The sequence below is a fragment of the Triticum aestivum genome, chromosome 1A (genome assembly GCF_018294505.1).
Source record: "Triticum aestivum cultivar Chinese Spring chromosome 1A, IWGSC CS RefSeq v2.1, whole genome shotgun sequence".
Classification (NCBI taxonomy): domain Eukaryota; kingdom Viridiplantae; phylum Streptophyta; class Magnoliopsida; order Poales; family Poaceae; genus Triticum; species Triticum aestivum.
Genome location: NC_057794.1, coordinates 204,178,297 through 204,250,385, shown reverse-complemented (window position 1 = coordinate 204,250,385; position 72,089 = coordinate 204,178,297). Strand labels below are relative to the sequence as shown.

The following is a 72,089-nucleotide window of genomic DNA, read 5'->3' as shown; positions in this document are numbered from 1 at the left end:
GACTCAGCAATCTCGCACCCGCGAGATCAAGACTATTTAAGCTTATAGGAAGGATGGAGTAATGAGGTGGAGCTGCAGCAAGCGACTAGCATATATGGTGGCTAACATACGCAAATGAGAGCGAGAAGAGAAGGCAAAGCACGGTCGATAAAAGTATGATCAAGAAGTGATCCTATAGCAACCTACGTCAAGCATAACTCCAACACCGTGTTCACTTCCCGGACTCCGCCGGAAAGAGACCATCACGGTTACACACACGGTTCATGTATTTTAATTAAGGTCAACTTCGGGTTTTCTACAACCGGACGTTAACAAATTCCCATCTACCACATAACCGCGGGCACGGCTTTCGAAAGATAATACCCTGCAGGGGTGTCCCAACTTAGCCCATAACAAGCTCTCACGGTCAACGAAGGAATAGACCTCCACCCGAGACGTTCCGATCAGACTCGGTATCCCGGTACAACAAGACATTTCGACAGGGTAAAACTAAACCAGCAACACCGCCCGAATGTGCCGACAAATCCCGATAGGAGCTGCACATATCTCTTTCTCAGGGCACACTCAGATGAGACTAGCTACGAGTAAAACCAACCCTCAAGTTTCCCCGAGGTGGCCCCGCAGGCAGCTCAGTTCGGACCAACACTCAGAGGAGCACTGGCCCGGGGGGGGGGGGGTTAGAATAAAGATGACCCTTGAGTCTGCAGAACCCAAGGGAAGGTGGTAGGTTGTTAGTGCAAATGGTAAAACCAATGTTGGGCATTGCTGGAGGAGCTTTACTTAAGGCGAACTGTCAAGGGGTTCCCATTATAGCCCAACCGTGTAAGGAACGCAAAATCCGGGAACATAACACCGATATGACGGAAACTAGGGCGGCAAGAGTGGAACAAAACACCAGGCATAAGGCCGAGCCTTCCACCCTTTACCAAGTATATAGATGCATTAATTAAATAAGATATATTGTGATATCCCAACAAGTAAACATGTTCCAACAAGGAACAACATCTCCATGTTCCAACAAGGAACAAACTTCAATCTTCACCTGCAACTAACAACGCTATAAGAGGGGCTGAGCAAAGCGGTAACATAGCCAATCAACGGTTTGCTAGGACATGGTGGGTTAGAGGTTTGACATGGCAATTTGGGAGGCTGACAAGCAAATGGTAGGCATCGTAGCATTGGCATAGCAAAAGAGCGAGCAAACTAGCATAGCAAAGATAGTAGTGATTTCGAGGGTATGATCATCTTGCCTGAAATCCCGCAAGGAAGAAGAACGAATCCAAGAAGAAGACAAACGGTCGTAGACGAACAAATCCTCACAACTCCGGAACGAAACCGAAGCTAACGAGAGAAGCAACCCGGAAAGAAACAAAAAACATAGTAAACACACAAGCATAAACAAGTCATGATGCACAAACAAGTATGATGCATGTCCGGTTTAATGAGGCATGACATGGCAAAGTGCAACAAACAATACTACAAGTTAAGTGGAGCTCAATATGCAATGAGGTGCATGTTGACGGAACACCACATCAATTATTTAGTTATCTCTCGTTTAAGCTACCCAACAATATTAACTGTTGTTAAACATGGCAAGAGGTGAAGCATAATATAAACTATACCATCTAAACAATTTAAATGGGGCCGGATATAAAAACAACAAATCCGGTAAATCCCCATATGCATTTAGCAATTTAATGCAACAACAAGTTTAAACATTTTAAATGTTGTTATCATGATGTGGATGACATATACAAGTTTTATGCAATTTTATGAAAATGTTGACATGAGCATGTTATGAAGCATTTGGTCACCATGGCGGAACGAAAAGGGTGCCACGGCGGCGAAACAAAAATGGTGCCACGGCAACATATCCGAAAATGATGCCACGGCAACATATCGGTTCCGGTAGCTCACAGAGATACCGGTGCAAAAGGAGGCGTGCGGATGTGCGAACATGCTAGAGATGGTGGGGTGCTCCCGACTACCGGGTTCCCACGGGTTAGTGGCATGGAAAACGAGGAGGAACGTGCATGAAGCAAACGGGCACGGTGCAAACATAGGGTGCATCTCATACAACACATGCATTCGGTCCACGGACGGCGTCCTCGGCGTTATACCTTCGAAGCGTGCGTTTTCGGAGCGGTTCGAGTCGTCGAGGGAAGTAGTCGTTCACGGGCCGTAGTGGAGGTAGTCGTTCACGTGTCGTCGTGGGAAGTAGTCGTACACGACATAGTGGAAGTCGTGGTACACGTTCGGAGAGGAACTTGACGCCCACGGGGTCGACGGTAGAGGTACTTGACGCATCATGTAGTCGAACTTGGCATATCCGAAGGGGTACTTGACGAAATCCACATCGAATGTAGTCGTTCGGGCTCCCGTAGATGAACTTGACGGGTCCCATGAGTAGTCGTACTCGGCGAATCCACGTAGTTGCACGTATCTTTGTGCTGTAGCCGAACTTGATGAAAACCCACGGTGACGGTAGACGTACACGATCGGCTTGGTGGAACTTGGCGTTCTTGGTGATTCCGAAGAAGGCGGTAGATGTACTCGGCGAATCCACAAGGCGTGCACGGGTCGAAGTGGAACTCTTGACAAAATCCACGGGACTGACTTGGCATGCAACGAGCACGGCGCGATGGGCATGAAGGGCGGCGCTGGTTCTCTGCTCCAACGAAGCAGAACGACGGGCGAGCGGGCGGCCGACCTGGTGTCTTAGAGCAGCGTGGAAAGGCGGTGGTGAGCGACCGGATCGGAGGCAGAGGAGGTCACGGGAAGCTGGTCCGGCGGGATCCGGGCGAAGGAGGGCCGACCTGGGCGCAGGTCGCCCGATCGGGAGGCGATGGGCCTCGGCAGACCCGAGCAGAGCCAGGAGGAGGAGGTCGCGGGCGACGAGAGGGTGCAGTAGTTGTTGTTGTTGTCAGTGGCGACGAACTTGGAGGCGGGGCGGCGTGCAGAGCTGCGTGAAGGAGAGGCGGGGCCATGGTAGGCCTCGTTGGCGGCGGAGCTAGGCTTCACCGGAGCAGGGGGGCCTCGGGCGTCATGGGGCGGCGCTTGGAGCTCGGGGCAGAGGAGGTGGAGAGGCGCGGGACGAGGACGAGGCAGGAGGTCGCGCGAGGTGGAGGAGGAAGGGCGAGGCCGCGGTGCTGAGGAGGTGGTGGTGCTCGCGGGCGGACGAAGCAGGGAGGCGCGATGGAGGTCGTCGACGCGGAGAAGTAGCAGGCGAGGCGCGGCCATGGACGACGGCGAGGAGGGAGACGTGGGCACGCGGCGCTCCTCTCTCTCTCTCTCTGCGACGGCGCAACGAGGGAGGAGGGGATCGAGCGCTGGGCTCTCCCTGGCGATGTGCGTGTGCGTGCGAGAAGGAGGAGGAGGGATCGAGCGAAGGCGGCGGCCAGAGGGAGAGATGGGGATCGGGCTAGGGTTAACAGTGGTGGGGGCGGCTGGGCCTTGGGCCGGCTTAGCCTTGGGTCAAAAGGGCTGCGGGGAAGCGGCCCTCTTCTCTCTCTCTCTTATATTTTCTTAGCAGAAAACAATTAAAGAGAAGAAAAGGAAAGAGAGGGTTAGGGAAAGGATTTGCGCATGGAGATAATTTTCCCGGACTCACAAAAATGAGCTCGATCCAGGAAAAATAGAAGTGGGCATGATCAAAAGATTTAAATTCAAACTCATTTGAAATTCAAATGGGTTTGAACTAGAACTTGATGAAAGGAAGGTCCAAAAATGTTCAGATTTTTGGTGGAGCTCCGGAAAATGATGAAATAAATATTGGCAAGGTTGGAGACCAAACTTGAAGCAGAAAAGGAACGAAATTATTTGTAAGTGTGTTTTGGTGATTCCAAAATAGTGGAATATTTAATATAGCTCCCTAATATTGGAGGATATGTTATAAAGAGAAGTCACCATGTGAGTCCCTCGATTTAAATAGATCAAAAGATCTATGCAATTTATTTAGTTGAGGTTTTAAAAATTAATGATATGATGGCATGATGACATGATGCAATGCACATGATGCAAGGATGAATGCAACAAATAAAACAAGTCACACGACGAAACTCGGAATAGCTGGAAGTCTTCTGGAGCGTCGGTCTCGGGGCGTTACAACACTCCACCACTACAAGAGGATCTCGTCCCGAGATCTAGAATGGCACCGGAGGGAAACAGAAGAGGAAGAGAAGAGGTAAAACTAAGTTGCTTCTTCGACCAATGAGTGAAACCAAAGAACCTTGAGAGGTTGAGCAATTTAAAAGAAAGAGCACAATTGAGAAGAACGAGATTGCAAACAATCCGTTAGAAAAAAAAGGAACAAGGAACATTACGAGAACTTGAAGGTTGCAAAGACATGAATCAAGAGTTTAATGGACAAGATAGAATTCGAAACCACTCCGGTTAAAACAAGATGAGAGGGGAAGAATTCGGGCAGTACTCCGGTTGAACATGGAAGGAATAGAACATGAACTTGAGAAGATGGGATGTTACTTGATGAAATCAACAACACACTGCCTCCGGAACTATTGAAAGAATGGCACAATGGGTAAGAAGGATTTCAGACAGCTCTCCAGTTGAGGAAGGAGGGAAAACTTGATAAGATTAGAGAACTCGAATGAAAACACGACACTCCGGTTAAATGGATAAGCAAGAAAAGAACACGATCCTCACGAATCGAGATGGTGAGTGAAAAGAGCAACGTCACAATGCCTCCGAAAGAAATAATAGAAGATATATCATTGGAATAACAGAATGGAGAAGAAAATGCCAACTTCTGCCACAAATGAGTTTGGAAAACATCCTTGCAAGAAGAATTGAACGGAGTTGTTGGAAAATCAACAACGAAAAGCACAAGCTTGTAGTGGGCTTATGGAAAACATCTCAAAATTATGAGGTGACAACCGGCCACTAACGGAAACAATTGCTTGCTTGAGATCAACGAAGAGATGAAAACTTCTTCCACCAAGATGATAAAGAGATAACTTGGATCATTGGCAAGCACCAGAAATAGCAACATTCCCAATGGAAGGCTTTTAGGTGAAATATGACACAAGATAACTCCAACAACGAGGTTGATGGATTTAAAAATAACTCATTCTTAACAACATGTGAATCATGGAACATGAACTCAAATTATCAAGAATGACATAATACCACCTCCAAAATATGGTAGAAAGAATTGCACTCCGGATTACCATATGAAGAAAGCTTGAGCTCCTTAGGAAAGAATCTCGATGAAAACTTTGAGAAGGGAATTAAATCCTTGATGAACCATCATGTAGAACCTCCATGAAGAACTCCGGTAAACAAAAGGAATGAAAAGAAAGAGAAATTGAAAACACAAGGTGAATCCTTGCAATGATTTAGATGGATCTCCGTGATAATTAGAGCTTGGAACTCCGGGAAAAAGAGAAGATGAAACAAATGAAACCGAGAATTTTAAGGGCCTCCGGAATAAAGAATTAATCGCTTGGATGAACAAGAATAAGAATTATGTTATGCTTATCCTTCACCAATTAAATTGATGACAATCAACGAATTTGGCATACTACTTATTCTCGTAGAAAGGATTAAAAGAGATATATCAAAACTTGAGAAGGTCTTCAACGAACCACCGGTAGGATTGGAACAACAAATGAATTGATATGATGAACAAGGAAGAGAGATCTTGAAAGAACCACCGTAAGAATTGAAAATGATCGAAGTAGGGGTGCATCACCGGTAAGAATTAGCAAATGAACGAAGGTGCTTGAGACAAACTAGATACATGAGAACAAAGAGATCAAGAACTGATTAGAGGATATTCGATAGATGCACCGGCAGGATAGGAGAATGATAACTGACGGCTGAGAATGAATAAACCTGAATTGATGGACTCCGGATGACAAACTGAGAAGACTCTTGAATATCTCCTGATGGGTGAAAAAGATTCTCACAATCGAAAACAATTATGAGAGGATGGCAACAAGCTAGCACCATGAATCTTGAAGAGAATAGAGCAAGATTAAAGAGAAACTCTTCTTCGGTCTTCAAATGATGAGAATGACAACGAGAAACACCACCAAGAATTATTGAGGCACACCGGAAGAATCAAAAGCGAAGAGGTTGAGCCAACTATGAAAAGAATTTGAAAGATCTTGGAGAAAAGCATTTGACTAATGATAACTCATTCTTACGTCAAACTTGGAGAAGAATTTAGGATAGCTCTGGGAAAATAGAAGAGTCAGGTAGGATCCTGGGAAAAGACCTGTGGGTTAGGGCCCACTCAAAAGAACACCGTTGAAAAGATTTAAAAGAGATGTTGCACCGGTTGAATTAAATGACTTGAATGAGATACCAATCTCGAAAGAGCTTGAACGAATGCAGAGTGGAAACACGAATCTTCGAGATATCTTGAGCACTCCGGAACAATTTAATAGCGAGAGATGGATGATTAAGAGGTGCACCGGCATAAGAAAAGCATTGGAAAAAAAAAGAAAAGGAGTATGCTTAATACCAAAGCTTGAATTAAATCCACCAGAGAAGAAAACGAGAATGAAGAGTGATGAACTTGGAGCTCCATTAGTATCTTCTTGAGAATCACCGGATAAGAACATTGACAGAAAAGAATGGAGAAACTTCCCATCAATAAAAGGATACATGATTAAGATATCTGAGTCCTTGAACAAAAAGGGTGGGAGGGCGGGAAAAACAAAGGCAACTTGGGGCAGTTGGAATGAACACCGTTGAGAAAACTTAGAATTGATCTTGCGGATGGGGAGAATGATCGGATCCACTTGAAGAGAGACACACTGGTTGAAAAGGATTGGCAAGACAATCTCGATGATCAAGAAGGATTAGTATTCACATAGCAATATGAGAACACCATTTAGGAAAGGTATGGATTCAACATTTGACTTCGAAGCAACTCGAATACCACAACTCAAAACAAAACAAAGGATTGGCTTGCAGAATAAGCCGGAACAAACATATGATAGAGATTTCGTCCGAAGTTTTCGTGGTGGGGCCTACACGGGCTCGATCGTACAGCACCATCATGTACAAGGCAGTGCACATGACATACGAAGCGTCCCCGAGTCGGCATAGCCAAGGACTCTTTAAGACACAACGAGACCACTGTAAAATCAACCGTGAATAGGCGGACCACTAGACGTCGAACCCCAATTTCATATCATACATCTGTCGGAAAGATATCCTAAGAGCTACTTGAATTCCCACCTATGAAACTCCCGAAATTTTCCGGTTATGCAATCAGGTGTTGGGGATACAGGGGAAGCATAATATCTCACCCAAACTAACAAATCCTACATCCAGCTGTATCCATTCTTCAACACATAACCAAGAAACCTTCGGAAATCATCTACCTCAACCTTCGAAAAGCATCCGTTATACAAGTTATGGCAATACTCCCGTACTCACCTCAGTACTGGGTTATCGGGGTTATCTCACCAACGAACTGCATAAAAGAGATTTTCGATGTCGGCGTACTAAACTCAGGTATTCCAGAACTGCAACGATAAAATTATGACGACAACACCTCAGAGCTCAACTCCCCGGGACACTTCCACTAAACCCCTGACAGGAGGCACCAAGACAATGTTCTCATCATAAAACCATCGGAACGATTCCAAGATACCCGCGTGATCCTAAAATTTTTTTAGTGAAATTTGAGAAGAGAAGAGTCAAAACTCTACGTCAGGATGCCTTACCAGAGCGATGAGGAGACTGGGGAGTAAAAAGAATTCCTAACTCTCCGATATATATAATCCTAAATGACTCAAAACATTTTTCTAGACACAACTCGGCCGCTAAAAACGATCAAGCAATGGGGCTCCTAAGGTCGGGGAAGGCTCTGATTACCAACTTGTAACGCCCTCGATGCGGCTATATCTCCCACGTGTCGAAGCACGACTTAGAGGCATAACCGCATTGAAAGCAATGTCGCAAGTGAGGTAATCTTCACACAACCCATGTAATACATAAGGGAAAGAGATACATAGTTGGCTTACAATCGCCACTTCACACAATTACATGAATAAAGCATTACATCATCCAGATACAATCAAGGTCCGACTACGGAACCAAAATAAAAGAAGAACCCCAAATGCGACAAAGGTCCCCGATCGACCCCAACTGGGCTCCACTACTGATCAACTAGAACGAAACAACACAAAGGGCAAGATCTTCATCGAGCTCCTCCTTGAGCTTGGTTGCGTCATCTGCACGGTAACATAGGCACCTGCAAACTGGTTTTGGAAGTATCTGTGAGCCACGGGGACTCAGCAATCTCGCACCCGCGAGATCAAGACTATTTAAGCTTATAGGAAGGATGGAGTAATGAGGTGGAGCTGCAGCAAGCGACTAGCATATATGGTGGCTAACATACGCAAATGAGAGCGAGAAGAGAAGGCAAAGCACGGTCGATAAAAGTATGATCAAGAAGTGATCCTATAGCAACCTACGTCAAGCATAACTCCAACACCGTGTTCACTTCCCGGACTCCGCCGGAAAGAGACCATCACGGTTACACACACGGTTGATGTATTTTAATTAAGGTCAACTTCGGGTTTTCTACAACCGGACGTTAACAAATTCCCATCTGCCACATAACCGCGGGCACGGCTTTCGAAAGATAATACCCTCCAGGGGTGTCCCAACTTAGCCCATAACAAGCTCTCACGGTCAACGAAGGAATAGACCTCCACCCGAGACGTTCCGATCAGACTCGGTATCCCGGTACAACAAGACATTTCGACAGGGTAAAACTAAACCAGCAACACCGCCCGAATGTGCCGACAAATCCCGATAGGAGCTGCACATATCTCTTTCTCAGGGCACACTCAGATGAGACTAGCTACGAGTAAAACCAACCCTCAAGTTTCCCCGAGGTGGCCCCGCAGGCAGCTCAGTTCGGACCAACACTCAGAGGAGCACTGGCCCGGGGGGGTTAGAATAAAGATGACCCTTGAGTCTGCAGAACCCAAGGGAAGGTGGTAGGTTGTTAGTGCAAATGGTAAAACCAATGTTGGGCATTGCTGGAGGAGCTTTACTTAAGGCGAACTGTCAAGGGGTTCCCATTATAGCCCAACCGTGTAAGGAACGCAAAATCCGGGAACATAACACCGATATGACGGAAACTAGGGCGGCAAGAGTGGAACAAAACACCAGGCATAAGGCCGAGCCTTCCACCCTTTACCAAGTATATAGATGCATTAATTAAATAAGATATATTGTGATATCCCAACAAGTAAACATGTTCCAACAAGGAACAACATCTCCATGTTCCAACAAGGAACAAACTTCAATCTTCACCTGCAACTAACAACGCTATAAGAGGGGCTGAGCAAAGCGGTAACATAGCCAATCAACGGTTTGCTAGGACATGGTGGGTTAGAGGTTTGACATGGCAATTTGGGAGGCTGACAAGCAAATGGTAGGCATCGTAGCATTGGCATAGCAAAGAGCGAGCAAACTAGCATAGCAAAGATAGTAGTGATTTCGAGGGTATGATCATCTTGCCTGAAATCCCGCAAGGAAGAAGAACGAATCCAAGAAGAAGACAAACGGTCGTAGACGAACAAATCCTCACAACTCCGGAACGAAACCGAAGCTAACGAGAGAAGCAACCCGGAAAGAAACAAACAACATAGTAAACACACAAGCATAAACAAGTCATGATGCACAAACAAGTATGATGCATGTCCGGTTTAATGAGGCATGACATGGCAAAGTGCAACAAACAATACTACAAGTTAAGTGGAGCTCAATATGCAACGAGGTGCATGTTGATGGAACACCACATCAATTATTTAGTTATCTCTCGTTTAAGCTACCCAACAATATTAACTGTTGTTAAACATGGCAAGAGGTGAAGCATAATATAAACTATACCATCTAAACAATTTAAATGGGGCCGGATATAAAAACAACAAATCCGGTAAATCCCCATATGCATTTAGCAATTTAATGCAACAACAAGTTTAATCATTTTAAATGTTGTTATCATGATGTGGATGACATATACAAGTTTTATGCAATTTTATGAAAATGTTGACATGAGCATGTTATGAAGCATTTGGTCACCATGGCGGAACAAAAGGGTGCCACGGCGGCGAAACAAAAATGGTGCCACGGCAACATATCCGAAAATGATGCCACGGCAACATATCGGTTCCGGTAGCTCACAGAGATACCAGTGCAAAAGGAGGCGTTCGGATGTGCGAACATGCTAGAGATGGTGGGGTGCTCCCGACTACCGGTTCCCACGGGTTAGTGGCATGGAAAACGAGGAGGAACGTGCATGAAGCAACGGGCACGGTGCAAACATAGGGTGCATCTCATACAACACATGCATTCGGTCCACGGACGGCGTCCTCGGCGTTATACCTTCGAAGCGTGCGTTTTCGGCGGTTCGAGTCGTCGAGGGAAGTAGTCGTTCACGGGCCGTAGTGGAGGTAGTCGTTCACGTCGTCGTGGGAAGTAGTCGTACACGACATAGTGGAAGTCGTGGTACACATTCGGAGGGAACTTGACGCCCACGGGGTCGACGGTAGAGGTACTTGACGCATCATGTAGTCGAACTTGGCATATCCGAAGGGGTACTTGACGAAATCCACATCGAATGTAGTCGTTCGGGCTCCCGTAGATGAACTTGACGGGTCCCATGAGTAGTCGTACTCGGCGAATCCACGTAGTTGCACGTATCTTTGTGCTGTAGCCGAACTTGATGAAAACCCACGGTGACGGTAGACGTACACGATCGGCTTTGGTGGAACTTGGCGTTCTTGGTGATTCCGAAGAAGGCGGTAGATGTACTCGGCGAATCCCAAGGCGTGCACGGTCGAAGTGGAACTCTTGACAAAATCCACGGGACTGACTTGGCCATGCAACGAGCACGGCGCGATGGGCATGAAGGGCGGCGCTGGTTCTCTGCTCCAACAAAGCAGAACGACGGGCGAGCGGGCGGCCGACCTGGTGTCTTAGAGCAGCGTGGAAAGGCGGTGGTGAGCGACCGATCGGAGGCAGAGGAGTCACGGGAAGCTGGTCCGGCGGGATCCGGGCGAAGGAGGGCCGACCTGGGCGCAGGTCGCCGGATCGGGAGGCGATGGGCCTCGGCAGACCCGAGCAGAGCCAGGAGGAGGAGTCGCGGGCGACGAGAGGGTGCAGTAGTTGCTGTTGTTGTCAGTGGCGACGAACTTGGAGGCGGGGCGGCGTGCAGAGCTGCGTGAAGGAGAGGCGGGGCCATGGTAGGCCTCGTTGGCGGCGGAGCTAGGCTTCACCGGAGCAGGGGGGCCTCGGGCGTCATGGGCGGCGCTTGGAGCTCGGGGCAGAGGAGGTGAGAGGCGCGGATGAGGACGAGGCAGGAGGTCGCGCGAGGTGGAGGAGGAAGGGCGAGGCGCGGCGCTAAGGAGGTGGTGGTGCTCGCGGGCGACGAAGCAGGGAGGCGCGATGGAGTCGTCGACGCGGAGAAGTAGCAGGCGAGGCGCGGCCATGGACGACGGCGAGGAGGGAGACGTGGGCACGCGGCGCTCCTCTCTCTCTCTGCGACGGCGCAACGAGGGAGGAGGGGATCGAGCGCTGGGCTCTCCCTGGCGATGTGCGTGTGCGTGCGAGAAGGAGGAGGAAGGGATCGAGCGAAGGCGGCGGCCAGAGGGAGAGATGGGGATCGGGCTAGGGTTAACAGTGGTGGGGCGGCTGGGCCTTGGCCGGCTTAGCCTTGGGTCAAAAGGGCTGCGGGGAAGCGGCCCTCTTTCTCTCTCTCTCTATATTTTCTTAGCAGAAAACAATTAAAGAGAAGAAAAGGAAAGAGAGGGTTAGGGAAAGGATTTGCGCATGGAGACAATTTTCCCGGACTCACAAAAATGAGCTCGATCCAGGAAAAATAGAAGCGGGCATGATCGAAAGATTTAAATTCAAACTCATTTGAAATTCAAATGGGTTTGAACTAGAACTTGATGAAAGGAAGGTCCAAAAATGTTCAGATTTTTGGTGGAGCTCCGGAAAATGATGAAATAAATATTGGCAAGGTTGGAGACCAAACTTGAAGCAGAAAAGGAACGAAATTATTTGTAAGTGTGTTTTGGTGATTCCAAAATAGTGGAATATTTAATATAGCTCCCTAATATTGGAGGATATGTTATAAAGAGAAGTCACCATGTGAGTCCCTCGATTTAAATAGATCAAAAGATCTATGCAATTTATTTAGTTGAGGTTTTAAAAATTAATGATATGATGGCATGATGACATGATGCAATGCACATGATGCAAGGATGAATGCAACAAATAAAACAAGTCACACGACGAAACTCGGAATAGCTGGAAGTCTTCTGGAGCGTCGGTCTCGGGGCGTTACACAATTGCTCTTCGGTGTTGACGTGTATAATATCAATATTTTCCTTCACAACATGATCTCTAAGAAAGTGATGACGAATTTCAATGTGCTTTGTCTTCGAGTGCTGAACTGGGTTGTTGGCAATCTTGATGGCGCTTTCATTGTCGCAGTAGAGTGGCACTTGCTTCAGATGAATGCCATAGTCTTTGAGTGTTTGCTTCATCCATAGAAGCTGAGCGGAGCAAGATCCAACAGCAATGTATTCAGATTCAGCAGTGGAGAGAGATACACAGTTCTGCTTCTTTGAAGACCAACATACGAGTGATCATCCCAGAAAATGACATGTGCCTGATGTAGACTTGCGATCCACCTTGTCACCAGCATAATCAGCATCCGAGAATTCAACTAGATCAAACTCTGAGCCCTTTGGATACCATAATCCTAGTGTTGGGGTGTGAGCCAAATATCTGAGAATTCGCTTCACAGCTAAGTGATGCGATTCCTTTGGTGCCGCTTGGAACCGGGCACACATGCAAACACTAAGCATGATATCTGGCCTAGATGCACATAAATAAAGCAAGGAACCAATCATGGAGCGATATACCTTTTGATCGAACTCTTTACCATTGTCGTTGGGACCCAGATGATGTTTGGCTGGCATTGGCGTCGTGTAGCCTTTGCAATCTTGCATTCCAAATTCCTTCAGGCAATCTTTGAGGTATTTCTCTTGAGATATAAAGATGCAGTTGCGTTGCTGACGTATTTGAAGACCAAGGAAGAACTTCAGCTCACCCACCATGGACATCTGATATTGCTCTTGCATCATATATCCAAACTCTTCACTGTATTTTTGATTGGTGCAGCCGAAGATAATGTCATCCACATATATTTGGCACACAAACAGTTCACCATCATATGTCTTCGTGAAGAGAGTGGGGTCGAGGGAACCAGGTTTGAAGCCTTTGCTCTTCAGGAAGTCTTTGAGTGTGTCATACCAAGCCCGAGGGGCTTGTTTGAGGCCATACAGTTCCTTGTTGAGCTTGTAGACCATGTCAGAATGTTTTGGATCTTCAAAGCCAGGCGGTTGTGCAACATACACTTCTTCTTCAATCTTGCCATTGAGAAAAGCGCTCTTCACATCCATTTGATACAGAAGAATGTTATGATGATTTGCATAGGCCAGTAGTATGCGTACGGCTTCAAGTCTAGCCACAGGAGCAAATGTTTCATCGAAGTCAATCCCTTCAACTTGAGTGTACCCTTGAGCAACGAGACGAGCTTTGTTTCTGATAACTTGACCATGCTCATCTTGCTTGATGCAATATATCCATTTGGTGCCTATTATATTGTGCTTGCGAGGATCAGGACGCTTAACCAGTTCCCATACATTATTCAGCTCAAACTGTTGAAGCTCTTCTTGCATAGCTTGAATCCATTCTCCATGAAGGCTTCTTCAACTTTCTTGGGTTCAGATATTGAGACGAATGCAAAGTGCCCACAGAAATTTGCTAGCTGTGTTGCCCTCGAACGAGTGACTGGACCTGGTGCATTGATGTTATCAATTATTCTCTCAATCAAGGATGTACAGGACGAAGATTTTGCTCTTGCTGATCATTGTCATCGTTAGAAGGATTGTCTTCAGGCTGAGCATTGTCTTCAGTTTGATCAGGTGCAGAGATGATAAGTTCCTCTTCAGGCTGAGATTCAGATGGTATGATTTCTCCAGTTCCCATAAGTTTGATTGATTCACTGGATGGAACTTCATCTAGCACGTTTGGCAGGCGCTCTCTTTGTGAGCCGTTAGTCTCATCGAACCACACATCCACTGTTTCAACCACTTTATAGTGAAAAAGGTTGAAGACTCTGTAGGAGTGCGAATCCTTTCCATATCCAAGCATAAAACCTTCATGTGCTTTTGGTGCAAATTTTGAAGTGTGATGTGGATCCTTGATCCAGCACCTGGCACCAAATACTCTGAAGTAACTGACATTTGGCTTCTTGCCAGTAAGGAGCTCATAGGATGTCTTGTTGAGAAGTTTGTGAAGATAAACACGGTTGATGATATGGCATGCAGTATCAATGGCTTCAGGCCAGAACTTTCTTGGAGTCTTGTATTCATCAAGCATCATCCGGGCCATCTCAATAAGTGTTCTGTTCTTGCATTCCACAACGCCATTCTGCTGCGGTGTGTACGGAGCTGAGAATTCATGTGTAATGCCCAAAGTATCAAGATAAGTGTCTAGACCAGTGTTCTTGAATTCAGTGCCATTGTCACTTCTGATGTGCTTGATCTTGACGCCATAGTTGTTCATGGCTCGATTGGCGAAGCGTCTGAAGACATCCTGCACTTCAGCCTTGTAGAGGATTATATGCACCCAAGTATATCTTGAATAATCATCAATAATGACAAAGCCATAGAGACAAGCAGTAGTAGTAAGAGTTGAGTAATGAGTGGGACCAAAAAGGTCCATGTGGAGCAGTTCGAAGGGTTGAGTCGTTGTCAGGATTGTCTTCAAGGGATGCTTGGCCCTCGTCATCTTTCCTGCTTCACAGGCACCGCATAAGTGATCCTTCTTGAACTTGACGCCCTCGATGCCTATGACATGCTTCTTCCTTGCAAGGGTGTGGAGGTTGCTCATGCCAGCATGCCCTAGCCTCCGATGCCAGAGCCAACATTCTGAAGCTTTTGCTAGAAGACATACGGCAAGTTGTGGTCCTGCTGAGAAATCTACCACGTACAAATCATCTTTCCGATACCCTTCAAACACTAGAGACTTGTCAGATTCCATTAGAACAAGGCAACGATATTTTCCAAACATCACAATCATGTTTAAATCGCAAAGCATTGAGACAGACATTAAGTTGAAACCAAGGGATTCAACAAGCATGACTTTATCCATGTGTTGATCCTTTGAGATTGCAACTCTACCTAGACCCAATACCTTGCTTTTACCAGTGTCAGCAAATGTGATGTGACTTTTGTCAGATGGACGTAAGGTTGAGTCCATGAGAAGGCTTCGCTTGCCAGTCATGTGATTAGTACACCCACTATCAATAAGCCATTCTGAAGCAGCTGGTGTCGTACCCTACAGTGCAGTTAGGGGGATAGGTGTCAACCCAACAGTCACTTTCGGAGATACCCGTAGTATACCTTTATAGTCACCCAGTTACGTTGTGACGTTTGGTACACCCAAAGCACTCCTACGGTATCCGGGAGTTACACGATCTCATGGTCTAAGGAAAAGATACTTGACATTGGAAAACTCTAGCAAACGAACTATACGATCTTGTGCTATGTTTAGGATTGGGTCTTGTCCATCACATCATTCTCCTAATGATGTGATCCCGTTATCAATGACATCCAATGTCCATAGTCAGGAAACCATGACTATCTGTTGATCAACGAGCTAGTCAACTAGAGGCTTACTAGGGACATGTTGGTGTCTATTATTCACACATGTATTACGATTCCCAGATAACACAATTATAGCATGAATAAAGACAATTATCATGAACAAGGAAATATAATAATAATGCTTTTATTATTGCCTCTAGGGCATATTTCCAACACCTTGGTCACTAAGGAACTGACACGTGTTCCGACGGTCAGATTTCAAACACACACGGCAACTTTACTTGGACTACAAGCAAAGCTGACTTATCCAACTCTGGACAAGATTTGCTCTCATAGTCTTCACTCGAAGACATAGGATTTTGGTTAAGCATCACTTCAGTCATTCTGACTGGTTCTCTTGGACCCCACTTAACAGTACGGTGGTTCCTATGACTTAACAAAGAAAAACACAGAACGACGAAGCTGCTAAGTCTTCGCGCTCCATAGTCTTCGATGTCTTCTCTTATCATAGTCTTCAATGTGAATGTCTTCACATACCACCTGTGACTTCAATGTCTTCATACATTTTTAGGGGTCATCTCTGGTAGGAAAACCGAATCAATGAGGGACTTCTACATGTGTTATCCTGCAATTCTCACAAACACATTAGTCCCTCAACTAGGTTTGTCGTCAATACTCCAAAACCAACTAGGGGTGGCACTAGATGCACTTACAGTAGTCGTACGTCTTAACAATCCGATGGATCCTAGTACCGAAAGTACGACACCTCCGCGATTTGCACACGTTCGGCTCGATGACGCCCCACGAACTCTTGATCCAGCTGAATGTCGAGAGAGAGCTTTGTCAGCACGACGACATGATGACGGTGATGATGAAGTTACCGGCGCATGACTTCGCCTAAGCACTACAACGATATGACCGAGGTGGATTATGATGGAGGGGGCACCGCACACGGCTAAGACAGTTGTCTGTTGTGTATTCTAGGGTGCCCCTGCCCCCGTATATAAAGGAGCAAGGGGAGGCCGGCCGGCCCTAGGGTGCGCCAAGGAGGGGAGGAATCCTCCTCCTGAGAGGGGAAGGAAAGGGGGGGGGCGCCACCCCCTCCTAGTCCAATTCGGACTCAAGGGGGAGGGGGCGCGCGGCCTGCCCTGACAGCCCCTCTCTCTCTCCACTAAGGCCCATCTAGGCCCACTAGTTCTCCGAGGGGGGGGGGGTTCGGTAACCCTCCGGCACTCCGGTTTTCTCCGAAATCATCCGGAACACTTTCAATGTCCGAATATAGCCGTCCGATATATCAATCTTTATGTCTCGACCATTTTGAGACTCATTGTCATGTCCGTGATTCTATCCGGGACTCCGAACTATCTTCCGTATATCAAAACACATAAACTCATAATACCGATCGTCATCGAACGTTAAGCGTGCGGACCATACAGGTTCAAGAACTGTGTAGACATGACCGAGACTCACTTACAGTCAATAACCAATAGCGGAACCTGGATGCTCATATTGGTTCCTACATATTCTACGAAGATCTTTATCGGTCGAACCGCATAACAACATACGTTGTTCCCTTTGTCATTGGTATGTTACTTGCCCGAGATTCGATCGTCGGTATCTCAATACCTAGTTCAATCTCGTTACCGGCAAGTCTCTTTACTCGTCCCGTAATGCATCATCCCGCAACTAACTCATTAGCCACATTGCTTGGAAGGCTTATAGTGATGTGCATTACCGAGAGGGCCCAGAGATACCTCTCCGACAATCGGAGTGACAAATCCTAATTTCGATCTACCAACTCAACAAACATCATTGGAGACACCTGTAGAACATCTTTATAACCACCAAAGGGGCACTTGATGCACTTATAAGTAGTCTCCCAATGCATATGTGTTTTTGGTTTTGTAGCTAAGTTTCCCTTATTGAATTGTTTAACAATTAATAAATTCTTTCATGTATTGATGGATAGTCATTTTGCACAGATCCATGTGCTTAGCACCGTTTCCTTTCGGGATCACCATAATGTTCCTTTTCTTCTTTAGTTGCTTTATCACATTATTTTTTTACCTATGTGACATTTTTAGCATCTGTACACCGTGAAGTACTGGAAAAGCCTAACAATTTTGCAGGATTTTGCGGGACAGATTTATACGATATACAGCTGCTCGATGCACCTGGTCCACGAACCTTCTTCAACGAAGTCAGTTGACAGCGTCACACACCAATCTCAATCGCACTTCAACACGCGAGCCGTGGACACGAGAGAGACAGAAACCGGCAAATCGCCCCAATAATCTCGGCAGTCCAGTTCCGCTTCTGATCTGAACTCTCGTCCCCTCGCTCCCCGCCGCCACCACAGCAGTTGAACACGAGCGCGATGTGGGGGCTAGGGTTTAGGTGGCTGCTGCTGCTGCTGCTGGCGTTCGCGGCGGCGGTGGAGCTGGAGGCGCGGTTTGTGGTGGAGAAGAACAGCCTGATGGTCACGTCGCCGACAGCTCTGCGGGGGCGGCACGATAGCGCCATAGGCAACTTCGGCATCCCGCAGTACGGCGGGAGCATGGCTGGTGCCGTCGTCTATCCCAAGGGCAACTCAGACGCCTGCGAGGCCTTCAACAGCGGCAGGAAGGAGCACCTCTTCCGCACCAAGCCTGGAGCGCTCCCCAGCTTCCTTCTCATAGACCGCGGAAGTGAGTGATGCCTTCTCCTGATTTTAATCTCTGTCACCGTTGCTCCGCAGTTTTGCGATGTTATGTGGTTCGCTTGCGGTTCTGGTGGATCCGCTGATATTTGCAGGACTCGGCAGTGTGAGCTGCTTTAGAGCAACTCTAGCAGAGTCATCATATTTGCAGTCGCTGTATTGCACACACCACACATTATACTTTTGGAGGCTGAACATGCGCCGTGCAAAGTCAGAGCCAGCCATATCCCAGCCTTCGTAATTTTGGTACATATGAGACCCATATGCCATTGACCACATACTTATTGTCCAATTTGTAAGCTTCTATTTTGCTTCACTGACATCATCAACAGGCCGGCGGCGCCCATGGCACGATCATGGTCGCAGATCACGATCACGGCCACGAGCACGACGGTGAGGGCGAGGATGATTTCGGCGGCGGCGACTCGATTCTGTCGACAATGCTCGAAATTATACTGAGCATTAAGGCAAACATCCACATGGATATCCCACCTAATGGTTAGCATAATTTTGAACAATGCCGTTGATCCCTCTCCTCCTCTTCCTCGGCGATGAGAGCGGACGCCTCTCCTCCTTTGAGAGTGGCACCCAGTCCGGCCACGGGAAGGGAAGTGGAGGCTGCGGGCGGAACGGAGGGAAGTAAAGGCTATGGGTGGCGGCAATATGAGCTATTCGGACATGGCGATGGCCATTTTGTAGGCGCGGGCGGCAGCAAAACGTGGCACGCTGCAGGAAAAAGGCAGCAGAAAAATGTGGTGGGAATGGCCGCGGGCAGTTGGCACGCGGGTGACCGCCATTAATTGGCAGGGAGAGGAGATGGGCCGCACAGTAGGCTGATGAGGGAGGTGAAACTGCCCTCCCGTGCGAGCAGTTGGCGGATGGAGCAACCTCCAAACCGGAGCCCCACAACCTCCAAATATGGAGGCTTGCAGGCTCCATATGGAGTCCCCTCCATAAATAATGGCGATCAGGGGCCCGATGGCGACTCTGCTAGAGTGGCCTTTTCGGCTAAAATCGCCATACAACAAACAAGTTGGGGTAGGCTAGAGCTGAAACCCATAAGAACCTCGCAACCAACTCATGGTTCTGGCACATGGATAGCAAGATTTCACGCACCCCTGTCCATGGCTAGTTCATTGGTGATACTCCAGTCATTTAGATCTTTCTTTATGGACTCCTCCCATGTCAAGTTCGGTCTACCACGAGCACTCTTGACATTATCAGCACGCTTTAGCCATCCACTATGCACTGGAGCTTCTGGAGGCCTGCGCTAAATATGCCCAAACCATCTCAGATGATGTTGGACAAGCTTCTCTTCAATCGGTGCCACCCCAACTCTATCTCGTATATCATCATTCCGGGCCCGGTTCTTCCTTGTGTGGCCACACATCCATCTCAACATGCGCATCTCCGCCACACCTAACTATTGAACATGTTGCCTTTTAGTCGGCCAACACTCAGCGCCATACAACATTGCGGGCCGAATCGCCATACTGTAGATAATAACGAATTCAGTTTTGTGGGCATTTGGTGTGCGACACAAAGAGTATTGACTGATATATACAATTGGTTGTGAATAAGTGCATGTTGTGGCACACTTCTATAAATTGGTAGGGACATTTTGTTGTCATGTAAGATGATGAAATTATTGGAAATGGATGTCATAAAAAATGACTAGCATAAATTGCCTCAAAACAGGAGATAAGACATAGTTCATGAGTTTTGAAAGTAGCAGGAACATTAGTTAAACCAAATGTCATAACTAAATACTCAAAGTGACCATTGTGTTGCTACCTCTCCTTGCATGCTTATCTGGTCTTGGGGAAAATGGTAAAACCATGTAATTCATCCAGTAGACCCTCAACAATTGGAATACGATATTTGCTTTTAACAGTCTGAGCATATAATTTCCTAGTCATTGCATAATCTCCAAGTGCACTCCTTTTTCCTTACTAATAAAGCAGGAGAGGAATAAGGGTTGGCACTTTCTCAGATAACAACTTTCTTGAGCAAATTAGCAACAATACGTCCATGATATTTTCTGAAGGGGAGCCTTGGCGCAGCGGTAAAGCTGTTGCCTTGTGACCATGAGGTCATGGGTCCGAGTCCTGGAAACAGCCTCTTGCAAAAATGCAGGGAAAGGCTGCGTACAGAAGACCCAAAGTGGTCAGACCCTTCCCCGGACCCTGCGCAAGTGGGAGCTACGTGCACCGGGCTGCCCTTTTACTTTCCATGATATTTTCTGATGATGAGGAAGTATATATGCTCTCTGGTTAATGATCTTGGCATTTTTGGTAGTAATGATATATTATGATCAAAAGCTCTTTTGGGATGTAGCTCATTTGGTTCCTGAAATATATCAGCAAGTTCCAGTAGTACAACCTTAATTGCTTCAGGTAGTTCAGGGTTTTTAGTTGCCTGTTCCAGGGCAAGTTGGATGAGGAGCACTATTCCACAAACTGACTGTCGGATCAGTTTATTCACATGCTTGCTGAATGTCTTTTGACAATGGCAAGCTCTAATCATGGAACAATCCTGTCATCAGCAAGAGTAGCTTTAATCTGCATGTTCTTTGATTCTAATTGCACTGGACTATGGTCATATATCCAGTCAGCTCCAAGATTACATCATAGCCTTGTAAGCTTAATACTCTGAAACCTAAGCAAAACTTTTCTTACTGAATTTCATAAGGACACTGACGTGAAATAAATTCAGACCATTATTTTTGTCCATTAGCTACCATAAATCTGACTTTGGTAGTTGATGTCAAAGGACATGCTGCTAATTCAGCAGATTGTGGGGCGATAAATGTGGCAGTACTCCCACTATCTATTAGGGCCATGGTTGTTGCTTTCCCATTTTTCACAGCTACAGAAAATACATTTCTTGGCCTTGATTCCCATTAGAGCATGCATTGAGATTTGCAGTCCCTGTTCATTGTTCCCAGGTGTTCCTTCCTCAGTTTCTTCCTCATAATCTGTCAGATGAATAATATCAGCATCTTTAGGGAATTGAGCTTATAAAACATGAATTTGTGCTTGCTGGGAATACTTGCAAACTTTTTTATGTCCAGGAAAGCATTTCTTGCAAATTCCTTTAATTCTTGCTTGCTGTATAATTGCAGCAGGTGTTGCAACAGCAGGTGTTGGTAATTCATTTGCATCAAATGCTACCTGTCTTTTGGCACTCGGTTGTTGGTAAAGAAAGGATGGCCTTTGCACCTGTTAGGGGTGTTCCAATCTTCTTGCTAACCACATTGCATTTTGTATGTCAGTGGGCTTGTGGCATTGCAAGTGGCCTTGTATGCAATCCTTTAAACCAGCAATGAAACTGTTCATGAAATACTCATTGGGTATTGCTGGATTGTCCCTTTCATGATATTCATTTGGGTCTCAAATTGCTTTATATATTGAGCCGCATATGAGATTTCCGCTAGGGCATGCAATGTCTTGACATTTTCATAGACTGAAAATTCAGAGAATTTGTCTCCTAAAAACCTGCACAACCCGTGTCATTGCACTGCATGAGCAGTATAACCAGTTCCTCTCCACCAATGCACTGCATCAGCAGTGAAATAAGTAATTGCAACTTCAGTTGTCTGGAACAATGGAATTCTAGCATTTTCAAAGTATTGCTCCATAGCTTGTACACAGGAATATTTACTTTAGTAGGTTTAAAAGCACCAGGAGCTCTTCTGGGGTCTTGCTGTGGTTGTGCCCTTTGCCTACTAGCATGTCTGGCTTGTTCCCAGTCCACCTGCTCTTCTTGAAACTGCTCATGCACCTGAACAGTCTGAACTGCAACTTGCTGTTGCTGAGGCTGCAAGTTCTGTTGTTCAGGTTTGTTTTGGTTTGTCCTTGATGGCTACCATAATTGGGATGTCTGTAAGGAAGATTTGGAGTTTCATCCAGGTTCAGTTCCCTGCCCTGACTGTCCTACAACCTAGCATTTCTCACTGGTGTATTGTATTAAGGATATAGGGCTGACAAGGTGCAATCATAGGAAGGTTATTCAGAGGGGTGCCCATATTAACACTGTTCTGTCCATCAACAGGGGAAGGTGGTGTGTTGTCTTTCTTGCTGGTTTCTCTTTGGCAGAAGTACCCTCAACAGGATGCGTGTATCACCGTGGAGACGGCGAGACCTTTGTCGGCTACAGTGACTCGGACCACGCCGGTGACGTGGACTCCAGAAAGCACCTCAGGCGTGCTGTTTTCCCTCGGGAGCAGTCCAATGAGCTGGAAATCACATAAGCAGAAGGTCGTCGCCACCTCTTAGTGCGAAGCCGTGTACATTGCAGCGGCGACAGCGGCGTGCCAAGGGATCTGGTTGGCTTGTCTTCTCGGCGAGCTACTAAAGCGAGATGCTGCCCCTGCGATCCTCTACGTTGACAACAAGTCCGCCATCTCGCTGTGCAAAAATCCGGTACTTCACGACCACAGCAAGCACATTGATGCTACCACTTCATACGGGACTGTGTGTCGAGAAGGGCATGGTGGCTGTGGAGTTCATTGGAACCAGCGAGCAAAAGGCGGACATTCTGACAAAGCCTCTTGGTCGTGTACGCTTCCAGGACCTGCGCGGCAAGGTCAGGATCGTCTGACATCAAGCCCCTCCGACAGGGTTGAGGGGGAGATTGTGGGCTCCACCACTGTCTGCAGATAGCGGACTTAGATATTACTTACTCCCTTCGTTCCAAAATAGATGACTCAACTTTGTACTAACTTTAGTACAAAGTTAGTATAAAGTTGGGTCATCTATTTTGGAACGGAGGGAGTAGCTAGGAAGCAATAGTCATGTCGGCTAGAGCCTTCTTAGTTAGTAAGGAAGTGAATGCATCTAGACATGTAGTTTTGCATGTACTAGCAGCTACATAGTCGGTTTAGACATCAGGATCCGACCCTCCCTTTGTACTATAAATATAACCCAAGAGCCAGCAATATAATATAGCTTCCTCTCAGCAGAAATCAAGTGTCTCTCTCGCTAGTCCATAACTCCTTTTCTAGCTGCTTACAGCGCCCCGAGTACTCGTAGTTCGGCCCCGAGCACTCACAGCTCAGGCTAACAATCTTGTACTTCTCGGAGTCTTCACCGGGAGGTGGCCTTGTTCCCACAAGGGGAGGTAGGTGGAGCTAAGTTCTACCGGAAAAAGTTCTATTCTAAGCTAACCCTAGAGAGGAGGTGGTGGAAGAGTATTTCTAGTTTCCCTCACGATGGGGTAAGTTAGAGGCAAAAGGGGAAAGATACATGAGCCTTTGACCCTCTCACTGCGCAGGCAGGAGAGCCTGGATGTGGAACCAACCAGTTTGTTCAAGATGGAAATGGGCCGACCCGGACCTGGCCCAGTGGCCCCAAGGTCAATATATGAGGCCACGGGTCGACCTATTTCATCAGAAATTTGTGGCCTCACTGACCCGTTGGGTACATGAGGCCGACCCAAAAGTTCAGCAAATTGTTGCCCCGAAGACACTGTCATATTTATGAACAGAAGAATATTTCAGTGTAGCCTACTTTGAAGATCAAGATTGACAAAAATTGTCACGTATGCACAGGACAACCCAAACTCCAACACTGAAATATTCCCGACTACTACTGAACTCCTACAGGTCAACCTAAATATTCCATGTCTGCAGTCTACAAGAGTCAAAAACTCCTACACATATACGCACCGGGATTACTGCAGAACCAACACTTGAAACTACTACAAAATCTACACTGAAGCTATAGTTGTCTCACCTGTGCAGAATCCTTATACGCACCGAAGTACCTACTGAAACTCTGGAACTCCTACTACAGAATCTACACATATACTTACTGACCAAGAACCAAAACAGTAGTAGTCTCGCCTATGCTTGGCTTGCAGCTGCGCTGGGAAGGAGAGGAAGCCGGGAAGAGTGAGCAAAATCCGGAGACTCGGAAGGCCACTGAGACGGCGAGCTTGCCAAGTTCGAGAGGAACAGAACGGCATTTAGGATGGCGAGCTCGATGGCGGCTGGGGCAGCGGGACGGCAAGCTCGATGGTGACCAAGACGACGAACAAGAGGCGCACCAGGAGCGGGAGGAACACTGGCGGCGGCAGAGATGCTCGGGGCGGCCGGCGGCAGAGACGCTCGGGGGCGGCCAGCAGCAACTAGTGCATAGCGAATTGACTGGGTTGACCCATCTGATCCATTGGGTCGCACGGTGCCGGCTCCACTGACCCATGTATAATTTAAGGCCAACCCACTTGGCCCATTGGCCTTGACATTTTGGGTCACGTCAGTGACCCAGCGGGTCGACCCGGCACATTCCCATCTTGACAGTTTATGAAGGAGAGAAGTGGCCATGCTGCATTAATATGTGGCCCACCACTTTATTAGATCCTTCTTGGTTACAGTGATTTCTGAGATGGTTCTAGGGCATCTCCAACAATGTCTTGTCATCGTTAGTTAGCTTTTGCCACATCAGCTAAATCCTATATGGAGGGAAGTAATAGTTAGGAGAGAGTTGGTTCATTGTTGGTATAACTTCATGACCATAGCTACAGGCAAGCCAAGGCAAAAGTTGAGAGAAGACTATAACATGAAAGAGCAGAAATAATATAGAATATATAAGTATGGGTTAGTGTTACATACAAGCTATTGCAGTAGAATATGTTGTAATGTTGGTTGATGATGTGGATGTCTATACATACATGCTTATGTACAAACTATTGGAGATGCCCTAAACTGAAAAGGGAGTATTCATCTTGTTTAGCCACTTAAGCAACTTAAAGAAAAGGCTAATGTTGTTTTCTCCATGTATGTTATCCAGATTGCTTGTTTGCTAAGAAGGTCTGGAATGCACAATATGCTGGTGCCTCAGCAGTGCTTGTAGTTGATGACAAGGATGAGCCACTGATAACAATGGACTTACTTCAGGAAGATGATGAGGCTGCAAAATACATACAGAACATATCCATTCCTTCTGCTTTAATTGATAAGAAATTTGGAGAACAATTGAAGAAGGCTGTTAAAGATGGTGAAATGGTAAACGTGAATCTTGATTGGAGGGAGGCTGTCCCACATCCTGATAACCGAGTTGAGTATGAGTTGTGGACAAATAGCAATGATGAATGTGGGCCTAAATGTGATATGCTTATGCATTTTCTGAAGGAATTTAAGGGAGCTGCGCAGTTACTTGAAAAAGGTGGTTATAGTCAGTTCACACCCCATTATATTACTTGGTATTGCCCTCAAGCATTTGTTGTCAGCAAACAATGCAAGTCCCAGTGTATAAACCATGGAAGGTATTGTGCACCTGATCCAGAACAAGATTTTAGTACTGGCTATGATGGAAAAGATGTTGTTGTAGAGAACTTGAGACAGCTTTGTGTGTTTAATGTTGCAAATGAGATAAAAAAACCATGGATCTGGTGGGATTATGTGACTGATTTTCACATAAGGTGCCCAATGAAGGAGAAGAAGTATAACAAAAAGTGCGCAGAAACAGTCATTAAATCACTAGGTTGGCTCCTCTTTTCTTTCTGAGACTTACCTTCACTCAGCAATAAACATGTTCATTGTAATTAATTGTGCTTGTTTTATTACAATTAACATAACACATTCATGTTTTTAAGAAATGTACATAAGTTCATATGCATTTGAATTCACATGCGTATGTACATAATCTGTAGAAATGGCATTGTATGACATCGGAGACCTTGCTGATAGTTAAAGTGGCATCACTAATTTAAGCATGAAGGTAATATTCATTTTACACTTCAACAGGTTTGGAAGTGAAGAAGATTGATAAGTGCATGGGAGATCCAAATGATGATTCTGACCACCCTTTACTAAAAATGGAGCAGGACTCTCAGGTGAACCGACCTTATAGAGTTAGTCAAGTGAAATTTATAAGTAAAACTGAAACACTGTAGACTATTATCAATTCAATTTATCAACTTAAATACACTTTTGTATCCTGGGGTTTTAATATGATCTATGATGTTAGATAGATTGGGAAAGGGTCAAGAGGAGATGTTACCATATTGCCTACTCTTGTTGTGAACAATCGACAATATCGAGGTAAATGTTCCACAAGATCTAATGTAAGGATGTAACCAAATTGCACCTGCTCTAGCTGATTTTAGTCTTGAAAGGAACAGGAAAGCTAGGAAGGAAAGCTGTCCTCAAAGCTATTTGTGCTGGCTTTGAGGAAACTACTGAGCCAAATGTTTGTCTGAGTGATGGTAAGGACAAGACATTACACCTTTCCTTATGTACCTGTGTTTATTAAAAGGGTTTGTCTAGGGCACATCTAGATGTGCCCTAGTTATTGCACATCTAAGTGACACAAGCAAGTGTAGAAAGAAAAAGAAAAAGGAAAAAAAAGAAAATACTCACACGAATCTCCGCATAAGATCAATGATATAGGACTTAGATGTGCAATACTTATGGCACATCTAGATGTGCTTTAGCAAAACTGTTATTAAAATATCGAGTGCTAATCCTGAGTTGTTTTAACAGACATGGAAACAAACGAGTGTCTGAGCGATAATGGAGGTTGCTGGCAAGACAACGCTGCTAATGTAACAGCTTGTAGGGTATGTATAGGTTGATGATTTTCACTGGACATCAGTCTTATGTTCTTAAACATTCTCTGGTTTTCTTAATTTGCTGTGATCAATACTTGTCCAGGACACTTTTCGTGGCAGAGTGTGTGAATGCCCCACATTCAATGGCGTGCAATTTAAAGGAGATGGCTACAGCAACTGTGAACGTAATATTCTTTCTGGCTATCTTTGCAACTTCTATACATGAATGACTGTTGAAACAATTATCTTCCAGTTTGCAATTTACAGTTCCTTTTTAACACTGCTTGCGTCAGTAAGTGGCTAGTAGTGAAACCATGATTGATCAACATTTTGTTGGCTAGTAAGTTCTGTTGTTAAAACTTGCTATATACTGAAGTTAAATTGTGTAAGAAATACATGTATACAACAACAAATCCTTTCAATCCCAAACAAGTTGGGATAGGCTAGAATTGAAACCCATAAGATCTCGAAACCTAGTTATGGTTCGCGCACCTGGATAGCTAACTTGCATGCACAAATGTCCATGGCTAGTTATTTGGTGATATTCCAGTCCTTCAAGTCTCTTAACAAACTCCTCCCGTGTCAAGTTTGGTCTATCCTGACCTCTCTTGACATCATCAACATGCTTTATCCTTCCGCTTTGCACGGACACTTCTGGAGGCCTATGTTGTATATGCCTAAACCATCTCTGATGATGCCGGACAAGCTTCTCTTCAATTAGTGCTACCCCAGCCATATATATCATCATTTTGGACCCGATCCTTTCTTGTGTGGTCACACATCCATCTCAGCATGCACATCTCTGCTACTCCTAACTATTGAACATGTCGCCATTTAGTTGGCCAGCATTCTATGCCATACAACATCACAGGTTGAATCAATGTCCTATAGAACCTGCATTTTAGCCTCTGTGGCTCTCTCTTGTCACAGGGTACGCCAGAAGCTTGGCGCCACTTCATCTATCCAGCTTTGATTCGATGGCTCACATCTTCATGGATATCACCATCCTTTTGCAGCATTGACCCCAATATCAAACCCAAATTCTTAATCGTGCATGCGCAGGATTTGGGAGAAGCAAGCGGCCGCCTCACACACGCATGCATGCAGTCACATGGTCCAAATTTGTCTTTATTCATCTGACGTGGCACATACTGACAACACATTTCAATTCCATGTCTGATGAATGTGTACGTGCATTTGTTCGGGTTTTCATTTTTTTTAAAATCCATATCTTTCAAACCGTGCGTCGGAATTCAGATCCGTTTTCACCGTTGGAATCCTCGCGATGAGATCTTTAAAACTACATCCCGCATGAGTATGTTTCGATGGAATATTTTTGATGCCAAATTTGGTGCTATATGGTGCAACTCTATTACTACATGGTGCAACTTTAGTACCTTTCAATTCCAAAGTCTGCTTCACAACTCTTTAACTTTCTATTAATCCCCGTCCAATTATCCTCGACTAGTACGACATCGTCCGCAAAGAGCATACACCATGAGATATCTCCTTGTATATCCCTTGTGACCTCATCAATCGGCAAAGCAAAAAGATAAGGGCTCAAAGCTGACCCTTGGTGAAGTCCTATTTTAATTTGAAAGTTGTCGCCATCACTTGTTTGAATACTTGTGACAACATTATCGTACATGTCCTTGATGAGGTTAATGTACTTTGTTGGGACTTTGTGTTTCTCCAAGGCCCACCACATGGTATTCCACAATATCTTATCATAGGCCTTCTCCAAATCAATGAATACCATATGCAGGTCCTTGTTTTGCTCCCTACATCTCTCCATAAGTTACCTAGAAGATAGCTTTCATGGTCGACCTACCGGGCATGAAACCAAACCAATGTTTGTGACGCTTGTCATTCTTCTTAAGCGGTGCTCAATGGCTCTCCTATAGCTTAATTGTATGGTCCATCAGCTTAATTCCACTGTAATTACTACAAGTTTGAACACCCCCTCCCCCCATTCTTGAAGAAATACATGTACAACATAGTTTTTTTTAGCACAGTACAGACGCAGACGCTCATACATATGCACACACACTCACCCCTATGAACGCACGCACACCCTACCCCGATGAGCACCTTCGAGAGACTGAGCCGACCCATCAGCTTGAGATTGACAAAGTCGCCATAGATGCCTTCATAGTCGACGGGAACGTCTCCTCCCACTGAAGGCACATCGTCGGAAGCCTGAAATAAATCCAGGAAACTGCGACCACCACTGCGAAGTCTAGGACTTGAATGCTGATGGGTTGGTTCCACCACAAGGGACCTAACCATCTGAGCTACACTCAGTTCGCTACAATATACTCCCTCTGTCCCAAAATTCTTGTCTTAGATTTGTCTAGATACGGATGTACGTACATCCGTATCTAGACAAATCTAAGACAAGAATTTTGGGACAGAGGGAGTAGTTATTTATATGTATGCTAGTGTGTCTCTTAAAGCATTAAGAAGCATGTAAACCACTGTGGGCTATGAAACCATGCTGGTATATTGTCATGGTCATTCTGTTTGTATATGTTATGAGCTCGTATCGGGGGACATCACAAAATACTAAAGGAGGCGTGATGGAGAACTTTGATAATGACAAGGAGTTGTTGCAAGCCTGTAGGACTCTTGCTGTCGGAAAGCGAGAGATGCCAATGGTGTGCCGAGACAGTAGAGCTCCACAGTCTGCAGTTATGGAAGTGCGGAAGAGGTTCAGGAAATCAAGAGTGCAGTCCATATGGCAATAGGAGTTTCATAATTGAAATAAGTTCAGTTTGGCCAACATTTTATGTTTGCTAGACGTTGCAACCTTTTAATTAGACGTCTTCGCTAGTTGCTTTACCAACCGGACTATCTTTACTATCACAGCCTAGGCGCCTATTTGATACCGCCGGCTCTGGGCTCCGCTGAAAACACTTGAAGAAAATGCACAAATCGATCAAGTGCCATTAAACAACAAATAATTGGGAACTCCTTACCATCCATGACATAATTATTGTATGAACAAGATAATGAAGAACCCTTGCAACTTGTGAAGTCAACAAGCAGACGTAAAATACAACAGCAACAACAACAACAGCACCAACAGCAACAGCAACAACAACACAAAACCTCTTGTCCGAAGAAAGTTGGGTATGCTAGAGATGAAACCCTATAGAACCTGTCAGAATGCCCCCAAAAAGAGAGAGTACAAGCTGTTGAAGTGTGTATGTGGATTGCCTAGCCCTTCCATCAGTTCGGACAACAAGAGGTTTTGGTACACTGTTGGCCAACAACAACACAACAACTTTTGGCTGCGTTGGCTAGTACATGAAGCTTAACATGGTATCGAAGCTAAGGTCTTGAGTTCAAGTCCTAGCTTTCGCCATACCTTTGAGTCTATATACGTGTTGACTTCCGTCGTCACACGCGAGAGGGGGTGTTGAAGTGTATATGTGGATTGCCTAGTCCTTTCCATCAGTTTGGACTTTTGGTTGCATTGGCTAGTGCATGAAGCTTAACAAAACAAAGTGAATGAAAGTAAATTGAGGTTCTGGTACATGGATTGCTGATTTCCATGCTGTCTTATCAATAGCCCTATCAAGAGCCAAATCCCTGGGTACTTTCCAGTCTTTCAGGTCTCTTTTTACCGCCTCCTCCCATGTCAACTTTGGTCGCCCTGACGCTCCTAGTATTTTCGCTACTCTTTAGAATACCTTATGATGGATATGTCCAAATCATCTTAGCCGGTGGCAGGGGTGGGCAAAAAAATCGAGGATCGAAAACCGACACCGAAGCCGAATAGACCGAGGACCAAAAATTCGGTGCTCTATACGGTCCTGAGGTGTGAAAAACCGAAATTTATTCGGTGATCTCGGTTTCCATCCAGGGTTGATTGAACTGACCGAATACGCCGAAATGCTACGCATTGGCCCAAAAAGACTAGCAAAGCCCAGCAACCCATGTGGCCCAATTAAAGCACACATTGTATTGGATCCTAAGAAAAGAACGCACAGGCACAACCCACCCTTGCTGCTCGACAGCAACAACAGCGCCCCCCCCCCCCACGCGAGGACAACTTCCGATTCTCCATTTCTAACATAGCCACCACAGGTGTTTATCTCCTAGACTCCTGGTCTCATCCTTGGCCGATAGTGAACGCTGCAGCCAGTGCAAGCAGTGGAGGCGCCTCGGCCGCCCGGCAACCGGCGCCCAACGCCTTTTCTCTTTCCTTCCTTCGTCTCATCCTTGGCCAGCAGTGAGCGCTGCAGCCAACGCCGGTAGTGGAGGCGCCTCGGCCGCCCGGAAATCGGCGCCCAACGCCTTATCTCTTTCCTTCCTTCGTGTCTCCTGTGTCTCCTTGGGAGACTGGATTTTTTTTTTGTTTACCTATCTCCGTCACCATCCCGTTGGGATTGCTTTTTAATGGATTCACGTCCCCATAAGTAGTTCATTAGGACATACAAGGTGTTCTTGCCTGTACGATACATTTTTCCCTTCCTATCTTTCTTCCATAGCTCAGATTTTCAGAGAACCGGTTCCGTTCGAGTTAAACCGAGGACCGAATTGACTTTTTGGTTGACCGAAGCCTTGGTTAGCAGTTTCTCAAATGATTGATCGGTCATGAATATTTGATAACCGTATTTCTCAATAGCCCGAGGAACCTAACCGATCGGCTTAGCTAGACCGAATGCCCAGGCCTAGTCGGTGGACAAGCTTCTCTTCAATCGGTGTATGGCCGACATCCACATTAGCATGTGTATCCTAGTGACACTCATTTGTTGGATGTGTTGTCTCTTAGTAGGCCAAAACTCGACTCCATATATCATCGCAAGTTTGATTGGCGTCCTATAGAACTTACCTTTGGGCTTTTGTGGGACCTTCTTGTCATAGAGGATGCCAGATGCTTCCCGCGACTTCATCCACCCTGCTTTGATTCTATGAGTAACATCCTCATCGATACCACCTTTACTTTGTAGAAGTGATCTCAAGTATCGGAAGGCCCCCCTCTTAGTCACTATATGCCCCTCTAAACTAATATCTCCCTCCTCGCACCTAACACCATTAAAGTCACACCTCATATACTCGGTTTGGTTCTACTAAGCCCTTGGACTCTGCAAGTCTTGTCTCCACAATTCGAATTTCATATTGACACCCAACCTAGTCTCGCCAACTATTACCACTTCATCGGTAAGAACCATACACTAGGGCATATCTCCTTGTATATCCTCTCTGACCTCGTCCATCACTAAGGCAAAAATGTATGGGCCCAAGTGTAATCCTTGATGTAGTCCTTTAGTATTTGGGAAGGCATCGGCCTCACTATCACCTGTCCGATTACTTGTCACAACATTATCATACATATCCTTCATGAGGGTAATGTACTTTGTTGGGACTTTATGTTTCTCTAGTGCCCACATGACCGTCCTTGGTATCTTGTCATATGCCTTCTCCAAGTCGATGAAAATGGTATGAAGATCCTTCTTCTGCTCCCTATCACTTTCCATGAGCTAATGTGGCAGAAAACTCGCTTCTATAGTCGATCTTCTGGGCATAAAACCAAATTGTTTTTTCATGACATCCGTCTCTCTTAAATGATGCTCAATCACTCTCCCAAAGCTTCATAGTATGACTCATAAGCTTAATTCCTTGGTAATTAGTACAACTTTGAATATCTCTTTTATTCATGAAGGTAGTACTTGTGTACTCTTCCTCCACTCTTTGGGCATCTTGTTTGAAAAATATGGTCGAATAGCATAGTTAGCCATACTACTGCCATTTTCACAAGGAACCTCAACATCTCAATAGAAATACCTTCTGGTCCCAAGGCCTTTCCTCCTTCCATCTTGTTAGGGCCTCATTAGCCTTGAGCTCTTGAATCCTCAACACGAACCGTCTATTATTGTTCTGATGTAGGGTGGAACCCTATACGACCGATCTTTCACGAAGGGAGCGGATCCCAACGAGGAACACGAAGAACACAAGGGGGAAACACGAAAGGAAACACAAGGGAAACACTCAAACCAACGAGATTAGGTCACACATATGCTAGATCCTCGAAACACAAAGAGATACACGATCCGAATCCAACAAAGGACGATACATAGGTAACTGGTTCTTCTCCGCGAGGAGGTCTTGAGGTCTTCCCGTTAGGGGTCTTGAATCCAAGTGGATCTTCTCCGAAGAGGTGACGGTCCCTCACGATGGAGTAGATCCGGATGGATGAGCGAAGCTCTATCTCACATATGAGCTAACACAACGCTAACCCTAACTAGGAGGAGGAGGAGGTCTATTTATAGTCTTAGTGCAAATGGGGGTGAAGTGAAGGGGTACATGGGCCTCGGGCCCGAAACTGTGCGCAGACAGGTACCGAATGTCCGGTGGGTTACGATTGTCCGGTGGCTCGTGGGCGTCCGGACATTCGGTAGTCGCCGGACTTCCGCTCGTTTTGGCTCGGTTGAGGTGGCACCGGATTTTCGGAGATGGCCGGTCGTCCGGTGGCGTCGGACATCCGCTGTTTCGGCTCAGGTGTGGTGACGCCGGTCGTTCAGCCGTCCGCTCGCTGTAGCTTGCGTTGGCTGGGGCCTGGGCAGGTTGGGGTTTCAGGTGCAGGACGTCCGGTCCCGACCGGTCGTCCGGTGGCTGTAGCTTTAGTGGCAGCTCCTCTTCTTGTCCTTGGCACTTGGTGTCCTCGCCGTCTTGTCCGTTGGATGTAGCTGCTCCGTGGCCTTCCTCCGGGTACCTGATCACACATAGGGTCTCCGCATGAGGTAGTAGCCATGTCTCATATGTAGGAAGTGGAAGTCCGGGGAGGAGTGACTTCACTTATCTTCGATAGCCTTTACTCGGGCTCTTGTCATTGGTCCAAGTGGTGTCGTAGGAGATGTAGGTAGGTCCATAGGGATGACCTTGGGATGCTCCGCATCATGTTCTCATCAAAGGAGTCATCTAGCTCAGGCATAGTGTTCTCATTCCCCACATAGAACAACCCGTCAAAGTATTTTCTCCACCTGTTCTTGATCTCCCCATCTTTCACTAAGAGTCGATTTGCCTCATCCTTGATGCATTGGACTTGGTTGAGGTCCCTTGTCCTCCATGATTTTCGCTAGCTTGTAAACGTCCTTTTCTCCTTTGTGTCTAGTCGCCGGTAGAGCTCATCATAGGCTAACCCCCTTGCTTCACTCATAGCTTGCTTTGCTTTCTTCTTTGCCTCTTTGTATTTCTCCACATTGCTGGTGCTTCTATCATGGTGCCAACTCTTGTAGCACTCCTCTTTGATAGCCTTTTGGACATCTTCATTCCACCACCACCACGTGTCTTTGGGTTCTTGCTTCTTACCGTGCGTCACCCCTAGCACTCCCCTAGCTACCTTCCACAACAACAATCACATACGATGCACCCTGCTTCTTTTTCACTCTTATTTTGAGAAAACGCAAAAGACCTTTGCGCTTCTTTTCATTGAAATGGGAGAAGTTCAGTTACAATCGTCGGTTACATCCGGCTTAATGCACGTCCCAGGTTTGTGGCAGCACAAGGCGGAGGCCAGGTGCCCCGGCTGCAGCCCAAGAGCGGGCCTCGTCCTTAATTCTATCTAATAGCGTGTTGAAGGATGGTGTTGCATTGTCGAAGACGCAGCTGTTCCTGTGCTTCCAAACCATCCATGGCACTAGCAACGCGACAGATTTCAGGGCCTTGTGTAGGATCGGGATTTCATCTCATTACATTACATAAACTCTTCTATGGATTGCTGTTGTGAGTTGTGACCGACCGTCTCTAACTTCTAAGAGCAACTCTAGCAGACCCTGCATCCCGCCCCGACCTGCAAAATAACCGCCAAAATGCGGGCCGGGGTGGAAAAAACTGCCCGATCAGACCCCGCATCCCGCCCCGGCCTGAAAAAATATTTGAGGGGCGCGGCAAAATCTCGGCCCCAACCCGCGTATTCGCGGGTTTTCCCCTTGCCGCTATGGTGCCCTGCATATAAGCGGGAAGCGGTTGGTGGGGGGACATTTCAACCCGCGCTTTCCCCACCAACCACCTCCCCTCCCCCTCGTGCCGCCGTTGGGCCGCCGCCCAAGATTCCGGCGAGAGCAGCCAATAGGAGCTTGCTGAAAGGCCGCCACACGCACGAGGCCTCCCTGCCCCCCCCCCCCTGCGCCGGCGGGCCGCCGGATTTGCGGATATGCGAAACTTCATCGCGGGCCGCCGGATTTGGCTTCTCCGGCCGCCGGTGGCTGCGCCAAGCGATGGAGTGGTCGGGGAGCATCTCCCGCAGCCTCGGCAAGGGCGCATCGCCGCATGCAGGTACGTGTTCGTCCTCCCGCCGCCGCCGACGGTTTGCGGGCATGGATTCGTCCGGCCGTCCACCGGGCTCGGCGCTCGCACATCGGCTTTGTGGCTCGCCGATGCCGCTCATACAGTGTGACGACTGCACGTGGACAGTGTTGTGGCTAACCTCGGGCACGCCGAAGCACCCCGGATGGGTGTTCTTCAAATGTGAAAACGACGGGGTACGTGCACTTGCGGTAGTTTATTTTGATAGCTCTTTAGTTCAATTGCGATAGCTCATTTCTTCGAACATGCTCATTCTTTTGTGTAGGAAGATGGATGCTCATTTTGGTTTTGGGAAGGCGAATACATTGATTTATTGATAGAAAGAAACTTAATAGATGTTGGTGCACTCCTTAGTAGAATCGAAGGCAATGATGCGGCTGCATGTGCAACTAGAGGGGAAGCAACGTCTACTTCTTTCGAACCAAAGATGAAGAAAGAAGAATGCAAAATCAAGAATCCGCAGATAAACAATGAATGCATGGAGAAGATATTAGTCCAACTTGTGGGAGCAGTTATGGAAGTTGGAAATCTTCTAAAATGCATACTTGTGGTTCTTGTTTTCTTTGGTCTTGCTATTCTAGCAAAGATTTGGTGATGTCTATGTATCCAATGTTGTTGAAAAAGCAAAGAAATGCATTATGCTAGATCAAATTAAGATGCAAATTTAGTTTTTTCGGGCCGGGAGGAGTTACGCCAGATCAGACCCCGCAAAGCCGACCCGTAAAAAAGCATATTCCGCGAATATACCTTTTTACGGGTCCATTATGCGGGGTTTGCAACTGCGGCCGTCCGCTTCGGCCTGCAAAGGCGTTTTTCCGCGAACTGCAAACACGTTTTGCGAGCCGGACAGATGCGGGGTCTGCTAGAGTTGCTCTAAGTCTACTTGCTAGCTTCATTTTATTCAGTTAAGGTCTTATAAATTTGTATGGCGATGGCCATGCTTGAAGGTGACATAATATGCCTATTAAGACCCGAAGATATAAAAAAACTGGCGCCTTGGTGGGTTAGGTGCATGCAACTGTGCACCTCTAGCTAACTGTCCAACTCCCAGTTTATGAAACCCAAATCATATAGTATTATTTCATGGAAATACGATATATTCCTACAGTCTTCTACTCCCTCCGTTCCGAATTACTCGTCATAGAAATGGATGTATCTAGATGTATTTTAGTTCTAGATACATCCACTTCTGCGACGAATAATTTGGAACGGAGGGAGTACTAATCATTTGCTGGTTAGCAGGGCAGTAAGCACTGAATGATGAATTAGTTAAAAAATCATGATTGTGGTTCTAAGATTTGTTCTTTTCAGAAGTAGCTGCTGTATAATGTTGACATTCGCATCTTAGAATTGCACAATTTGTTTCGATTTGCATGATTATATGACACATGCTGTGAACTGCACAAGTGTTTTTTTGTGTGTGTAGTGGATGATTAACAGCGAGAGAAGTTTATACTGAATAACCATTTTATCTACAGCTGCTGGTCCCGGAAAATGCTTGATAAACCATGGTGGGTGCTGGCATGAAACTCGCAATGGAAAAACATTCTCTGCTTGTCAGGTACATTTAGGCACGTAACAAGTACATGTAATTGTTAGGAATATGCAATTTGTATTCCCATGGGGCCATAGACCAGTATATATACATGTGCAGGAAATATGCAGAAAACCCCTTATACAATGGGGTAAATGCAAAAGGCTACATGGCTATATATATAGTACTCAACACCCCTCCTCAAACTCATGGTGGATCAACAACACCCCTCTAGTCTGGGCCTTCGCAAGAAATCCGCTAATTTAACTTGGAAGGCACATACTGAAGAGCAATAACCTGATCCTGCACACCAGCGCACACAAAAAGGCATGAACACCAATATGCTTGGTGAGCTCATGCTTCACAAGGTCACGCACAATTCTAATAGCACTAGTACTGTCAAACAATAGCAGAGCAGGTGTAGTGACAGAAACACCAAACTCCTGAAGTAACCACCATAACCAAGTCAGCTCTGCTGTCAAAAGAGCCATAGCTCGCAACTCAGCCTCTACACTCAAATAGGAAATTGTAATCCCTTTCTCCATCTTCCATCTCCATCTTCCAAGCAATGAGAGAACCACCAAGAAAAACACAGTAAGCAGAAACTGAATGGCGATTTGAGGGATCATAGCCCACGCAGCATCTGAATAGGCCTGAAGCTGTAATGAACTGGAGCGAGGGAAGAACAGACGGTGAGAGATCGTGCCATGAGGATATCGGAGAACACAAAGGAGGTGACTATAGTGGACTGAAGTGGGAGCAGAAACAAACCGACTCAAAATATGGACTGGATAAGAGATACCCGAACGAGTGACAACTAGATAGACAAGACTCCCAACAAGATGAGATAACGTTTCACGGATCAGACAAGGGGTTACCATTAGTATCACGGAGGTGAACATTGAGCTCCATGGGAGTCTCAACTTGCTCATCAGTAAGAGCAGCACAAGCAAGAAGATCCTGGCTATACTTTTCTTGAGAACGAAAAAAGCCATGAGAGGTAGAAGAGATCTTGATCCCAAGAAAGTTGCGAAGAGGGCCAAGATCAAACATAAGAAACTGCTCACTAAGACGCCTTTCACAAAGGCAATATACTCGGGGTTGTCGCCAGTGATGATCATGTCGTTAACATATAGAAAAGTCCGACCATGAGCATAATGGTGAACAAACAACGCTAGATCATGAGCACTCGCTGAAAAACCAGCGGCAGTCACCACAGAGCAAAACGCTCAAACCAAGCGCGAGGGGCTTGCTTAGGGCCATAGAGAGAATGACGAAGACGATATGCCATTCCATCAAGAACAAAATGCACAGGTGGTGGCTGCATATAAACCTTCTCACGCAGCTCAGGGCAACTCGAATGCACGACCCCAAATGGTCTGGCCAAGTTCGTTTGGGAGTAAACAGACACAAAACGCGGCCACGCGCGGGTGTAAACGGACGAACGTCCGTTTTTCGTTCGCTTTTGACCCATTCCCCGCCCAACTTTGGGCCACGTTTGCATCCAAACGGACACACGCCCTTGTCCCCCCTGTCCCGCTCGTTGGGGACACAACCAATTTTTCTCTTTCCCTGCCCTCCCTCCGCCCTCCAGCCCCCGCCCCTAGCATCGCCGCCGCCACCCCGTCTATACCCCCATTTTCCCGGCCTCGTCGCCGTCCTGCAAGGCCGTCCGAACCACGACCCGTGCTATAGCCGGCCTACGCTCGCGTTTCGGAGGAGCTTTTTGCCGGCGTTCGTTGTTCTTTGTTGCTGGTGGGAGAGAAGCTACGGCCGCCGATGCCGCCCATCGACCCCAAGAACTTTCGGCAGACGCTGCATAGCCGGAGGGCGCCACCCGCCAACACCAACCTTGCTTTGCTGCCTGCGAGGGGAGCTCAACGTGCTCTTTTTGGCTGCGTCTCCATGACCGCAAGGTGTTCGACGCTTTGCTCACAAGGTACCATGGATAGCGGGGATGAGTATTTCTTTCACAACTTCATTTGTTCATCGGATGATTCGTCCTTGGATGACGAAGAGCTTGTGGTGGATGCATTGGTCGTCCATGACCACATTGGTAGGCAGCGGCCTCGGTTCAGGGGATCAATCCCGGGGCATGCTCCGGCCTTGAACCGCAATAGGGAGAGCGGCCACGCCCCACTCTATGCCGATTACTTTGAGAATACCGCACTCTTCAAACCACATCAATTTCATCGCCGCTTCCGAATGAGACATGTGTTGAATCGTATTCGGGAGGGAGTGGTAGGATATGACCCATACTTTGAGTGCAAAGAGGATGCCCTTGGCAAGCTTGGCTTCTCTTCTTGCCAGAAATGGACTGCGGCTATTCGCATGCTTGCATATGGAATTTCTGGTGATCTTGTGGATGAGTACGTGCGTATGAGTAAGTCCACATGTCTCCTCTCAATGTATAGTTCCTGCAAGGCCGTGGTGGCAGTGTTCTGCCCTGAGTACCTGAGAGAGCCAACTGCCGTTGATACAGGGAGGTTGTTGGCGATCAATGCTGAGAGGGGCTTTCCGGGCATGCTTGGTAGTATAGATTGTATGCACTAGAAGTGGAAGAACTGTCCATTTGCTTGGCAGGGGAAGTACAAGGGGCATGTGAAAGGTGTCACTGTCGTACTAGAAGCGGTGGCTTCACAAGATCTGTGGATATGACATTCTTTCTTTGGCATGGTTGGTTCTCACAATGATATCAACGTGCTTCAACGTTCTCTAGTGTTTGCAAGGCTTGCATAAGACCACTCCCCAGAGGTCAACTTTGAGATCAATGGCCACCATTACAACAAGGGATATTACCTAGCTGATGGTATCTATCTTCAGTGGTCAACTCTTGTGAAGACCATACCCAATCCGCAAGGAGAGAAGAGACAGAGATTTTCCCAAATGCAGGAAAGTGCTAGGAAGGATGTGGAGTGTGCTTTTGGTGTGCTTCAATCTCGATGGGGTATAGTTCGAAACCCTGCATTGACATGGAGCACTCAAAAGCTTTGGGAGGTGATGACTGCTTGTGTGATCATGCACAACATGATCGTGGAGGATGAGCGTGGTGATAGCACAAGATGAGCTTTGTAACGAGAACCATCAAAGTGAGTCTTAACCTTGTAGACCCACTAACAAGTGATGGGGCGGACAAGTGGAGGAAGAGAAACAAGATCCTATGTGCCGGTGCACTCAAGAGCAGCCAGCTCCTTTGCTATCGCCAGATGCCATTCGGGATGAACAACAACTTCACGATAAGAAGTCGAGCGCCAGTGCGTGGAAAACCAAGGCGATCCATAGGCGGAAGCAAACGAGGATGCAAGCCATAGGTAGGCTGAGATGAGGAAGACTGCACATTAGAAGTAGATGACACATCATTAGATGCATCCATACACGCAGACGACGAGTATAAAAGTGAGGAAGCGATGGAAGAATGCGAGGAGAATCACCAGGGTAAACTCGGGTGATGGAGACGGAGAAGTCGCTGGGGATGAAGGTGTAGAATCCTGTGACAAGCGAGGTGAGGAAACCATGGGAGATGACGATGTCGGATCTGCAATAGTTGTAGAAGTAGGGGCAACATGACGGATGGACAAGGGCTCAACGGAAGTGATAGGTGTGTCAAGAAGTGAGGAAAGAGATATCATCCACTGAAAAGGTCAAGGAAGATGGACACAGGTAGAAGGGACGAGACTCATCAAAAGTCACATCCCGAGAAACACGCATCCAAACAATAGCCTAAAAAGGCACAGTTGACAGACTGAGCGGTCAGTTTGGTGCGTTCACGAGGGGCAAGAGCATAGCAAACACAATCAAACAAACGAAGCGTCGAATAATCGGGAGAACAATCAAAAAGTCACTCGAAAGGAATGCCACCCTGCAAAGCAGTGGATGGCTGAAGATTGATGAGATAGGTGGAAGTGGAGACAACCTCAGCCCAAAAGTGAGGCGGAAGAGAGGCGGCGGTCATCAATGCACGGGCCTCTCAACCACACCATTTTGAGCATGAGCACCAAGAGAATTGAGCAAGAGTACCCTGCTCAACAAGGACTCCATGCAACAACTTGGAGATATTCTCTCCAGTAGAGTCAGCATGGAACACATGGATAGGCGTGGAGGACTGAGTGTGAACCATGAGATAAGACCTCACTACGAGAAAACGTAAAATATATTCAAGTGTGTTGAGAGAAGTCATCTATAAAGATAATACAGTAGTGATGACCTCCTTTTGAGGCAAAGGGAGCTGGACCCTAAACATCAGAGTGAACAATGTCGAAAGGACGCTGAGGTAGAGTCTCGCTATGAGGATAAGGTAATTGGACCTGTTTACCAAGCCGACAACCCTAGCCGACAACCCTGACAGTCTAAAGACACACTACCGGAGATGGATCCAAGAAGACCACGTCGAACTAATGATGGAAGACGAGAGCCACACAAGTGACCAAGGTGATGATGCCACTACTGGAAAGAGCTGGTAGACAAGGCAACTGAAGCGGAAAGACTGGCGGTGATGGCAGGGGAGGGAAGGTGAAGCCAGTCAAGCTCCTAGAGATCCTAAGTCACGATGTCTAGGGCCAGCACCAAGTAGAGCACCGGTGTGACGATCCAAAACTGAACATGAGTCAAAGTCGAGAATGACCCTACAACTAGAGTCAACAATCTGACCACCAGAAATGAGCTGCATGGTAAGTCGAGGAACATGATGAACATGAAAAGCCGAAGTGTTAAGAATGCCTCGGCCATTAACCGGGAGGGAGGTACCATCAACAGTAAGAACATGAACAGGAGAAGCAAGAGGTCGAATAGAGGACAAAGTGGATGAATCATGAGTCATATGAAAAGATGCTCCGGTATCAAGAATCCATGGAGATGTACCTGCCTGTGTAGAAGGTGGTCCCACAATGCCAAATAGTCGGTAGCAAAAACCAGTTGGTGAAGAAGCAGAGGATGTGGCTAGCAAGCATCGAAGTCGTGTAATCTCCTGCTCAGTCAGGGGCTCAATTGAAGAGGTAGACACAGATGCACCCGACAAGGAAGTGCCGGAGGCAATAAGCAAGTCATAAAGTTACAAAATTTCCTGCTCAGTGAAGGACACAGCTGGAGTAGTTTTTTCTTTTACCATGGACACAACTGGAGCAGCTAACATAGCAGCATCGAAAAAGGAGCGGCCACCACCAGCTGTGGAAGCTGCTAGAGGCGATGTAGCATGACCAATATCATCTGCAGAGGCCGGTGGTGGAGACAAGGTCACATGCAGACAATCACCATGCGTCGAGGGAAGGCGCGTGTGCGAGGCGTAGTCGATGGAGCCATATGCATCAGCACTATCGGTGAAAGTCGCGAGAGGAGCCGGTGTAGAGTGACAATCACCGGTGGAAGTAGCGAGAGGAGTTGGTGTAGAGTGACAATCACCATATGCGGAGGTCTTGAGAGAAGTTGTTGTAAATCGACCAGCACAGCCTGCGTAAGACGCCGAAGGGATGACATCACAGGCGGAAGAGCACCAAGCACCGAGGAAAAGCGCATGTGCGAGATTTGGTTAGTGTAGGGAACACCCTTGAACATCACAGAAGGACAAGCCGGAGGCACCTTTTTTTTCTCTTCTTTTTTTTACAAGAGGACAATCAGCCGCATCAGCCCCAATAGAAGTGGCCGGCGGCTTGATTCAATAGAAGGCGCAGCCAGCAGTGCCTTTGACCGGCAGGCAGGACTGGAGCTAGCAAATCAGCAGCCGCTGATTGCTGGGTGCAGGAGGCCAGCGATCGTCACGGCTCTGGCAGGTCGCGGCTGTGGCCTAAGGCTGATGGCGACTTGGACGGGATCCAGCAGCCATTGACCTGAACGGCTGCACCCTACGGACCGGAGCAGGAGGCAGGACCGAGCTGCTTGATGTGAAGGTGCGGGCAGCACTCCAGCGGTGGACGGGTGGGATGAAAGCAGCCGGCCTGGGGCGTTGATCTGCAGGGGGCGGGGCAGAGAGGCGTTGGAGGCAGACGGGAGAGAGGCGAGCGGGGCAAGAAGCAGTAGCGGACATGGGAAATCTGGCGGCAACGGGAGAATAGAGAAAACAACAGCCGCCAGAGGATGGCGGCGACGCGGCAGTGGATCAATAGCACAAGTTGCAGCGTGCGAAAAAGTTGACCTAGCTGTAATACCATGTTAGGAATATGTAACTTGTATTCCCATGGGGTCATAGGCCAGTATATATACATGTACAGGTGCAGGAAATATGCAGAAAACCCCCTATACAACGGGGTAAATACAAAAGCCTACATGGCTATATATATATATATAGTGTTACTATTCATCACCCAGGGTGCAGAATAAGTTATTCTTCACCCGAGGTAATCTTACGATCATTTCATAATTAAATTACGTTTCGAATTCAAATAGTTACATTCCTATTGATTAATTACGTAAAATTTGACATAAAAATTAAAAATATAGGTCATAAGATAAGAAAATTTGCAGTTTATGTGTATTTTAGACTATGTTTTTACGTTTGTAATTTTACATAAAGGACAGACCCAGTGCATAGAAGCTCCCACACAAGGTGGGGTCTGGGGAGGGATTATAGGAACCTAGTCTTACCGCTGCAAAGTGCAATGCAGAGAGGCTGGTTCGAACCCAGGACCTCTTGGCACAAGTGGGGAGGACTTCACCACTGCGCCAGGCCTGCCCTCACGTTTGTAATTTTACATAACATAAAATATTTTTTTACGGCGATTATATATTTTCTTACGGTCCCTTTTTGCGTCGGAAATAAGACAAAACTTACGGAACGTAAAATTACGGTGCATTGATAGTAAAATAGAGGAGGATATATATATATATATATAGAGAGAGAGAGAGAGAGTATACTCTAACAGTAATAACTTCTACAGTTCTACTTGACTCTGATAAGTATTCGCGTACCCAAATTTTATTTTACAGGAATCAGGAGATCAAAATTGCAAGTGTCCAGCTGGTTTCCGAGGGGACGGTGTTAAAAAATGTGATGGTACTCGTTAGCCTTACCCCCCATTCCACACCACCCACCCGATCACACACACACAAAAATTAGGAAATTACCACTGACCTGCATCTCAGAATAAGTGATGTTCTACCAATGGTCCTGTACTGCACTGATCGTCTTTTCGCTCTGAATTTTATTCTCTAGATAATCTCTCTTCTCTCTCACACATACAAATGATTCTCTTTTTTCTATAACAAAACGAGATCTTTCTTGCAGATGCAAATGACTTCACACATACTTGGAATATGGACAATTGTCATGAATATTTTTCCGATTAACAATTTTTCTGCAAAAACGTTATATATTTTGTGACAAAAGGCAGTAAAAAATTAGTGCAATGCAGCAGGTACAATAGTTCTTAAACTGTAGCTTACTTGTCATTTACCTTTGCAGATATTGACGAGTGCAAGGAGAGAAAAGCTTGCCAGTGTCCTGAATGCAGCTGCAGAGATACATGGGGTGGCTATGATTGTACTTGTAGTGGCGACCTTTTGTACATCAAGGAGCACGACACTTGCATAAGTAATTTTAGACTTTGATTATGTAACAAATATCTATCATTTTTTGTACATATCACTTAATCTTGTATGGTTAATCTGTAGGTAAGACAACAGTTCAGGCTAAAGCAGCATGGGCTGCTGTGTGGGGGATCTTGGTAGCCTTGGTTATTGTGGCGGCAGGAAGCTATGTGGTATACAAATACAGATTAAGGGTAAGCTAGCTGGTGCAGAATATTATCTTCATTCATGTAGTTTTTATTTGTAAACCTAGTGTATATGTGGATTGCCTGGCCCTTTCCATCAGTTCGGACTTTTGGTTGCGTTGGCTAGTGCATGAAGCTTAACATATTATGGGAGCCTAAGGTCTTAGAGTTCAAGTCCTAGTTGGCTAGTGCATGAAGCTTAACATGGTATTAGGGCCTAAGGTCTTGAGTTCAAGTTTCGGATTTCACAATACATCCAAAAATTGATGCTGCCCCCCTCTATGTCCACGTATAGGCCTCTTGAGCCATACCTCTTGAGTCTATTCACGTGTTAACTTCCCACGTCACACGTGAGAGGGGGTATTGAAGTGTGTATGTGGATTGCCTATCCCTTTCCATCAGTTCGGACTTTTGGTTGCGTTGGCTAGTGCATGAAGCGTAACAAGCCGTATTCTTGGTGGAGACCGGATCAGGTCTGGAGAGACTAGAGTTGACAAACTTTTGAGTCTTCGGGTTTCCGATTCCGGTTTCGCGAATTACTCCTTCATCTTCCTCGTCTTCTCACTCCTCGTCTTGGACTTGGTCTTCCTTCCTCGTGCTTCCACGGTGGTCGTCAACAAACCTAATCACACATAGGATTCCACTTTGAGGTAGTAGCCAAGTCTCATTCAAGGTATATGGAGCTCAAAGAGGAGTGAAGTCACCTCAGTTTAGATGGCTCGTGCACGTGTCCTTGTCATGAGTCCACTTGGGCTTGCCGGTGTGCCCATGGTGATGTCGGTGGCTGTTGCGCTTGCTTGGACCAAATGTGAAACAGAGTTCGGAGGACTTGGGATTCACAATCCTCAGTTCCTGAATGAGGCACATAGGATCAGATGGAGCTGGCGGGGTTGCGTCGGGGAGCCGAGGGTGTGGTCAGGACTGCAAGTGCCGATTAGCAAAGAGCAACAACCCTCTTCTTGGCGGCTACCAATGCATGGTGGACATAGGAGACAGATCACAGTTTTGGCACGAGCAGTATTAATGGGCGAAGTGCCCATGACATTGCACCAACACTGTTCTCCTTTGCTAAAGCGTGTGGTGCGACAAGAAGATCAGTGGCCGAGGCTTTGGCTAATCACAGGTAAATCATGGATATTAGGGTACAACTCCGGATGCAAGTGATAGCAGAATACTTTGAAATATGGAGGGAAATCCAGGACATGCTTTTGCTCTCAGATGTGGATGATTACTTTGAGTGGAGGCTCACTGTCAACAGGAAGTACTCAGCCAGCTCTGCATATGAGGCTTTTTCTTTGTCTTTGAGCAAGTGGACAATACCAGGAACCTGTAGAGAAACATTGTGCAGCCAAACGAAAAGTTCTACGTTTGCTTGGTGCTTAGGAATCGATGCTGGATGGCTGACTGTTTGGAGTGGCAGGCCCTACCAAGTCCCCTGGTGTGCCCTATCTGCAATCAGGCGCCAGAAACGATTGACCATCTTTCGTCAAATGTTCCTACATGCGGGAGTTTTGGTTCAAGTTCCTCAGGTTGCGAGCGATGGCTTCACTAACACCATCAAGCCACACGGTCAGACAATGGTGGTGCTACATGCCCAACAGAGTCCAGGGTCCGAGAGTGAGAGAGGCTGCTACTTGGGCTATTGTGGGGATGCGAAGGGTTTGGCTTGAGCGCAACACGTGTTTTCGACGAGAAGCCATCTCCAGTGATTCATGTGGTTAATCAAGCGATCGTTAAGATGTACTCCCTCCGTTCCGAATTACTTGTCTTGGATTTGTCTAGATACAGATGTATCTAGACTCATTTTATTGCTAGATACATCCGTATCTAGACAAATCTAAGACAAGTAATTCGGAACGGAGGGAGTACTAGCATACCCACATTCTCGTAATTGTCACACTTCACACTTATCTTAACGAAAACGACATGCAACTGAAGTTGCTTGTTCTTAAAAAGAAAGTTCTATCCTAGTTGCTGTTGTACCAACAGTGGTTGAAATTCTATGTAATATGACAACTTTCATGTGGTTAATATTTTCCCACATCATCTGCAAAGAAAACTACTCCCTCCGTCCATATTATGTGTCGCTGATTTAGTTCATAGTTGTACTAATCAGCGACACTTAAGATGGAACGGAGGGAGTAGAAGGGTAACAAATGCACACATTCCGCTGTAGCTTATGCTTATGGTTTTGAAAGCCGATATCATCAAATCCCTCTTATGATGTTGAGTTTCAGCAATACTGTAAATATGTTTTAACTAAGGCTTCTTCTCCTTAGTTTCATTGACAGATGTCTAATTCTAGATGGTTGTTTTGTGTTGTTTTTTCAGTCATACATGGACTCTGAGATTAGAGCTATCATGGCACAGTACATGCCACTGGACAGTCAAGGGGAGGTCCCAAATGATTCACACGAAGATCATCCACTTGCTCACTAACTGAACCTGTACAACTAACATAGGCAGAAATGTGGTTTGAACAGAGTTGAAATATACAGAATGCATACAAAGGTGAATGGCAGCATGATTTTAGAGTCTGACATGAATGTAAGACTCACGTACAAATTTATCTAGAGCACTTTCACCTTAGAGGTCATGGCAACTCCATCTCCGGTAATATTTACAGATTCTATAATGAGCAGACGTTCGCTCAGCTCGTCCCTGGAGCGACCCAACCACAACATGTGGGGTAGTTAGTTGCATACATGCATGTGATGATGCAAGCTAATTTCAACTTTTTTTAAACCAAAAAATGTTTTGTGTACCAAATCATATGCCCAATTCACAATGTGTTTAAGCTGTTGGTTTTGTATTGTCAAGGGCTTCGTAACTAGATTCCACTCGTGAATGCTTTTGCAACCTTTTTTGACCCTAAAGTTGCCGCCCCATGATAAATGAAGTTTCCATCGTGTTGGCATTATTACTATGTGGCAACTATGATATCAACACAATGGCAACTTAATTTATTATTGGCTGAGAACTTTTAAGATGGATTTTTTGTCGCCCCATGATAAAGAAATATGTCATTGTGTTTGTGTCAAAATTGCTGATGTTTTTTTTTTATCAAAGTTGCCACATGGTAACTTTAATACCAATACCTTGAAAATTTTATTAACCATTTGGTGGCGAATTTGTAAGTTGATTTTTACCATTGAAACTTACGCATATGAGATTTAGTAATGATGCTCTTGTCGAGACAAAGCAGATCTTGAAGATGAATTGTATATTGAGCATGTCTTAAAACAGTTTGAAGTTTCAAAAATTGCATTTATTGCGCTGATGTTATTATATGCATGTTGTTGCACAAACACTTGTAGCGTGTGAATGATCATGCACTATTAGTGAATGCCATTTGTTGAGTTGTGATCCAAATTAATATTGAGGCTAACTTCTAATGGAGAATTCAGTTTCAACCTAGGTTTTTTTTTGAGGCAATCAACCTAGGTTACCATTGCTTACTCAAGAATAGCTAGACAGGCGACTCTGGTTTGATTGTTAGTACAAAGTTGAGTCATCTATTTTGGAACGGAACGAGTACTTGCTTATTTAAAGCTCTTAATGTTTTGCTTTCCTTGCGCTTATTACTCCTTACTAACAGTGGCAACTTGCACAAATTCAGGATTGCACGCCATGGATGTTTTCTTGTTGATTTATTGGCAGCAAGTGATCTTGTTTTACTACATTGTACAGCAACAAATGTCACCACGCATATGCATAACGGGGACTGCCTACAGCACATTAAGGCTTGCAAAACACGGGAGTTTGGTTTAGGGCAAGGGGCAAGGGAGGGCTTCGGTACAGCACAATTATACTAAGTTGGCCTTGGCAATAGCCCAGATTGTATACGATAACCGGGAAGTTGCATAACACGGCGATACTAATTTGGCTAGATGATGTTTTTGTTTAAGTTGATTTATTTTTGTTAGTCACATTTTTGTTGGCATCCGCAATAGTTGTAGTTACACACATAGTAGTTTTCAGTTGGATACGATCATTAGAAAGTTGCACAACACAACAATACTAAGATGGTTGGATGATGTCCTGCGCTCGCATTGCTTACTCAAGAATAGCTAGACGGGTGACGTTCTGAGCTCGACCAATTTTGGCCAAATTAGTATCTGGCTAATTTGCAATTCACACTCGTTATAGAACAATGTGTGCCGGCATGTTGCTTTGGATTTGTTTTCTGTTTTGACGCTTAATTAGACCAATGGTGACACACACATTAGTCCTTAATTTTGTCCTTCATTTTGGTAGTGTTTATCTTACTCTGACTATTGATTTGACTACAGTAACATTCATTGGGTTACATCGGACCAAGTAAGAAACTATTGAACTAAAAATGTTCTTTAGATGAAACTAATCTAATAGGGTTGTTTTGATAGTGATGTAATGCTGTGAAAAATTGAAGTTCTAAAGATTTTATGTCACTATTGGTATCCTTTTATGATGAATGTTTTTGCTTTGATCTATTTTTGTTAGTCATATTTTTAGTTGAAATCCGTAGTAGTTGTAGTTGCATACATATGAGTTCTCAATTGGATACGACCCTTAGAAAATTACAAAACACAACAATACTAATATGGTTAGATGATGTCTCGTGCCCGCATTGCTTATTAAAGTATAGCTAGAAGCGCGACGTTGTAAGCTCGACCAACTACTACTTGCAAAGTGAAAGTATGTCCACACGCACGACCATAAAGTTGCGCACTTTCATTGTCATAGTTGCACACGCGCGGCCGCGAAGATGCACATTCTCGTCAGCATTGTAGCTCACGCAGGCTGCGGGAGTTGCACACGGGCGACGACATCATTGCACACACATGATCATGAAGCTGCAACCGCACACTCTAGTTAGCGTAGTAGTTTATGCACGGCTATGGAATTGCACACCCCAGTAGGCATAGTCAAACATGCACAACCATGCAGTGGAAGACTCCTATCGGTACAGTCGCACACGCGCGATTGTAGAGGTGCACACACTCGTTGGCATAGTAGCTCATGCATGACTACTAGAGCTGTACACACGCAGTGGCATAGTCGCACACGCATGACAATGGAGTTGCACACTCTCGTCGGCGTAGTAGTCACGCACGATGAGGAGTTGCATAGTCCCGTCGGCATAGTCGCACACGCGTGACAGTGAAGTTGCACACTCTCGCTCGCATAGTCGCACACACAGAGCCGCGTAGTTGCACATTCTCGACGGCATCAGTGTTCGACGGCATCAGTGTCCACTCTCATTGGCTACGGAGTTGCACACTATCATCGGTACAGTCGCACACGCATGGCAACGGAGTTGTACAAGTGTGGTAGCATAATTGCACACACAGGACCACGGAGTTGCATCCTCATTGGCGTAGTAGTTCACACATGTCCATGGTGGTGCATACTCTTGTCGGCATAGTCGCACACGCGTGGTAGCGGAGTTGCACACTTATCCGTATGGTTGCACACACATGACTATAGAGTTGCACACCCTCGTCGGCGTAGTCGGATATGCGCGGCCACGAAGGTGCATACTCTCATTGACATAGCAGCTCACGCACGATTGTAGAAGTTGCACACATGTGGCGGCATAGTCGCACACACATGACCATGGAGTTGCACACTCTCATCGACGTAGTAGCTCACATACGGGCGCAGAGTTGCATACTCTCGAGCACGTGAAAAAGTTGCACATCGACTGTCAGGTAGTTGCACATTAACTGCTAGGCAGTTGCATTTAATGAAAAGAAAATTGCAGGAAAAAAGTTTGTGAAAGCATACTCATTCGGGGTCTACTTTGAACAACACGTTATGGGGATTCCTATGGTGAAAATAGATCTTAATTCCGATGTTCGAACCAAAAGCTTATGGCATTTAAAAAAATGAAAACCCAAATTAAATGTGTTCATAAGTGTTTGCATGAGTGAAAACTACACGTCCACGAGTAGGTAGAAAATTGCACATCGACTATCATGTACTAGTTGCACATTGACTGCTAATAGTTGCACAAAACGGGATTTAAATTGCACAAAACATGCCTATGCGGGATCTAGTTTCGAAGAGCATCTGGCAAGGGTTCCAATGGTGAAGACGGATCTTAATTCTGACGATTGGTTTAAAAGATATCACTTTTTGAAAAATTTGAAAAACTGAATTTAATACGCAACAAGACAATGATGGAATTGCATTTAATGCAGAAGGGCATGCATGGGTGGGTACTTGATTAGCGGGTTTTTATGCACGAGATTTGAGCACCTTCCTTTTTATGGACGAGGGGACCGATAAATTCCTTTTTAGTCGGCTGCTTGGGTGACCCTTCCTGGCGCCCACACGCCGACTAGACGCATCCTTTTCTTTTTTATGTTTGATTGAGTCACTTATATGTGTATAACTAGGGAAACTGCTACCACTTACCAATGGATGCGTTTTTCTTTTCCATTAGGCATGCATGGCCCATGCAATTGGAATCGGTGCGGATGCATGCGTCCCCAAAATTACTAACCGAGTAGTCCTTCCAAAGATCAATTTTCACCTTTCAAGGTTGCGACAAGTGGCACGTTGTATGTGCGCCACTTGTTGCAACCTGAGATTTTTCCTTTTTCCGTAGAACGGTTTATTGAAAATATTTTATCTCTTAAACCATGCGTTCAAATTTTAAACCATTTTCATTGTTGGATTTCTCGCGTCAAGATTTCTGAAACTAGATCCTATGTTAATAGGTTTTGACGAACTATTTTTTCCCACGAAAAAACCGGACGAAAAAACTGTGCCTCTCGCAGATGGAAAATGAATAGAAAACATGACTTTTTTTTTCTATTTTCGTGCCTCTCGCGAAAGCAAAACCGTGCCTCTCCGAAAAAAAGAGAAAACGCGCAATTTTCGTTTGGGAGGGGCACGACCGTGCCTCTCGCAGAAGCAAAATCGTGCCTCTCACGGAAGATTTTTTTTTCGTTTCCAAGAGGCGCACCGTGCCTTTCGCAGAACAAAACCGTGCTTCTCACAGAAGGAAAAAAAAGACAAAACATGTTTTTAAATCCGTGTCTCTCACGAAAGAAAAAAAGCATTTTTTGTGTAAAAATAAAAATAAATCAATTTTTTTGTCAAAAAACTAAAAGAGACGGGTGGAAAATTGAGAAGTTGAAAACCCCTAAAAAATCGTTGAAAATTTTGAAAACACGCGTGGAAAAAAATAAAAAGATAAAATATGAAGAGAGTGCCGAGAGCGCGACACGTGATGGCAGCTGAGAGCGGTGCACTCTCAGCCCACCTCAAAGTGATCGTTGGGAGGCTCCCGAAGGAGCGCTCGTCAACCTGTTGCTCCCATGCTTCCCTGTGCGCGCAAAGGAAAGGCATTAACTTTGTTGTTTTCCGAAACGCCTGTCCATAATTAATGCCCTATAATTATTGGCTATGTAACGAAAAAGATCTTTGCATACGAGGCTCCTTTGTCTCGTTGATTTGGCTAAGGGGCCCAATAAACTTGGACGGAGGGAGTATCTGTTTATGCTGCTGCATGAGATAAGGTCATTGTTATAAATCTCCGACATTTGTTAACTCTCCAGGTATAGGGAAATTTCGTTGGCCGGCGCCATGGGTTTTAACCCTTCTTATTGGAGGGAGTTTGCCACGTTAGAATCCTCTATGTTGATTTGGTCTTCCTCGGTATTGCTTGTCATATCTCTAACAATATTGAAGGCAACATATCTGGTGAAAACTCTCAATTGGTGAAAATTTGAACATCAAACAAATGCTCCTGATCGGAAGTCGGAAGGCACCCGGCCACTTATAGATATATTTAAAGAACTCCTCGCATCTGTTAACTATGTAACCAATAATTCCTTGAATCTCTTTCCTCTGTGACCTGTTTGTCTTCTCCAAGAGATCATGGAGAATCTGCCATAGGCCACACCCTCTTTGACTAAGACAGTGGGGTGGCGCGCCGCAGCTTGGCTCACTATTGAAGAAGACCTAGGTTACTAGGAGATTTCAACGAGATTTGTATTCTTTGGAAAATGCGATGAAGGATTTTCATGGTTGTCTCACATAGTGTGGTTTGGACGACATGGGTTTCATGGGCGACTCCTTTACCTAGAGGAAAGGTGAGATTGGGGAACACCTTGACCGTGCAGTCTGTAATGTAGAATGGGCACATAAATTTCCTCGGGCAGCTGCTATTAATGAAGAACGTGTACATTCTGATCATCGCTCGTTAGTTTTGGATATGGATTATTTTGACGGTAATATGTTTCATCCGCCGAAAAGAAGTGTTAAATTTTTTGAAGCCAGGTGCCTTAGAGAAGAAACTGTTGGGGAAATTGTCAAGGCTTCTTGGGAAAAGGCAAAACTGGCTAGCATCAGTTCGATGCTTGGAGAGAGGACTCAAGCGATACATGTCGATCTACATTCTTGGGACCGCGAAACTCTGAAGAGGGCAAAGCGGAGAATTAATAAATTTAAAAAGAATTAGAGAAACTTAAACGCGGTCCCATGATGTTGATCCCCACTCTAGGCAGAACGAAAATTATTGTTCTCATTGAGAATCTGTTGGATCAAGAAGAATTTTTCTGGTTACAAAGAGGTCGAGCAATTAGTTGTGTTATGAAAGCAACTTGTATTACTATGGTGGCAAAGACCAACATATATACATGTACAAGAGAATGCCAGAAGGCTAGAATACAAAAGTCCGAAGGCCACATAAATATAACTCAATATAACTCTAACACCCCCTCTCAAACTCATGATGGATTCACAACACTGAGTTTGGAGAGGTGAAATCTATGTTGCGCTCTAGTCTGGGCCTTCGTGAAGAAATCCTCTAGCTGTAACTCAGAAGGCACATACTGAAGAGAAATAACATGATCTTGCACAACAGCTCGCACATAAAAAGCATCAACACCAATATGCTTGATAAGCTCATGCTTCACAGGGTCCCGCAATACTGATAGCACCTGTACTGTCAGACAAGGGGGTGGTAGGTACATTAACAGAAACACCAAAATCCTCCAGTAACCATCGTAACCAAGTCACCTCTGTCGTTAGAAGAGCCATAGCTCACAACTCGGCCTCCGCACCCAAACGGGAAACTGCAGTCTATTTCTTCATCTTCCAGGCAATGAGAGAACCACCAAAAAAACACAGTAAGCAGAAAGTGAACGACGATCCGAAGGATCACTAGCCCACGTAGCATCCCAATAGGTCTGGAGCTGTAACAAACTGGAACGGGGAAAAAGAGACGATGAGAGATCATGCCACGAAGATATCGTAGAACACGAAGAAGGTGACTATAGTGAACTGAAGTGGGAGTAGAAACAAACTGACTCAGAATATGGACAAGATAGGAGATATCAGGACGAGTAACAGCAAGATAGAGAAGACTACCAACAAGATGACGATAATGAGTCGGATCAGACAGGGGCTCACCATCAGAAGCGCGAAGGTGAAGATTGAGCTCCATAGGAGTCTCAACATGGCTCTGGTACCATGTTATGAAAGCAACTTGTATTACTATGGTGCCAAAGACCAGCATATATGTACAAGAGAATGCCAGAAGCTAGAATACAAAAGGCCAAAGGCCACATAAATATAACTATATAACTCGAACAAGTTGATGCATGGAGACCAAAATACTTTTTTTTCACAACGCAACCACATATAGGAAAAAGAGAAACAATATTAAGAAGCTTCTTGATGACTCTGGGTCTGGTGGCAAGATACGGAACCAAAGACCATATCACATAATATTTTACAGAACTTTTTACCTCAAAAATTGAGTAACCTAATCAGGAGGTTTTATCCCTGGTTCGGAGGAGAGTATCTACTAAGATGAACAATGCCCTCCTCGCTTCATATACGACCGATACACAAAGTCTTCTTTGATATTGAGGATTTAAAAGCCCCGGGACCTGATGGCCTACACTCTATTTTCTATAAAAGGTTTTGGCCAATGTTAAGAGACGGTCTCATCGAGGAGTTTTTGCAAGCGGCAAATACCTGCACCCATTAGGCTAGAATGATACTTCGATTGTGATGATCCCAAAAGTCAATTCTCCTCAGAATATAACCCAATTTAGGCCAATCAATTTGTGCAGTGTGGTGTATAAAATAATTGCAAAAATGATAGCTTCTCGCTTAAAGGTGTTCCTACCAAATATTATTAGTCCGACTCAAACTGCGCTCGTTCCTGAAGACTGATTACAGATAATGCACTGGTGGCATACGAATGCTTCCACACTATTAAGAAAAGAGGAGAGCACAAAGAAGGTTTGTGTGCAATAAAACCAAATATGCACAAAGCTTATCGCCGGTTGACTGAGCTTTTCTCAAGGAGATTATTCTCAAGCTTTGTTTTCGTGAAAGTTGTGTAAATTTTATTATGCAATGCGTCTCCACTATTGAATACCAAATTTAGTTTAATGCGGAGGAAAGTGAGAATTCTAAACCTACTATGGGTCTGAGGCAGGGACACATGTTATCTCCTTACCTTTTCTTGTTACGCACGGAGGGTCTGACTACCCTATTAACACATGCGAAAGAAAACAAAAATATTTTAGGAGCAAAGGTGTGCAGAGACACACCACCTATTACAAATATTTTCTTTGCCGTTGACTCTTTAATCCTTATGAAAGCAAATTTGCAAAGTGCGGAAGCACTGAAATCAGTTTTAGATTCGTATTGCGCGGCCTCGGGGCGGCCTCGCGACAGATGGCCATTGTTGACAAATCCAATATCTTTTTAGTCCTAATAAGAGTGTGGAGACTAGAGGGAAAATGTGTACAACTCTTAATATCATGACTAAAGCCCTAAACAACAGATATTTAAGACTGCCAGCCAATGTGGGATTAGATAAAACCGGTTGTTTTCAGTACTTAATTGATCGATTGTTAAGAAAATCGGTGGTTGGAAGGAAAAACTTCTTTCGGCCAGAGGAAAGGAGATTTTGCTAAAAGCGGTCATTCAAGGCATACCCGCCTATGCAATGTTGGTCTTTGAAATTCCTAAAAAAATATGCAAAGGGATTATTGACGTGATGACACATTTGTTGGGGAATGTAGTAATTTCAAAAAATTTCCTACGCACACACAGGATCATGTTGATGCATAGCAACGAGAGGGGAGAGTGTGTCCACGTACCCTCGTAGACTGAAAGCGGAAGCGTTAGCACAACGTGGTTGATGTAGTCGGATGTCTTCACGATCCGACCGATCAAGTACCGAACGCACGACACCTCTGAGTTCAGCACACGTTCAGCCCGATGACGTCCCTCGACCTCCGATCCAGACAAGTGTAGAGGGAGAGCTTCGTCAGCATGACGACGTGGTGACGATGATGATGTTCTACCGACGCAGGGCTTCGCCTAAGCACCGCTACAATATTATCGAGGTGGACTATGGTGGAGGGGGGCACCGCACACGGCTAAAAGATCAATGATCAATTGTTGTGTCTCTAGGGTGCCTCCCTGCCCCCGTATATAAAGGAGTGGAGGAGGGGAGGGATCGGCCCTCTCTATGGCGCGCCCTAGGGGAGTCCTACTCCCACCGGGAGTAGGATTCCCCCTTTCCTAGTAGAACTAGGAGCCCTTCCAAGTAGTAGGAGTAGGAGGGAAGGAAAGGGAAAAGAGAAGAGAAGGAAGGAGGGGGCGCAGCCCTCCCCCTAGTCCAATTCGGACTAGGCCTTGGGGGGGGGGCGGCCTGCCTCTCTGTCTTTCCCCTAAAGCCCAATAAGGCCCATACACTCCCCGGCGAATTCCCGTAACTCCCGAGTACTCCAATAAATACCCGAATCACTCGGAACCTTTCCGATGTCCGAATATAGTCGTCCAATATATCGATGTTTACGTCTCGAACATTTCGAGACTCCTCGTCATGTCCCTGATCTCATCCGGGACTCCGAACTACCTTTGGTACATCAAAACACATAAACTCATAATATAACCGTCATTGAACTTTAAGCGTGCGGACCCTATAGGTTCGAGAACTATGTAGACATGACCGAGACACGTCTTCGGTCAATAACCAATAGCGGAGCCTGGATGCTCATATTGGCTCCTACATATTCTACGAAGATCTTTATCGGTCAAACCGCATAACAACATACGTTGTTCCCTTTGTCATCGGTATGTTACTTGCCCTAGATTCGATCGTCGGTATCTCAATACCTAGTTCAATCTCATTACCGGCAAGTCTCTTTACTTGTTCCGTAATACATCATCCCGCAACTAACTCATTAGTTGCAATGCTTGCAAGGCTTATAGTGATGTGCATTATCGAGTGGGCCCAGAGATACCTCTCCGACAATCGGAGTGACAAATCCTAATCTCGAAATACGCCAACCCAACAAGTACCTTCGGAGACACCTGTAGAGCACCTTTATAATCACCCAATTACGTTGTGACGTTTGGTGGCACACAAAGTGTTCATCCGGTAAACGGGAGTTGCATAATCTCATAGTCATAGGAACATGTATAAGTCATGAAGAAAGCAATAGCAACAAACTAAACGATCAAGTGCTAAGCTAACGGAATGGGTCAAGTCAATCACATCATTCTCCTAATGATGTGATCCCATTAATCAAATGACAACTCATGTCTATGGTTAGGAAACATAACCATCTTTGATCAACGAGCTAGTCAAGTAGAGGCATACTAGTGACACTCTGTTTGTCTATGTATTCACACATGTATTATGTTTCCGGTTAATACAATTCTAGCATGAATAATAAACATTTATCATGATATAAGGAAGTAAATAATAACTTTATTATTGCCTCTAGGGCATATTTCCTTCAGTCTCCCACTTGCACTAGAGTCAATAATCTAGTTCACATCGCCATGTGATTTAATACCAATAGTTCACATCAGCATGTGATTAACACCCATAGTTCACACGACATGTGACCAACACCCAAAGGGTTTACTAGAGTCAATAATCTAGTTCACATCGCCATGTGATTAACACCCAAAGAGTACTAAGGTGTGATCAGGTTTTGCTTGTGAGAGAAGTTTAGTCAACGGGTCTGCCACATTCAGATCCGTAAGTATTTTGCAAATTTCTATGTCAACAATGCTCTGCACGGAGCTACTCTAGCTAATTGCTCCCACTTTCAATATGTATCCGGATTGAGATTTAGAGTCATCTGGATCAGTGTCAAAATTTGCATCAACGTAACCCTTTACGACGAACCTTTTTTGTCACCTCCATAATCGAGAAACATATCCTTATTCCACTAAGGATAATTTTGACTGTTGTCCAGTGATCTACTCCTAGATCACTATTGTACTCCCTTACCAAAATCAGTGTAGGGTATACAATAGATCTGGTACACAGCGTGACATATTTTATAGAACCTATGGCCAAGGCATAGGGAATGACTTTCATTCTCTTTCTATCTTCTGCCGTGGTCGGGCTTTGAGTCTTACTCAGTTTCACACCTTGTAACTCAGGCAAGAACTCTTTCTTTGACTGTTCCATTTTGAACTACTTCAAAATCTTGTCAAGGTATGTACTCATTGAAAAACTTATCAAGCGTCTTGATCTATCTCTATAGATCTTGATGCTCAATATGCAAGCAGTTTCACTGAGGTCTTTCTTTGAAAAACTCCTTTCAAACACTCCTTTATGCTTTGCAGAATAATTCTACATTATCTCCGATCAACAATATGTCATTCACATATACTTATCAGAAATGTTGTAGTGCTGCCACTCACTTTCTTGTAAATACATGCTTCACCGCAAGTCTGTATAAAACTATATGCTTTGATCAACTTATCATAGCGTATATTCTAACTCCGAGATGCTTGCACCAGTCCATAGATGGATCGCTGGAGCTTGCATATTTTGTTAGCACCTTTAGGATTGACAAAACTTTCTTGTTGCATCATATACAACTCTTCTTTAATAAATCCATTAAGGAATGTAGTTTTTGTTTATCCATTTACCAGATTTCATAAAATGTGGCAATTGCTAAGATGATTCAGACAGACTTAAGCATATATACGAGTGAGAAACTCTCATCGTAGTCAACACCTTGAACTTGTCGAAAACCTTTTGCGACAATTCTAGCTTTGTAGATAGTAACACTACTATCAGCGTCCGTCTTTCTCTTGAAGATCCATTTAATCTCAATGGCTCGCCGATCTTTGGGCAAGTCAATTAAAGTCCATACTTTGTTCTTATACATGGATCTCATCTCAGATTTCATGGCCCCAAGCCATTTCGCGGAATCTGGGCTCATCATCGCTTCTTCATAGTTCATAGGTTCGTCATGGTCAAGTAATATGACCTCCAGAATAGGATTACCGTACCACTCTGGTGCGGATCTCACTCTGTTTTACCTACGAGGTTTAGCAGTAACTTGATCTGAAGTTACATGATCATCATCATTAGCTTCCTCACTAATTAGTGTAGTAGTCACAAGAACAGATTTCTGTGATGAACTACTTTCCAATAAGGGAGCAGGTACAGTTACCTCATCAAGTTCTACTTTCCTCCCACTCACTTCTTTCGAGAGAAACTCCTTCTCTAGAAAGGATCCATTCTCAGCAATGAATATCTTGCCTTCGGATCTGTGATAGAAGGTGTACCCAACATTTTCTTTTGGGTATCCTATGAAGACGCACTTCTCCGATTTGGGTTTGATCTTATCAGGTTGAAACTTTTTCACATAAGCATTGCAACCTCAAACTTTACAAAATGACGACTTAGGTTTCTTGCCAAACCATAGTTCGTACGTTGTCGTCTCAACGGATTTAGATGGTGCCCTATTTAACGTGAATGTAGCTGTCTCTAATGCATAACCCCAAAACGATAGTGGTAAATTGGTAAGAGACATCATAGATCGCACCATATCTAATAAAGTATGGTTACGACGTTCGGACACACCATTACACTATGGTGTTCCAGGTGGCGTGAGTAGTGAAACTATTTCACATTGTTTTAACTAAAGGCTAAACTCGTAACTCAAATATTTTACTTCTGTGATCATATCGTAGAAACTTTTTTTTTTGTTACGATGATTCTCCACTTCACTCTGAAATTCTTTGAACTTTTCAAGTGTTTCAGACTTGTGTTTCATCAAGTAGATATACTCATATCTGCTCAAATCATCTGTGAAGATCAGAAAATAATGATACCTGCCGCGAGCCTCAATATTCATCGGACCACATACATCAGTATGTATGATTTCCAACAAATATGTTGCTCGCTCCATTGTTCCAGAGAACAGTGATAGAGGCGAGGGTCCCGATCTTTCGATGAGATGATGGATATCGCTTTGGTGGAAGTCGACTTTGACGATCCGACTACGAACTTGCGAGGACGTCGCGCCTTAGCAATCGCTAAACCAACTCCGAGAGGTTATTGACCACGCCGGAGCACGATCAACCTGACCACGAGGGTCTGTTTCCTGCGAGCAAACGAAGAACAAGCAAGAAACTAAGATTGCAATCTGGATATTGCGAATATAAGATGAAAGCTTTATTGATCAAGGTGGGGCTCTGTGACGCCTTTGTCTGGTCGTTGAACACAAACGAAGTACGCGAAGTTGCAGCTATGGCGAACTTTTAATCTAAACAAAACCCAAAGTCTAAACGATGCCCTAAGGGCTGTATATATGGAGGAAGAGGGGGGAATTTCGTGGCCCTTGGTGGAGGGGTCCGAAATCAACCCTATCTCTTGTTTCCCCACACATACGGACTCTAAAAATAGCCTATACTTATGTATTACGAAATTACATGGGCCTGGCCCAATAATAAGGTGACGCAGCACCTAAAATAGCCTCGGGACGAAATTTAGGAAGTGGCATCTTGTATATTTCGTCCAAGGCTTCATGCACCCATTATGGTGGCTTCAAAGTCCTGAAATCATCACTTGTAACTCCGTTCTTGTTCCCCTTGCGCATGCCATCATCTCCATGCTTGTTCTTGCTCCAATGTTCATCCTTCTCCAAGCTAGGCCCTTCATTTGTAAGCAAAACAAATGTATCCAATTTAGGCAGCATCATATTCTCATGAACATTAGAATCATTACCAAGAAACGAAAGTACCTGGTAATTTAGTTGGCGTGCACGAGCTCTAGTAATTGGTCCAGTATGTATAGCAGCAGGGGCTGTGGGTGTAACAATTGTATTGATGTCCTCATCATCCTCCCCTTCTTGAAATGAAGTCGTCCTCGACGGAAGTTCATCTTCCTCACCCAAATAAGGCTTCAAATCTGCAATGTTAAAAGTGGGACTAACCCCAAAATCTGCAGGCAGCTCAAGTTTATATGCATTATCATTTATTTTCTCTAACACCTTAAAGGGACCATCAGCACGTGGCATTAACTTTGATTTGCGCAAATCAGGAAATCTATCCTTACGCAAATGTAACCAAACAAGATCTCCAGGTGCAAACACAACATGTTTTCTACCCTTATCTCCAGCAAGTTTATATTTAGCATTCATACGCTCAATGTTTTCCTTAGTTAACTCATGCATTTTTAAAATCAATTCAGCACGTTGTTTAGCATCAAAATTAACCTTCTCCGAAGATGGAAGAGGCAACAAATCAATAGGTGCACGAGGTAGGAAACCATACACAACTTCAAAAGGGCACATCTTAGTAGTAGAATGCAATGAACGATTATAAGCAAATTCAATATGAGGCAAGCATTCCTCCCACATTTTCTTATTATTCTTCAAAACAGCCCTAAGCATAGTAGACAACGTTCTATTGACTACTTCAGTTTGTCCATCAGTTTGGGGGTGACAAGTAGTACTAAAAAGCAGTTTAGTCCCCAACTTAGCCCATAAACATCTCCAAAAGTGGCTAAGAAATTTAGTATCACGATCTGAAACAATAGTATTTGGCACACCATGCAAGCGAATAATTTCACGAAAGAACAAATCAGCAACATTAACAGCATCATCGCTTTTATGACATGGTATAAAGTGTGCCATTTTCGAGAATCTATCCACGACAACAAATATGCTATCCCTCCCCTTCTTTGTTCGAGGTAAACCTAAAACAAAGTCCATAGATATATCCTCCCAAGGAACACTAGGTACAGGCAAAGGCATATATAAACCATGAGGATTGAGTCGTGACTTAGCTTTTTGACATGTAGTGCATCGAGCAATAAAACGCTCAACATCCCGTCTCATCTTTGGCCAAAAAAAATGTGTAGCAAGTACGTCCTCCGTCTTCTTCACGCCAAAGTGTCCCATTAATCCTCCTCCATGCGCCTCCTGCAACAACAAAAGACGAACGGAGCTAGCTGGAATGCATAGCTTGTTAGCACGAAACACAAATCCATCGTTAACGAGAAACTTGTTCCACATTCTTCCTTCTTTACAATTCTGCATTACATCTTTAAAATCAGCATCATGCACATATTGATCTTTGATGGTCTCCAAACCAAATATTTTGAAGTCAAGTTGTGAAAGCATAGTATAGCGGCGAGACAATGCATCAGCAATAACATTTTCTTTTCCCTTCTTGTGTTTAATGACATAAGGGAAAGTCTCAATGAATTCAACCCATTTAGCATGTCTACGATTCAGTTTAGCTTGACTTTTAATATGTTTCAAAGATTCATGATCAGAATGTATAACAAATTCTTTGGGCCATAAATAATGTTGCCATGTTTCTAAAGTCCGAACAAGAGCATATAATTCTTTATCATAAGTAGAATAATTCAGACTAGGCCCACTCAATTTTTCAGAAAAGTATGCAACAGGTTTGCCATCTTGTAATAACACACCTCCTAATCCAATTCCACTAGCATCACATTCAAGCTCAAAAGTCTTATTAAAATCAGGAAGTTGGAGTAAAGGAGCATGTGTCAACTTATCTTTCAATACCGTGAAGGCTTCTTCCTGTGCGGTACCCCAAAGAAAAGGCACATCTTTCTTTGTAAGCTCATTGAGAGGTGCAGCAATGGTGCTGAAATCTCTCACAAAACGCCTATAGAATCCAGCGAGGCCAAGAAAACTCCTCACTTGTGTGACCGTTTTGGGCTGCGGCCAACTCTCAATAGCTTCAATCTTGGCTTTATCAACTTCAATTCCCTGTGGAGTAACAACATAGCCAAGAAAAGATACTCGGTCGGTGCAAAAGGTGCACTTCCCAAGGTTACCAAACAAACGTGCATCACGTAGAGCAATAAAAACAGCACGTAAATGTTCCAAATGTTCCTCCAAAGATCTGCTATAAATCAATATGTCATCAAAGTAAACTACCACAAATCGTCCAATGAAAGCACGTAAAACTTCGTTCATTAATCTCATGAAAGTACTAGGTGCATTAGTTAACCCAAAAGGCATGACTAACCACTCATATAATCCAAACTTAGTTTTAAATGCTGTTTTCCATTCATCTCCCAATTTCATACGAATTTGATGGTAGCCACTACGCAAATCAACTTTGGAGAATATTGTAGAGCCACTCAATTCATCAAGCATATCATCTAGCCTAGGAATAGGATGACGATAACGAATAGTAATATTATTAATGCCTCTACAATCAACACACATACGTGATGTACCATCCTTTTTCGGCACTAGAATAATAGGAACAGCACAAGGACTAAGGGATTCGCGTATATAACCTTTGTCGAGAAGCTCTTGTACTTGACGCATAATCTCCTTCGTCTCCTCTGGATTGGTACGGTATGGTGCACGGTTTGGCAGTGAAGCACCGGGAATTAAGTCGATCTGATGCTCAATCCCTCGAATAGGCGGTAATCCCGGTGGCACGTCTTGTGGAAAAACGTCAGCGAACTCCTGCAAAATGTTAGTGACAGCAGGAGGCAAAGAGGAAGGCACGTCCTCGAATGAAAATAATGCCTCTTTGCACACAAAAGCATAGCAAATAGATTTGCTGAAATCTAGCTCATCAATATCAGATTTGGTGGCAAATAAACATGCACTTTTCAATTTAATTTCAGAAGCAACACTAGATGGTTTATTATTAGGCTTCATTTGTTGCTCAAATTCTTTTGCCACAATCTGATTTTCACTCTTATTCTTCTCCTGTTGTGCTTTATTAGCTCTATTAATATCATCTTTCAAAATGGAATCAGGGGTCATAGGAAGCAAAGTAATATTTTTATCCTTATGAACAAGAGTATAGTGATTGTTTCTACCATGGTGTACAGAATTTTTATCAAATTGCCATGGTCTACCAAGTAATAAGGAACATGCTTGCATAGGTACCACATCACAATCAACATAATCAGCATATGTAGAGATACTAAAATGCACACGAACAGTACGTGTTACCTTAACCTTGCCGCTGTTGTTGAACCATTGGATGTAGTAAGGATGTGGATGTGGTCTTGTGGTGAGAGAAAGCTTCTCCACCATCTCCATGCTAGCCAAGTTGTTGCAGCTCCCTCCGTCTATGATGACGCGCACAGAACGTTCCTTCACAACTCCCTTGGTATGGAACAAATTATGCCTCTGATTTTGCTCAGCTTGTGTGACCTGCACACTCAAAACACGTTGAGCAACTAAACATTCATACCTGTCAGCGTCTTCAGGAGCCATGTATTGCGTCTCATGATCAGAATCATCTCCACCATGTTCTTCACGTGTAATAAGAGCCAAAGTCTCCTCATCATAGTCACTAGCGGACTCATATCCACCATCCGCGGTAGCAATCATCACACGCGGAGATTTGCATTCTCTCGCATAATGACCTCCTCCCTTACAACGACGACAAATAATATCACTTGTGTGCCCTGTTGATGCCATGGAAGAAGAAGAACGCTGTGCAGGCCCCGCAGGTGCGCTCTTGGCAGATAATTGTGGTTGTGCCTGTTTTCTTGTATCACGGTTGGAGGTGGCACCGGATGGAGGTGCTGGTGCAGTTGAAGTAGAAGATGCACGTGGTGTCCATGATGAAGATCGGCCTGCAGAAAAGTTAGTTCGCCCCAATGCTTGTCGATCCTGCACTTCACGTTCAGCTTTACAAGCAAGATGGAATAAACGAGTGATATTAGTATACTCCTTATAGTCTAGAATGGTCTGAATCTCTCTATTTAATCCACCTAGAAAACGTGCAAGCATAGCTTCATTCTCCTCAACAATACCACATCTAATCATGCCAGTTTGTAATTCCTGATAATATTCTTCTACAGAATTTTTTCCTTGTCTTAAACGCTGTAATTTTTGAAGCAATTCACGTTGATAATATGGTGGAACCCAACGCGTACGCATAGCAGTTTTCAAAGCAGCCCAAGTAGTTGGAATAGGATATAATCTACAATGTTCAGACCACCATACACATGCAAAACTAGTGAAAGCACAAACGGCAGCAGCAACTCGTCTCTCCTCAGGATATTGTAAACATGTAAATCGTTGTTCAGTTTCTAACTCCCAAGTAAGATATATATCAGGAACATATCTACCCTCAAATGGTGGAATATTCAATTTCAGTTTAGGAATATGGACATCATCTCGTACCTGAGGTGGTGGTGCAGGCCTACCATTACGAATATATACCTGAGGTCGACCTGCTGGTGGTGGTACAGGTGGCTGCACGTAGTGTTGATTTTGATCAACCTCATCCTCATAATCTCCCACATAATCATCCTCCTCCGCATCAGCAGCAGGAGCCACAGAAGTATCAACAGCAGCACCAACAGTTTGGCCAAACGCAAGAGGAACACGGCTTGCTCGGCGAAGGTCTGCTTCGCGACGTGGAGGTAGTCGTTGTTGTTGTTGTTGGAGAGGTGCGTTAGCTGCAGCGAGTGGTGGTGGTGGAAGACGCGCGAGCAATTCATTAAACTTGTTATCGAGCTTTGTTTCGAACGTCTTCTCAAAGCCAGTGATCTTCTCCATGGCCTCTTCAAAATTGTTCAGCACATCTTGCACCTGTTCAGTCATCATTTGCTGAAACTTATCATGAAGCTCCTTGTTCGATAAATTCTCCCAGTCAATCTCGTCGGCTTGTGATCCTGGCATGGTTAACAGCAATAGAAACACACAAGAATATGATCCTACAGACTACGAACAAGTGGTGGTGGTGGGTGTCACAAATCCGTCAAGCAAATCTCAAATTCTTACCAGTTCTTACCCAGCAGCAGGCGGTGATCGGCAACCGTTGTAGTCAAAAACTCTCAAAGCTTGGATAGAGCGATTACCAGGGAGAGTCAAACACACGACGTAGATGTATGTGGAGCTGGGAAGGCTTATAATATGGTAGCAAAAAGGGTCAGCAATAATCAATTCAGAGATGCAAAGTTGAATAAACGCTCAACGACGGTACTGTGCTGGTCCTAGGCTAGACTGTGCTAGAGACGCGAGCCTAGAACACTAACAAAATCACGACGCGGCACGTAAACAAGGGAAAAGCACACTCTGGAATTTTTTTTTTGCGCTCTTTTTTTTTTTGCGCTGCTCTTTTTTTTTTTTTTTTTTTTTGCGAAAAATCACTATAATGGCGAGTGTCTCAAAACTCTTCTTAGCTCAAACTGACAGGATGGGCACGAAATTTTTTTGACCAATTTTTTTTTTTTTGACTGCCCGGACCCAAAAACTGGAAACGGGTCAAAAAAAACTTCCTATAATGGCACCTGTCTCAAAACACTCAGAAACACCTAAAAATAGGATAGCCAGAAATTTTTTCGAAAAATGCGTTTTCGAAAAATTTTGGGCCTAAACGGAGCGTGGCTACCCGACTCTTTTTTTTTTTTTTTTTTCCCGAAACCTACTCCGGCAAGGAAACACGAATCGGAATCTAGATTGATCCCGAAAACAAACCTAATAAGCAAGGAACTCGGATTGGTGGTGGATATATGGTGGTGGTATATGGCAGCGGATTGGTGGTGGTATATGGATACGGATTCGGAGCGGTGGTGGTAGATGGCAGTGGCGATGATGATGGTGCGGCGACGGCGTGACAACTTGTGAACAGAACTCGAAACTCTAAAAGACTAGACGCTAAGACCAGCAACTGAACACGACGATGCAACCGCAAATTCAACAAAGCAAATACAGAAAAGATTATGCAAGGCTCAGATTGGTTCGGATGGGATGAACTAACCCTAATTTTTTTTTTGGCTTTTTCGTGGACTATAGGTATGAAGAACAGACTCGATCTAAACTACGAAAAACTGTAAAATCTCACCGAGCAACCTGGAAATCTGATACCACTTGATAGAGGCGAGGGTCCCGATCTTTCGATGAGATGATGGATATCGCTTTGGTGGAAGTCGACTTTGACGATCCGACTACGAACGTGCGAGGACGTCGCGCCTTAGCAATCGCTAAACCAACTCCGAGAGGTTATTGACCACGCCGGAGCACGATCAACCTGACCACGAGGGTCTGTTTCCTGCGAGCAAACGAAGAACAAGCAAGAAACTAAGATTGCAATCTGGATATTGCGAATATAAGATGAAAGCTTTATTGATCAAGGTGGGGTTCTGTGACGCCTTTGTCTGGTCGTTGAACACAAACGAAGTACGCGAAGTTGCAGCTATGGCGAACTTTTAATCTAAACAAAACCCAAAGTCTAAACGATGCCCTAAGGGCTGTATATATGGAGGAAGAGGGGGGAATTTCGTGGCCCTTGGTGGAGGGGTCCGAAATCAACCCTATCTCTTGTTTCCCCACACATACGGACTCTAAAAATAGCCTATACTTATGTATTACGAAATTACATGGGCCTGGCCCAATAATAAGGTGACGCAGCACCTAAAATAGCCTCGGGACGAAATTTAGGAAGTGGCATCTTGTATATTTCGTCCAAGGCTTCATGCACCCATTATGGTGGCTTCAAAGTCCTGAAATCATCACTTGTAACTCCGTTCTTGTTCCCCTTGCGCATGCCATCATCTCCATGCTTGTTCTTGCTCCAATGTTCATCCTTCTCCAAGCTAGGCCCTTCATTTGTAAGCAAAACAAATGTATCCAATTTAGGCAGCATCATATTCTCATGAACATTAGAATCATTACCAAGAAACGAAAGTACCTGGTAATTTAGTTGGCGTGCACGAGCTCTAGTAATTGGTCCAGTATGTATAGCAGCAGGGGCTGTGGGTGTAACAATTGTATTGATGTCCTCATCAAACAGAGTCTTAGTCATCTTGCCCACGAGGCATGGTTCACAAGCATCAACTGATTCATAATCAAGTGATTTCAAAAGCCCATCAGCATGGATTTTCTTCATGCGCTTTACACCAATATGACCTAAACGGTAGTGCCGCAAATAAGTTGCACTATCATTATTAACTTTGCATCTTTTGGCTTCAATATTATGAAAATGTGTATCACCACGATCGAGATCCAACAAACCATTTTCATTGGGTGTATGACCATAGAAGGTTTTATTCATGTAAACAGAACAACAATTATTCTCTAACTTACATGAATAACTGTATTGCAATAAACATGATCCAATCATATTCATGCTCAACGCAAACACTAAATAACATTTATTTTAGGTTTAACACTAATCCCGAAAGTATAGGGAGTGTGTGATGATGATCATATCAATCTTGGAACCATTTCCAATACACATCGTCACTTCACCCTTAACTAGTCTCTGTTCATTCTGCAACTCCCGTTTCGAGTTACTATTCTTAGCAACTGAACTAGTATCAAATACTGAGGGGTTGCTATAAACACTAGTAAAGTACACATCGATAACATGTATATCAAATATACCTATGATCACTTTGCCATCCTTATTATCCGCCAATTACTTGGGGTAGTTCCGCTTCCAGTGACCAGTCCCTTTGCAGTAGAAGCACTCAATTTCAGGCTTAGGTCCAGACTTGGTTTTTTTTACTTGAGCATCAACTTGCTTGTCGTTCTTCTTGAAGTTCCCCTTTCTTCCCTTTGTCCCTTTACTTGAAACTAGTGGTTTTGTTTACCATCAACACTTGATGCTTTTCTTGATTTCTACCTTCGTCGATTTCAGCATCACGAAGAGCTTGGGAATCGTTTCCGTCATCCCTTGCATATTATAGTTCATCATGAAGTTATACTAACTTGGTGATGGTGACTAGAGAATTCTGTCAATCACTCTTTTATTTGGAAGATTAACTCCCACTTGATTCAAGCGATTGTAGTACCCAGACAATCTGAGCACATGCTTACTGCTTGAGCTATTCTCCTCCATCTTTTAGCTATAGAACTTGTTGGAGACTTCATATCTCTCAACTCGGATATTTGCTTGAAATATTAACTTCAATTCCTGGAACATCTCATATGGTCCATGATGTTCAAAACGTCTTTGAAGTCCCGATTCTAAGTCGTTTAAGCATGGTGCACTAAACTATCAAGTAGTCATCATATTGAGTTAGCCAAACGTTCATAACATCTGCATCTGCTCCTGCAATAGGTTTGTCACCTAGCGGTGCATCAAGGACATAATTCTTCTGTGCAGCAATGGGGATAAACCTCAGATCACGGATCCAATCCGCATCATTGCTACTAACATCTTTCAACTTAGTTTTCTCTAGGAACATATCAAAAAATAAAACAGGGGAGCTAAATGCGAGCTATTGATCTACAACATAGATATGCTAATACTACCAGCACTAAGTTCATGATAAATTTAAGTTCAATTAATCATATTACTTAAGAACTCCCACTTAGATAGACATCCCTCTAATCCTCTAAGTGATTACGTGATCCATATCAACTAAACCATGTCCGATCATCACGTGAGATGGAGTAGTTTCAATGGTGAACATCACTATGTTGATCATATCTACTATATGATTCACGCTCGACCTTTCGGTCTCAGTGTTCCGAGGCCATATCTGTTATATGCTAGGCTCGTCAAGTTTAACCTGAGTATTCCGCGTGTGCAACTATTTTGCACCCGTTGTATTTGAACGTAGAGCCTATCACACCCGATCATCACGTGGTCAGCACAAAGAACTTTCGCAATGGTGCATACTCAGGGAGAACACTTGTACCTTGATAATTAGTGAGAGATCATCTTATAAAGCTACCGTCGAACTAAGCAAAATAAGATGTATAAAAGATAAACATCACATGCAATCAAAATATGTGACATGATATGGCCATCATCATCTTGTGCCTTTGATCTCCATCTCCAAAGCATCGTCATGATTTCCATCGTCACTGGCATGACACCATGATCTCCATCATCTTGATCTATATCAATGTGTCGTCACATGGTCGTCTCGCCAACTATTGCTCTTGCAACTATTGCTATCGCATAGCGATAAAGTAAAGCAATTATTTGGCGCTTGCATCTTATGCAATAAAGAGACAACCATAAGGCTTCTGCCAGTTGCCGATAACTTCAACAAAACATGATCATCTTATACAACAACTTATATATCTCATCACGTCTTGACCATATCACATCACAACATGCCCTACAAAAACAAGTTAGACGTCCTCTACTTTGTTGTTGCAAGTTTTACATGGCTGCTACGGGCTGAGCAAGAACCGTTCTTACCTACGCATCAAAACCACAATGATAGTTTGTCAAGTTAGTGCTGTTTTAACCTTCTCAAGGACCGGGCGTAGCCACACTCGGTTCAACTAAAGTTGGAGAAACTGACACCCGCTAGTCACCTGTGTGCATAGCACGGCGGTAAAACCAATCTCACGTAAGCATACGCGTAATGTCGGTCCGGGCCACTTCATCCAACAATACTGCCGAACCAAAGTGTGACATGCTGGTAAGCAATATGACTTATATCGCTCACAACTCACTTGTGTTCTACTCGTGCATATTACATCAACGCATAAAACCTGGCTCGGATGCCACTGTTAGGGAACGTAGTAATTTCAAAAAAATTCCTACGCACACACAAAATCATGGTGATGCATAGCAACGAGAGGGGAGAGTGTGTCCACGTACCCTCGTAGACCGAAAGCGGAAGCGTTAGAACAACGTGGTTGATGTAGTCGTATGTCTTCACGATCCGACCGATCAAGTACCGAACACACGACACCTCCGAGTTCAGCACATGTTCAACCCGATGACGTCCCTCGAACTCCGATCCAGCCAAGTGTAGAGGGAGAGCTTCGTCAGCATGATGGTGTGGTGACGATGATGATGTTCTACCGACGCAGGGCTTCGCCTAAGCACCGCTACGATATTATCGAGGTGGACTATGGTGGAGGGGGGCACTGCACACGGCTAAAAGATCAATGATCAATTATTGTGTCTCTAGGGTGCCTCCCTGCCCCCGTATATAAAGGAGTGGAGGAGGGGAGGGGCCGGCCCTCTCTATGGCGCGCCCTAGGGGAGTCCTACTCCCACCGGGAGTAGGATTCCCCCTTTCCTAGTAGAACTAGGAGCCCTTCCAAGTAGTAGGAGTAGGAGAGAAGGAAAGGGAAAAGAGAAGAGAAGGAAGGAGGGGGCGCAGCCCTTCCCCTAGTCCAATTCGGACTAGGCCTTGGGGAGGGCACGCGACCTGCCTCTCTCTCGTTCCCGTAAAGCCCAATAAGGCCCATACACTCCCCAGCGAATTCCCGTAACTCCCCGGTACTCCGATAAATACCCGAATCACTCGGAACCTTTCCGATGTCCGAATATAGCCGTCCAATCTATCGATCTTTATGCCTCGACCATTTCGAGACTCCTCGTCATGTCCCCGATCTCATCCGGGACTCCGAACTACCTTCGTTACATCAAAACACATAAACTCATAATATAACCGTCATCGAACTTTAAGCGTGCGGACCCTATGGGTTCGAGAACTATGTAGACATGACCAAGACACGTCTCCGGTCAATAACCAATAGCGGAACCTGGATGCTCATATTGGCTCCTACATATTCTACGAAGATCTTTATCGGTCAAACCGCATAACAACATACATTGTTCCCTTTGTCATCGGTATGTTACTTGCCCGAGATTCGATCGTCGGTATCTCAATACCTAGTTCAATCTCGTTACCGGCAAGTCTCTTTACTCGTTCCGTAATACATCATCCCGCAACTAACTCATTAGTTGCAATGCTTGCAAGGCTTATAGTGATGTGCATTATCGAGTGGGCCCAGAGATACCTCTCCGACAATCGGAGTGGCAAATCCTAATCTCTAAATACGCCAACCCAACAAGTACCTTCGGAGACACGTGTAGAGCACCTTTATAATCACCCAGTTACGTTGTGACGTTTGGTGGCACACAAAGTGTTCCTCCGGTAAACGGGAGTTGCATAATCTCATAGTCATAGGAACATGTATAAGTCATGAAGAAAGCAATATCAACAAACTAAATGATCAAGTGCTAAGCTAATGGAATGGGTCAAGTCAATCACATCATTCTCCTAATGACGTGATACCGTTAATCAAATGACAACTCATGTCTATGGTTAGGAAACATAACCATCTTTGATCAACGAGCTAGTCAAGTAGAGGCATACTAGTGACACTCTGTTTGTCTATGTATTCACACATGTATTATGTTTCCGGTTAATACAATTCTAGCATGAATAATACACATTTATCATGATATAAGGAAATAAATAGTAACTTCATTATTGCCTCTACTATATTTCCTTCAGCATTTCTGGTGGGGAGACGAAGACAACCATGGGAGGATGCATTGGATGGCTTGAAGGAAAATGTGTGTACCTAAGAATCAAGGAAGAATGGCTTTTCGTGATATCCACTGTTTCAGTTTGGCTATGCTCGCTAAACAGGCTTGGT

The 72,089-nt window shown here is 44.9% G+C and overlaps 1 protein-coding gene across 6 annotated transcripts; it reads left to right on the top strand.

Moving 5' to 3' along the window:
• The first annotated feature begins 17,865 nt into the window (after positions 1–17,865).
• LOC123043163 (vacuolar-sorting receptor 1) lies at positions 17,866–47,294 on the top strand. 6 transcript variants are annotated; one of them, XM_044465540.1, is made up of 12 exons: positions 17,866–18,364; positions 25,167–25,859; positions 26,123–26,211; positions 26,350–26,419; positions 26,500–26,583; positions 26,861–26,937; positions 27,032–27,113; positions 36,720–36,802; positions 43,691–43,757; positions 44,166–44,294; positions 44,375–44,484; positions 46,807–47,294. In XM_044465540.1, exons 1-12 carry the CDS (start codon positions 18,055–18,057, stop codon positions 46,912–46,914), a joined length of 1,902 nt encoding a protein of 633 aa, XP_044321475.1. In that variant the 5' UTR covers positions 17,866–18,054; the 3' UTR covers positions 46,915–47,294. The 6 variants fall into 6 exon arrangements, 5 of the variants coding, with proteins under 5 accessions (XP_044321475.1, XP_044321471.1, XP_044321464.1 ...); XM_044465536.1 differs by having other exon boundaries at positions 26,494–26,583; XM_044465529.1 differs by having other exon boundaries at positions 26,485–26,583.
• Positions 47,295–72,089: the final 24,795 nt, after the last annotated feature.

What these genes read in the sequence shown, in the direction of transcription:
- LOC123043163 (XM_044465529.1), top strand. Translation starts at nt 18,055, where the DNA reads ATGTGGGGGCTAGGGTTTAGGTGGCTGCTGCTGCTGCTGCTGGCGTTC. An exon ending in AAATGGAGCAGGACTCTCAG is followed by an intron (nt 26,212 to 26,349) that starts GTGAACCGACCT and finishes GATGTTAGATAG; the next exon opens with ATTGGGAAAGGGTCAAGAGG. An exon ending in GAACAATCGACAATATCGAG is followed by an intron (nt 26,420 to 26,484) that starts GTAAATGTTCCA and finishes AGCTGATTTTAG; the next exon opens with TCTTGAAAGGAACAGGAAAG.